Source organism: Schistocerca cancellata, chromosome 8 (assembly GCF_023864275.1).
Source record: "Schistocerca cancellata isolate TAMUIC-IGC-003103 chromosome 8, iqSchCanc2.1, whole genome shotgun sequence".
Lineage (NCBI taxonomy): Eukaryota > Metazoa > Arthropoda > Insecta > Orthoptera > Acrididae > Schistocerca > Schistocerca cancellata.
Window position 1 is genome coordinate 393,156,491 of NC_064633.1, and position 72,089 is coordinate 393,228,579.

The window sequence follows — 72,089 nt, forward strand, 5'->3', positions numbered from 1 at the left end:
AGAGTACACTAATGAACGTATTTAATTAGTTAATCTATACCAATATACGCGACTTACAGTTGCAATTTACCCACAAACGCACGATCTACAAGTTTATGGATCGTCCATGTGACGAATCACTGTAATCCATCGCTCTTGGGTTAGGTCCTGTCAGACACTGTCCTCTTTCTGTGGCCCCTGTTCCCAGCTACTACCTCCCACCCCAGTGCTTTTATTATGAAACGATGGATGAAAATGGTATGCGTAACTTTAGAAAACGTCCGTGGTGCAGGTTTCTTTTTGGTAATGTGGTTTTTTTTTGTAGTAAGGTCTTAGGGGACCAAACTGCTGAGGTCATCGGTCCCTAAGCTCACACACTACTTAAGCTAACTTAAACTAACTTACGCTAAGGACAACACACACCCGTGCCCGAGGGAGGACTCGAACCTCCGACGGGGCGAGCAGCGCGGACCGCGCCAAGACTCCCTAGACCCCGCGGCTGGTAATGTGGAATACCACTGTTTTATTCTACCTGTCAGGTAATACACTATGTGACAGAACCACCCTTCAGCTACACCACTATAAAACTTTTCGCAATAGAGATCTGAATCTACTTTATGGCCGTAATTGTGAGACTGAAGTGGATGTAATTTAATAGATCCGCAACTGCAGTAAGTACTTCCCACATGAATTAATTTAAGAAGGGCTATAGGGTCTTAATTCTACTGAAATTAAAGATGTCCAGTGTGATTACACAGATTTATCATCGAAAAACACAACGGTAAAATTCGATGAGCAAACACAGATATCACTAATTACAAGGGATACTGAAAGTGCTGTGGTACAGGAATGGATGAAGTCCCTACCACGGTTCTCCCGTAGAATGTGGATAATGCTATCTGACTACAGCTCTCTGGGCTGATAGAGAATGTGAACTGCTAACAATCCGATAATGCACTGCATATTTGTGGAGCTATGTGTGCCGCTGTTTGCAGGGTCAAACACAGTACTCAGTGAACAGTTCACTTCCAATATTCATATTAAATCGCAGCAACGCAATGTTTACAATGCACCAAGGCAATGAACTGCATGCCACAGCACTGATAGGACAAAAGTACCTGAGCCCCCACTGTTTGATACAGGACCCGTAACTGCATCCTTAAGTAAGACACGAAACGCCCCACGAACCGAGGCTCTCCGTCAGAAAATACGCTCAGACTTGCCCCGGGGTAACGAACCATAATTCCATCGGAGTTGTCTCGCATCTAACACTGAATGTGTGATGGGACCTGGCGGCTACCACACGACACTTACGACGCCATCTAATTACTAGGCTCACAACCATAGTCTGATCATGGCTCTCTCCCCTTCCCAGCTACCCTCACTTCTGCTGTCACCTCTCCGAAACCATACACTCCTCAACGAGCTCCTTCGAAAAGAACTATCCGCCAACTGCAGGGTATGTGCTGTGTTATTCCGCCAATAGCATAGGAATGGTAAGAGCGGGAGGGGAGCGGTAAGGTGCCAACCCACTTTACAGACATACCTTAAAAATAGATTTATTGTTAATCTCTTCAAAACTTGAGGCACTTGTACGCAGACGGTCGGTTCATAAAACTTGAAACAAGCTCTGACAGCCAACATTAAAGAACATTGTAAACTTTGCAGTTCTGATCGCTGGCATTAAAGTAATACTGATAATAAACAATAAGTACAAACAACTCACAGAAATTTCAAGTATGACATTTTCTCCTTAAAACAAATACAATTCATAATTTCACAAACCCGGCTGTCTCGAGAAATCACTCAGGCCATTCAGCTAAACAATAGATACAATGAAACTTCCTGGCACGTCAAAACTGTGTACCAGAGCGAGACTCGAACTCAGGGAAGTTTCATATCACCGCACACTCCGCTGCAGAGTGAAAATTTAATTCTGGAGATATCCCAGAGGGTGCTAGTTCTGCAAGTTTCGCAGAGAGCTTCTGTGAAATTTGGAAGGTACGAGACGAGGTACTTGCGGAATTAAAGCTTTGAGGAAGGGTCGTGAGGCGTGCCTGGGTAGCTTAGCGGTAGAGCACTTGCCCGCGAAAGGCGAAGGTCCCATTTTAGTCTCGGTCTGGCACACATTTTTAATCTGTCATAAAGTTTTATATCAGAGCACACTCCGCTACAGAGTGAAAATTTCATTGTGGGAACAGACACAATCCTTGGAAATTCTTGACAACCAAGGGATAAATAACAACATTTAACTTGTGGAGAGGGGGGTGTGAGGGGAGGGTTTATGCCCCACAATATTGGCATTAGTTTTACAAATGGCAGGTCCTTCAGTGCACTTGTTGGCCTTGCTCTTTACAATAGTCCACGTCTTGGACCTTCTGATTAGAATAACTCACGATACCTGCAACATAAACCTCTTAGCACCAGTCATTGACAAAAAGTCAGCGATTACTAAAAATTTTTCATAATGGCAATAAGCATACGTAACCCCAGGCACGATCGCACACACACACACACACACACACACACACACACACACACACACACACACACAAGTGTTTAAAGTTTTGAAGAAACTAACAATAAATCTCTTTTTAAGACATGCCTATGAAGTGGCTTGGCACCTTACCAGTCCCCTCCCGCTCTTACCATTCCTGTGCTATTGGCGACGTGAGCATATTACTAATATCAAATCACCTAGACCAACCAACTGTTCCATAACATTACGCTCAATAGTGCAATCCGGTCACAGAATAAGATCTAATGTCGTAACTGTACTCGTACTTCCACAGCAACCAGGCTGAGGGACACAATAATTCTTGAAACAGCCTTCTTGCCATCAAACCAACGGAACCAACAAACGGTCGCCGCTGTTTGTGAAGACCAGTGCAAATTGGCCCTTCATGCTCGAATACGGTACTCTCGTCGGTCTAGTACTCGGTGACCACGCCTGCTCCGCGCTGTCACAGCGGACAACACACCCCTCGCTGCACCGCCCGCTCGGAGAACTCTCCATTTAGCTGATGACCCGTCACCTCGCACCATCACGGAACCATACTTGAAGGACTCGAGGATAAACGACAAGCCGCGCTCGCTTAAATAGTCTTACAGTCAAATGCCCTTAGACCAGCGTCTCTGATCGGAAGGTTAAGGGGGCACGCCCCTGAACGGGCTGCATTATCTTCACCCTCATAGTGTAACTAATCTATAAACGAGAGATAGCTCAAAACTCTTACACACAATTAGGGTCATTAGTCAAAGCATTCCCCAAACAAGCATTGACATATTTATTATATTTTGGTACTGACAACAATATTTATAGTAGTATAAAAAACGGAACACTATTTCACTGCAGTACCATTTTCCTTGGAACCACTGACTGCACAGCTTGGAAAAAGAGTCAGAGTACAAACAACATTCACATAAGGGTCTTTTGCTTTGTGAAAAAGACAAGTACTTTATTTCACTACAGCAAAAATATTTAAAAATTTAGCTCAAATATCACCGACATCATCATCATGTTATAAATTTTGCAGGAAATAGTAGGCAAGGGAAATAGAGGAGGTCATTCTAAATATCTGTACCAACTTTCGTTAGTTTAACTTCAGTAATTTAGGAGAAAAGTACCTGCATGATGAAAATTCAGGTTTTCGGTAAATCGCAAAAGAAGATTTACAGATTTATTAACTTACCACTGTGCTCGTTTAGAACATTCCAGCTGAATACTCCAGTTGTCCTCCGGTTTCCTTATGCTCCATACTCTTCCCTTCATTCTTTTCTTTATACTCGACTCCTTGGCAGCAGCTTCTGAAGCTGTCTCTACTTCGGTTACATGCCGATTATCAATAGCAGAGCTTAAGCCGTATTACTTCCCGTCTGGATGTTAAATTTCTTCATAACACGGACCCTTGAAATTGCATCGTCATTGAATATTATTATTGCATCCATTACACCAATCTTCAGCACTGTCAGCCCAACAACTGCAGTTTTGGGTATTCTCTAACATATACAGCTGTTGAAGCTTTCATTTGCGTTCTGAGAGAGACTATGCATACATTTCCTAAGCAGATTTTTATTTCCCAGATCCCTATATATAGGCCTAATTGCCTCCATTACAGCAAGTGGTAAGGAATGCTTGTGGGTATATTGTATGCCTGTAGCACTGCTTAACCAGTATCTGCACCACGAATCTTTCCCTTTTGGTCACAAACCATGTTGTGGGGTTTCATTTGTTGACACTCTGTGAAACCATGTTGCCCAAACAGCTCGTCTCATGTTCTCCAAATCTCCTACACTTCTCCTTATTGCTAGTCCATAATATTGAGTCAAAGAATCAATTTCACTTTTTGTAAGACGACCTAGACCACCTATATGTTATCCGTCTAACAGTTTTTTCCCACTGAAGTCTTTACATAATTTTCTCAGCCAAGCTGCCATTCTTTTTTGTACATGTCCAACATATTCAAGCTTTTCTATCAGTTTGTCCCCATATAGTCTGTCATTAACAAGAATAGTGTGTCCTTTACAGTCTCCATCCCCAAGGTAGCGTACATACATCACATCACGACTGATCTCTGATCCTCTAAAATGTTTAGAACTCCTTTCGTTTCGATATTTCCACTTGGGCCATCAAAGTTCTTTACACAAACATGGGTTACAATAAATTTAATTGAACAGCTCTGGCAGTGCTTTGTTAGACATCCATAATCTAGTATCTTACCAGTTTCAATAAATGTGGCAGTTACAACCCCATTCAGAGAAGTATGTCCTCTCTTCTGCCAAGATCCATCAAATGCTGCTACAATGTCTGTATTCTCAGACAAGGTTACAGCTTCTTCTGCTGCTCTTTTCATTGAATGTTCACTTACACCACATAAATCATTATATATTAATTTCTTGTACCTGTCAAACCTCAGTGCAGGTGGAGAGGCAAATCCATCACTGCACAAAAAGTCTGGGCAGCTCTCCATCCCCTTCCAGTACATCGCATTGCATAAGCAAGCTGAATATTTACACTGTAATGTCAACTGTCAGTTACTGGCGATGTCATAGTATCACCGTGTATCTTACACGAGCTACACGCAATCACTAACCAACGACCCAGTACGGCGACCGTAGCGAAATATTTTCTCACACAAGCCGATACGGCGTTTCCAGGAAGATTAATGAAAAAAATATTGTTAGGGCTACCTGGGGGAACAGAGACGCACTCTCTCTTCTGCAGGGGTAAATTACGAGCTCCCCATGCCGACGCGATCTGGTAAAGGGGCCATAAACTCAAGCGGTGGCTCTTGCACAGAAATGCTTTCTGGCCCAATAAATGTGTATCCCTGAGGGACACAGGCAAACATCCTGCTGTTAAGTTCCATCCACCGCCATTTCTCAAACAGGGAAAAGTGGTGAGCACGACTTGTTGCCGATCGCAGCAATGTACCCGAGATTAGTCATTCTCTTTCTCCATATTTCCAGTGGCTGTTCTCATGTCTACGCCAGTGGCAGCCACCGACCGTATACTAAAGTACATTAAAGGAGGAACCGTGGCTAATCGCTGTCAGTCCTCTGTATCATTTCGCTGGATTGGTGACAATGCCTCTTTAATGCAACACGATTCGCCTAATCTACATGCGTTGCACAATTGTGCTTATTTAGATGAAAGAGAGACGAGCCCAAAGGGATAGCCACCTTTCAACTTGCGGTCAGTTTTAAGCAAAAACTAGTTCTTCATGCAACCCCGTTTTTATGACATCATATTTCTTGTAGTGTTTCATACAATGAAGTACAGCAGGTGGACAACAATATGGAAACAGCACAAATACAACACATTATACTGCCTAATATGGTGTAGGAAAACCCTTGGAGTTTAGAAGTGCCTCCAGTTATCTCAGAATGAACAAATTCAGATCCATTGCAGCTTACAAGGGAATCTTACACCACTGTTCCTGTAAAGTAATGGCAAGTTCAGGTAACGATTTGATCACGCGTTCTTCTCTCCAAAGTAGAGCACACAGATTCAGTAATACTAATATCTGCTGATGGTTTTGGCCATGGTAGATGGGACAATACATTCTCTAGTCTTGGGAAATGCATGCTGTGTGGAAGGAGCAATGACGTCTTGGAACACAGCATCACTGTTGAGGAACAAACATTGCACCAAGGGATGCATCTAATCAGCCAAATTGGTCACATCGTCTTTGGCAGTAATACTACTTCGCACAGGAACCGTTGGGCCATTGGAATACCAAAACATGGCTACCCAAATCATCTCTGAACCCTCGCCATGTTTCACTCTTCGGACGTAAATTCGGCCACAAAATCTAAACAGTGTGAAACTTATCAGACTAAATGACATTCTTCCATAGTCCAGGTTTTGTGGCATCAGCCCCACACTTTCATGTCACAGTCATTTGTATCACTGATGAGTGAATTTAAAATTCCAGCTCGCCCTTCAGTTCTCAGCTCCTTCCGTTTCTCCTTTTTTCTTCTTTTTTTGTCAGGGTTTGCGAGTATTTTTCGTCAGAATCGGCTTGAACAATCATCTCTGACGATTGCTCAAGACACACTGTCGTTTGGATTGTTACTTAGTGGGTGATATTTTGCCGCTTTCCCTGTATGTGGTTACGGTTCCTCCTGAAACACCAGACACATCGCTACCTTCGTTACGGAAGGCCCCGCCTTAATAACACCAACAATTTGCCCACGTTCAAATTCGCTTGGCCCTTACATAATGCAATCACAACCACACAGAACACTGTTCTGACCACGAATGACACCTGCAAAGTATTGAGGACATCGCACAGGCGTCGCACGTAGTCAAATATAACAGCACAACCTCTAGGCTTGGCTGAAGTCTGCATTTATGTCCAGACCAATTTCTCGCGGTGTTCCTATATTATTGTCCAAGCTCCGTAATTTTTCAGGTACATTCAGTGACATATGTAGATACTGTCTACAAATTGTATCGCGAATTTAAACGTCATGCCTAATGTGGAATTTTTTCTGTGAGACGTTTCACACAGAAGCTGTTTTTTGCGCATCTAAATGTTTATTACGTCGTTCAAATGGTTCAAATCGCTCTGAGCACTATGGGACTTATCTACTGAGATCATCAGTCCCCTAGAACTTAGAACTACTTAAACTTAACTAAGCTAAGGACATCACACACACCCATGCCCGAGGCAGGATTCGAACCTGCGACCGTAGCGGTCTCGCGGTTCCAGACTGTAGTGCTTAGAACCGCTCGGCCACAAGGCCAGCTATTACGTCGTACAGTGATATAATCATCCAGGTACATTCAGTAGTTATGTGGGTACTGTCTGCCTACTGTCTTGCAAATGGAATCGGTAGTAACAAGTCATGAATGACGCTAAAGCTGGTCTGCACTAACAGTGAAAATATAGTGATAAACGTTTTCCCTTTCATCATCTTGTGGTGGTGTCAGGGGGAAAAATTTCGCAAAGGTTTGAAACTACGTGAAAATTTTGACGGAAATAGCTAAGTGATCTCATTCTCAAATACTGGTTGCATTTAGCCCGGGTATTTACACGCCGTCCATTACGTCGCTTCAAGACAAACACACGCTTTCTAACTGTAATACCTGTCGTACTGTATTGAACTTTTAACGTAATATTACACGACTGAATGAGTAAACTATAACAGCATTTTAAGTTTTTATTCGTGCAATAACTGCGTGAAATACTGAAAATCAAATCGTTGTCGGTCCTGCAAGCTGTTAGACAGACAACCTGCCACTGGTACCGGCTGCTGGGACGATGGTTTAGTAATATAGATTTACATGCAGGTTTGAGGCCAAGCGACACAACCGGCCGATTGGGGGCGCCAAGCTGAGAGGGCGCCAGACACGCAGGGTGTGTCATAACTAGCAGCGAAATCTGACACGGGTGAAAATAAACAATAAGGGAAGCAAAAATCATTGAAGTAAACAATGGTCTGAAAATGAGAACCTGTTTGCTAGTTATATGCGGAAATGTGGTTACGAATCGCCACTGACTTCCGCATCAGATATCGTGCTAGTTAGTACAAAGATAACGTATCTGAAACCCAAACTTTTTGATAAGCTCCCATGTAATAGGGGTCGAATTTCACCCAAGGCCTACCTTAACAAGAAATACAATAACACTTCAACAGTGCCCTGTTCTACAACACTGTGCGCTCGTAACTCGTACGGGAGATGGTCCACGTGTTGTGCTCTTGTTTGGAAACAATACTGAACTTACATCTGGAACGAGTTCCGTATTCTCTCAGACACCCTCGGATCGCCTTGTAAATCTTGACAAGACTGTACTATTCCTTGCTCTATTGCGTAAAACGCATCAACAGAAGACCTGTACATTTTAGTTTTGACATGACATCAGTCTCTCTCTCTCTCTCTCTCTCTCTCTCTCTCTCTCTCTCTCTCTCTGACACTCACTTACACACACACACACACACACACACACACACACACACACACACACACATACATAGAATGGAGGTTAGGTGACTTTGGAGAAGATATGCTTGGTTTGATACGTTTCTAATGGACAATACTGGCGCAAAAAATATAAGGTGAGTCTGCTGCTGTTACTTACGTGTTTTATGCGAGCAACTCCTTTGAACACTACCTGCAAGATTTTTCACAATCTCTTGCTCTCTGCACAGAAACCATTAGTCCTACAGAACAACTGAACAGGACCTTTCTGAAGGAAACTCAATGTAGTTAAATTTTGTACTTTAATGCATTATTGTCAGAGGCCACGATTTTCGAGTTATTCAAGAAAAACGTACAAAACTGACCTTGCTACGCGAAATCCGTGGCCTAAGGCGAAAACATATCTCAGTACAAGATTTAACCAAAGTAAATTTCCTACTCTTTTTTTTAAACCTCACCTCATGTGTCGTTTTCGAAGGCGTTGCAGGCTGCATAAGACCCGTAGGTAGGGCAGCTGAATCACCCTACTTGCCTGTGCACCATCACGATGTACCACATTCTCCAATGAGACGAGAAGTGGGATGGACAAAGAGTGAAATTTGAGCCCAAATATATGGTAATTTGATCTAAAATTTTGCATTTCAAACACATTTGTAATAACTGAGACAACATTTCACGCTGAACCCAGTGTCGGCTCGTAACAACGTTTTCATATGCTCTCATAAATGGCTTGCTTGCGGACCCATGTTATTGGAACGTTTTTGCTTCCCTTACGATATACTTTCGCACTGTCGGTTTTCGCTGTTAATGGCGATTCACCTCCAGATATAACAACAGATTTTGTATCTCTAAAAGGTTTTCAGTATCTCAGAATTTCCTTAAATTGAAATAAATTATTTCTCCTCCTAATATTTAGCACTGAAATAAGATTTTGTAATTTTATCATTGAAACTATATGATTCCCGACACCTTTTCTAGTCTGAAACATCTATGATGTATATGAACAGACTGATGCGACGAATGAAAATGGTACAAGTCTGGGATTTGATCCCTGATCTCCTGCTCACTAGGGAAATGTGCTAACCACTAAGCTGCCCTGACACAGGGGCTTTGCACAACTGCATGGACTACCCTAGCAGGACTCCTTTCTCAAGCCAATTTCCCACTGTCTCCTCAGCCCAGTTGGTAATCCCCCCAAACTCGAACAGCATTGCACAGGATCTCCAATTTGGTTGGACAACCCAGGTGCATACACAGTATGTAACGTAGTATCAAGAATTGGGTCAACAATTTCTATTGTAGGAATCATCATATTCATTGTAATTATATGAGATAGAACGATGACAAAAAAATGGCTCTGAACTCTTTGGGACTTAACTTCTGAGGTCATCAGTCCCCTAAGGACATCACACACATCCTTGCCCGATGCAGGATTCGAACCTGCAACCGTAGCGGTCACGCGGTTCCAGACTGTAGCGCCTAGAACCGCTCGGTCACCCCGGCCGGCGAACGATGACAAATCGAGCATTTATATTAAGAGCTAATAAAAGCAGATCAACCGACTGATCACAAAATAAACCTCCTGCATTTTGTTGGAGTAGCCCCTCAGCATCGAACGAAACGGTAATCCTGCCTGACACCCAGCCTTGGTGGGACCTTTTCTAGTTTGAAACATATATGACGCATAAATGGAGACTGGAGTGTTAAACGAAAGTTTAGGGGGGGAGGGTACCAACAAGTTGGTTGAAACGTGAGTGGGAATCTGGACTGACAAGGGAGGTAAGTTGGGGATTTTTGTGCAGTTGTGCGCTATTCCAGGGAGTTCCTCTTCGAGCGCCGAGCGGGAAAGTTCTTGCTTATTTCACTTACCGCAGCGTCGCTAGTGTGAACTTTTCCTCGTTAGTGTTGCTCTGTCTGCCGTGTGAGTCGTAGCGCATCCGCTCCGCCTTACTGTCTGTTTATGTTCCTCTACTTGCAGCGGTGTCGACCGCTCCGCTATGGCTACCATGGTTTCCACGTGTATTCCACGAAAAGGTACTGTGAGCTTTACTTTCGATGAAACAACGCGACACGTGCAGCTCGGGTCTCTAGAAATTCACGACTGGCTTGTCGATACAATTCATGTGAACTCTGATCAAGCCTACACCGCTTATTTTGATGAATACGAGTACGTGTTTTACGTGTAATTTATGGATCCCCTTCACGGCGAAAGATTACTGTCGCGACATGGCTTTCAAGTCCCCTTCAAGCATCGCGATAATTCCGTTAGTATGGTGTCACTCGTAGATGCTGAAATCGAATATACCAATGTTCGAGTGTTCAGCCTCCCGCCGGAAGCTGATGACAACTTTCTAAAGGACATATTAACTCCATATGGTAACGTGAAAAACGTCCATCATGAACGCTGGTCTACTCAACACAGAATACAGTGTTATAGTGGAATTCGTTCCGTGGAAATACAAGTCAAAGCAATATTCCATCGCATTTACAAGCGTGAGGTTACCGCGTGCATGTCATGTTTACTGGTCAAGAGGGAACCTGCTTCATATGTAATGAAAGTGGACACGTTCGGTCTAATTGCCCGGGGAGGGTTTTTGTATTAAAGTCGTCATTAGTGCAGCGTCGCAAACTGACGGTTGCTGATCTTGTTCCTTCCCATAACGCCGTCGGAACTACTTCTGCTTCGGATCATAATGAACAAACAGTCAGTTCTGATAATCGTTTCAATGACCTTCCGCCTTTACTTCCGCGACAGGTTCAGAACCCTATTGCCCCCAGGACAGAACCTGTAACAGTGACAAACAAGAGATGTCGCAGAAGTTATACCCAGCATTCCTCCTGCTCGCGAAGTAGCCCCTCCTGAGCTGCCTGTGTGTGGAGAGGGAGCGGCGACGCCCCTTTTCGCCTTTGTGTCCTCCGTTACAGTCTGAGCCGATGCAATGTCCTCCTGCTCCTTGTCTTCAGCCGCCGACAGTTTCCTGAATTTGTCGACTACAGTAACTCCCGAGGAGAATCAAATTAGCGACCGAGTATCACCTGTTATACTGGAAGTTCCACAGAACGCTTCCGCCTTAGCGACTGGAACTACATTACATGACCCTAATTCTGAGGGGCACGAAGCTGTGCCTTTGACCCCTCCCATACCTCCATCTGCAGAAGCCGGCATGCCATGTATCCGACAGAAAGAGCGTATACAACCTGACCGTGTGGTGACACGAAAGAAATCTAAGGAAAAACGTTGCGATGACGGGGGTTCTGGTCTCCTGACGTCTGATTCCTCTGTGGTTTCCGCCGTGGACCTTGACTCTCAACTGTCTACCTAATTCTGCTCGAACACTTCCCGTACAACCCTGTATAGCTGTGATCAATGACCCACCCCTCCACATCCCTTTCCTTAAATGTTAATCGTCTGAAATCAGAATTGCGGTTCGCTTCACCGCGTGAGTTCATTTATGATTCATGTGCGGACATAGCCTTCTTACAGGAGGTGTTATTTAGACATTTCTCCTTACCTGGTTTTTGTGCGATCCTTAATGTAGCACCCGAATATTCTACGGGGACGGCCTTATTTTATCGCGAAGGCATTCCTATCGCTAAGGTGGAAATGTTGGATTCTGGCAGGGGCAAAGTTTGTCAGCTTTTTAATATTACCTTAGTTCTTATTATTATTATTATTCACGTTTGGGACCTACTGGACCACGCGAAGTACAATCACGGGGCATTCAGTTATTTTCTTTTAGACTTTCTCTCTGCCCAAATTGTTTTCATTCTCTCGGAATGAGCTCTTTCCCTTTCATCAGACCATGTGGTTCCAGTTTTCTTTGGTTTTTCAGCTTGACCAATTACCCAGTCATGAATTTTTTGCCTAAATAATTTTCTGTCTTGAATTTCATCTTGTTTTATATCTGCCTCTTTCATGTCCTCTTTTATAGCAGCAATCCATTTTATTGTCTCAAATTTAGCTTTACTTCGATTTTCGTAGAATTCCACTACTTGTTTAGTTAGTCTGGTAGCATCCATTCTTTTAATATGCCCATAAAATTTTAATCTGCGTTTTTTCATATCCGAATATATGCTGGTGTATTGTTGAATTTCACTATTTGCTCTTAGCTTGTATGTTCCTTCTTCAGTATATTTTGGACCTAGAATTTTTCTGATTACTTTTCTTTCTCTTTTTTGGATTTCTTGAATGTCCTTTTTTCTGTTTAAAATTAGCGTTTCAGCCCCATAAAGGCACTCTGGTTTTATGACCGTGTTGTAATGTCTCAATTTAGAGTACCTCGAGAGACATTTTTTGTTGTAGATGTCTTTTGTAAGTCTAAAAGCTGTCTCCATCTTTTGACAACGAATTTCATTTCCAATTTTTTCTAGACCAGTCTCTGAGATTGTTTCACCTAAATATTTGAATTGCGAAACTCTTTTGATTTTTCCATACTTAGTTTCCAAAAGTTTGGGTGCCAGTTTGTTGCTAGTCATATACTGTGTTTTTTCAAATGAGATTTGGAGACCTACTCTTTCTGCTGTTTCTTTAAGAATTTCTATTTGTTTCTGAGCAATTTGGATGTCCTGCGTTAGAATAACCAAGTCGTCTGCAAAGGCCAAACAGTCTATTCGAATATTTGTTCGTCCTAATTTCACAGGTTGGTCAATTTTGAACTCCAATTTTCGTTCGCGCCACTCTTGTATTACTTTTTCTAGAACGCAGTTAAATAGCAACGGAGAGAGTCCATCACCTTGCCACACGCCTGTTTTTATTTCAAAGGGTTCTGAAATTTCTCCTCTGAACTTTACTTTTGATTTTGTACCAGTTAGCGTGTCTCTGATAATTGCCGTGGTTTTAGGATCCAGGCCTTGTTCTTTCACAATTTGGAAAATTATGCTTTTGTCACTGATCGCGCGATGGATCGTTCTCATTTTTATAAAGAGGATATTGTTTATCTGTTGCGTAAGAGTTCTCAGGGTGTTCTGTTGGGTGGTGATTATAACTGTGTGTTGCGTCCTGCATATCAATCTTCAAATTTTAATTTCTGTCGTGAATTACATGAATTGGTCCACTCCTTACGCCTGAAAGACGTCTGGATGTACATACCCGACGTTAGTTAAATTTACTCACTTTACTCCGACTTGTAGTAGCCGGTTAGATAGGTTTTACTTATCAGACTGCCTGCGCGATTGTATTCTTAATGTTGAAGTCATCCCAGCTTCCTTTACGGATCACTGTGCTGGACTACAACCCTCAGTCTAGAACGGCAACCAGTTAAATTGTTTCGCACTCCATGGATGTTAAACGTCGCTCACCTAGCTGACCCCTCTCTCGATGAAGCGAGGCGTGTGGGAGGGTACTCTACGGTCCACTGGGAAGTACTCTTACATCTTTGACTGGTGGACACAGCTGGCAAAACCGAGGATGAGGCAAATTTTGATGCTTTTTCGTGCAGCCAAAGCGCGAGACTTTCGGAGAACTTCCGAATACTACTATTTCATCCTGCGTGAACTCTGTGATGCTGCGGATCACGCCTCTCTGCGAATAGAGGATGTTAGGAGTGTAAAGGCAAAACTGTTGACCTTGAAAGAATACAAATGGGAGGATTGAAAATGCGATCCAAAACACGATCATTGGTGACGGAACTGACTTCCTTATATCATTTGCTTCGGCATCAGACCCTTCGCCGACGCACTTGTATTCAGTCTCTCACGACAAATAATGGACGCATCGTATCGGAGCAAGCTGATATAGTGCGTGTCTTACAGCAATACTATGTAGACATTTACGACGTCGATGAGTTTAGTGCAACCCCTTTCGACTCACTAGCCAGCATCTTGGATACGACACTTACACCTGAACATAAGGAAATGCAATTAACTGCATTTCACCCTGAGTAGGTTTAAAAAATTATTGTAGGATCGCCTGTTGACACACGGTGAGTGCTCTCAAATCTATTTATGGATATTTCAGCTTCGGTGGTTGATAATGGCCGACTGGCGCCCTCGATAAACATCCATCGGGGAGTGCGTCAAAGAAGCCCGCTGTCAATGACCCTGCGTTGGCTCTGGAGCCCCTACTTCGGATGCTAGCATCCCAGCTGAAAGGTTGGACTATAGCTGTTCGCGCATACGCGGATGACGTAATGGTTCTACTCCGCAATTCTGCGGAGATACGTCGACTGAAGGCTGTAATCGATGAATATTATCGGAATTCCGATCCTCTACTTAAAGAAGGTAAATGCAGGCTTCTTACTTCGCGAGGTTATGATGACGCCGTTGTTCCATGGGCTAGTGTGGTGGATCGGCATACGTCTCTCGGTATCATCACTGATCGTTGTCCACTCAAAATGGCGACGTTCAGCTGGAAGTCTGTTACGGAAAAAATTCAGGGAGCGATACTAGAACATGAAAGGCGATCTCTTCCTCTGCTCCAGAAAGTCCGAATACTGGATACATATATCTTATACAAACTTATTACGTAGTGCAAATTTATCTGCTTCCCTCGATGACTGCGAAGAAACTACAGCAACTGTCTGGTTGTTTCGTATGGAAAAGCCATATCTTTCACTTACGGTATGGGTGGTAAGCTTCGTTCCTTTGGGGGGGGGGGGTTGCTTTGGGGAGGGGGGGGGTGCTGACATACGAAGGAAGACGCAGATGCTACATGTGCGACGTACTGTTTTGGTAACAGAAGAGACTCACCCATTCACGTCTCGTTTATTTCTCTGTGTCCGTCCCGCTAGTCTTGAACCTCCTATTGATTTTCGTCGCATGGATTATAAGTTAAAACACATTCGTGACTTCTATCTTGCGGTGAGCTATTTAGGGGCTGACATTTTCTGGAGGCCCATGCTCACCATGAAATTCTTACAGACTCGATGGAAAGCAGTGTCTTGTCCGAAACTCATTGAAAGAGGATCGCCGCAAACAAATTGGGCGACTCTTTGGTGTAATATCAGTCTTCAGATTTTGCCGATGCGCGTCGCGTCCTCTTGGTATAAGGTAGTCAATAACTTGATTCCAATGAACGAGCGGCTTTTCCGTATTGGTCATAGCGACACGGATTTATGTAGTCGTTGTACGTCTACAGATGCGATTCGACATCGCTTTACTTGTTGAGGTCATATGGCAAATTGATCTAGGATTATGACGCAATTGGCCATCCTTACTCGATCTTCTGAGACTTCATACACTACGGACATCATATTGCGACCAGATTCTGCCTTCTTTTCACGACCGAAAACACATACCGTTGTGTGATTATTGGGACACTTCGTTCATTATGTTGTAGAAGGCGAGGGGGAGGATCACATGAACTTCATGCAGTATATGATCACGGCATGTTGAACATGCTAGCGAATGCCCGATATCGAGACCTCTTCGCCTAGATGTTGAATCTTATTTTCCGTCGGCAAAGTGTTGGTTAATTTCATTTTTCTGATGATAGATGTTTTCCTTGTTATGTATGTTTCCCATCTGATTTGCTTCGACTTGTTATCTCCTAGTTTACATGCTCGTTTTGTTTAGTGTTTTGACTCAGTGTCGCTCCACTTCTCTTGTAAAATGTGAATAGATCAAGTATATATACAAATGAGTGTATTCACTCCTCGAAATCATATTGTAATTTCTTTTCTAGTTTGCTATATAGAATATAATCTGATTCGTTTTTCTTTCTGCTTTTAGATTTTATATGAAAACTAATATGTATAATAAATAACAATTCCAAAAAAACTGAAAAATATAAAAAAACTATTAAAAATTGTTTATACATATCATGACAGCTTGGTGGTGGTTTTTCGGCCATGTTCTCTGGTATTTTTCCTTTCTCGTTCTCTTATTGTTTTGTTATCATAATTAATATTTTCTCCCGTTTTCAGCTTATATTGCATGACGATTTGACTATGGTCTACTGAAGTGTCATGATAGTACGAAGACACGCTGATAAAAAAGGTGGTGTAGTAGTTAGCATATCCACCCAGTAGTTAGCATATCCGTGTTCGGATCGCGGCCTTGGTATGAATTTTCATTCATCTCTTCAGTCTGCATATATACATTTAGAAACTTTCATGTTATAGGGAAATGTCTGTTTAGTAGGTATTTTAAAAGAAAAAGCGCTTCAACGCCCACTAAATTTAGATTTATTTTTAAACGTCTTATCAAGAGCCCAAGCGAAGGTAACTAAGTTTTGAGGGATTGGATCAAATGATATACCGCTTGTGAGGGAAAATGTTCTATTTTCAAGTCTCTTTTATCGCATGAGTAGAGGCAGCTGAGTTGCACGTACTACCTAAATTCATTGCCCCTACCTTGCTTCCACATGTTGCACGTAGACGGCAAGTCTATCCGTGCGTGAAAGCTCATACGACTTTACATGAATGCTGCCGACAGAAACCTAATCTCTCGCTCGCATATGATCTTACAAGAGGTTAAGATATCTACAGCTGTGAGATACACAGTTCCCCAGGCGTGCTGGCCAAGCGATTTTGAGGAGGAGGAGACTGAATACGGCAAATTGGTGAAACGAAAACATGAGTAACTAACTGAATAGTATGAACTGAAGCCGCGCCTTTTCTAACACCACAAGATCACCCCAACAGGAACAAGTATATTGTGCTATGCGGTAATGGAGTGTTGACAGCTGATAACAGTGGAGGAAATTAAAAATAAAATAGGAAAGTCGAAGTCTACAGTACTGCCAAGAAAGAAATGCCATTGACACCTGGAAGGGGTGCTGGCTGTGAAGATATTTACGTACCAGAAATGTAGTACTTAGACATAGATTCACTAGTGACATGGAATCAAAAGAAATAATTAGTTTCCTCATCACAACCTCCTGCAACGTTATTTTCTCTTGTACATTGTCCAGAAGGAGTCGATAGTTATCCCTGTTCTTCCTAAATTTTCAAAATGACTGTTAGTCTTCTAGAAAGAGCGATTGTCGAAGAGATTTCAAGCCCCCTCCTCTCATCTCGTACGTGTTTTCATTTTTTAACCTTGCCGTTTTCTTCTTTTCGTGTAGTTCTCTGCAGCGCAATACAATGCTGCAGCCTTATAGAAAGCCATACTCGATGATTTCCTGTTAGCACTCATCATGATGGCTCCCTCACTCTGTGAGGACTACTGATGTGCGGATTGTTGCGCTTCTAATCACACGCGACTTTTGGCGTTCTCTTTAGCGCACGCTATGTTGCTGTGTTTAAGGAACGTGTACACGTCCAATTATGCTGCGAGAACTTTTCCCTGATGTGGAGCCAGATTTTTGACGTTATAACATGGAATTGCATATTTCGGAACACTTCGTCGGATCTTGGCAATGACCTATGAAACGTGCACCAATGCAGTGTAAGGTCGCGTCCTACAACTCGCGTTGATCTGAACAGATGACATATTGGAACACACCTCTTAACAGTCTATTCGTGTGCATATCTTCTGTTAGTTACCCTGGTTATTCAAAAAAGCCGAAGGCCCAACAGTACCGATCGAACGCCGTGTCATCCTCAACCGATAGGCGTCGCTGAATGCGGGTATGGAGGGGTACATATTCACCACACCGCTTTCCCGGATGTGAACAGACCCGCTACTTCTTAATCAAGCAGCTTCTCAGTTAGCCTCACAATTGCTGAATGCAACCCTCTTGTCAACGGCCATCGCTATACCTGGACGGTCACCCATTCTAGTGTTATCCAAGTCTGACAGCAGTTAACTTCGGTGTTTTGAGACATACCGGTGTTACCACTGCGACAAGGCCGCTGACACCGTAGTTACTGGCGTCAGTTAATTCATTAAATGTTTTCAATAACAGAATGTGTGTCAATTACATAAAATATTTGCTGCTTAAGTGAGAAGAGTGTCTACCTGAAATTCTGTACGTATTCACTCACTAAATCTAAATCTCCATTTCTATTTATTCGTCCGACTCCAATGAAATATAGCTTAAAACCCTAGTGCAATAACTATGATGTGCAGGAAAGTACTTAGCCCGCCGTTATAACCTCACGTTCTACGGCGTTATCAAAACGACGGACACAACGACGCCACACATTTTTACGTAATACGCAAGCAATCCAAGTGGCATCAATTAGTGGAGGGTTGCAATGGTCTGTGATCCATACTACATTATAAACGCTCTCGTCACAGTCACCAGCACGAGACAGTTCAGCTTAAGGCTCCTGGCACGCAAAGCAGCTCAAGCAATGTCATAACGCTTCGGTAGACGGAGCGCGTGCTTTGGACGCCGTTTTTCGCCGAGGCACAGTGTTATGAAGGTCGAGAAAAAAAGAGGAATGACAAAATAAGAAAAAGGGAAAGAAAGAGCGAAGGAGGAGGAGGGAGGAGGGAAGAAGAAGAAGGGAGCAACGACAATATTTTGTACATTTATTAAAACTGCTCTTAGAAAAAATATAGCAGATCAGTTCAGATAGTGCATCACAACAAGAGCCTTTCACATGAGCTCCAGTAAACATGAAACGTCCCCTTTGAACATTTATACAAGACTGTGCTTAAACTGACACACAATATTTTTAGCGCAACGCAATCTGACTTTCAGAAATCTGTACAAAGGAATGGCCCTGACTAACATTAACCTATGCGTTTCACAAGTCGCTTACCTCACAAAAATCTTGGTTACTCGAACTACTGCAATACAGCGAGCGCCACTACTGCCAGCTAAATAAAAGATTCAAACTACGGAAGGTACTAACTACTGATAGGCATAGTTAGCAAATGAAAGATTTTAATAGAGAACAAACAATGTATTTACCTTAATAATCATAATATATATAATAGTTCATGCCATCCAGAATTACAAATTTCAAAACTCCGCCATCTCTCTCCCCACATCCACCACTGCTGGCGGCTCACCTCCAACTGCACAACGCTCGTGCTGTTCACATCCAGCTGCCCAACACTACAATGGCAGACAACAATGCTAACTAGCCACAGACTGCACACAGCACAGCCAGTGATTTTCATACAGAGCGCTACGTAACGTTACCAATAAGAAAACATAAACAGCCTACTTACATAGCCCCCATGCTCCCCACAAAAAATTTTACAAATTGTTTTGGGCAGTGGCCAATAATGATTTGATAAAATTTTTCATAATTACAATAACAAAGATATCAAATGCACACATTTATTTATACAATGTTGGTCAAAAGCTAAAATTTTCTCACAGTCCATAAAGACAGTCCTGATCATTCATCACAGTAAAATTTCAGTGGTTTTTTTTTTCAAAGTCTGAGCAGTAAAAGAAAATGCACACGGAAGTAGTGGATTTCCATGCAGTCTTGAAGAAGCAGTGTTGTCCTTCCAACTGAAAGACAGTGCTGGCTCTTGACATGCTGACAGGTAATGGGCCACAACAGAGCAAACCCACAGCAGAGTCATTCGACGTTTTGAAGAATATTGGTAGGTAGGTCAGCACAGAGCAGACCCACTGTAGTCCTGGTAGAGAATATGGTATTGGTGGGCCACCAGAGGTGCAGACCCACTGCAGTCCTTGTAGAAATAATGGTAAGAGGAAAAATAGGGGAACACATTAACATAGCACTGAAAATAATATCTAGTTAATTGCAAGCGCAGCTGCGAAATACTTGGTGCAAATCTAAATGCATGCCACAACTGTGTACAACAACGAAAAACTACAACTACAAAGGAAATTCTCTCTATAATTATGTGCTAGCAATAAACAAAAGCTACACTAATTACACAAACTACAAGAAAAAAGCAGAAGATTCCAGTGAGGTATCCTGGCAGGGTCGGCATATGAAACGTCCCCTTTGAACATTTATACAAGACTGTGCTTCAACTGACACACAATATTTTTAACGCAACGCAATCTGACTTTCAGAAATCCGTACAAAAGAATGGCCCTGACTAACATTAACCTATGCGTTTCACAAATCGCTTACCTCACAAAAATCTTGGTTACTCAAACTACTGCAATACAGCGAGCGCCACTACTGCCAGCTAAATAAGAGATTCAAACTGCGGAAGGTACTAACTACTGATAGGCATAGTTAGCAAATGAAAGATTTTAATAGAGAACCTTAATAATCATAATATATATAATAGTTCATGCCATCCAGTATTACAAATTTCAAAACTCCGCCATCTCTCTCCCCACATCCACCACTACTGGCGGCTCACCTCCAACTGCACAACGCTAGCGCTGTTCACATCCAGCTGCCCAACACTACAATGACAGACAACAATGCTAATTAGCCACAGACTGCACACAACACAGCCAGTGATTTTCATACAGAGCGCTACGTAACGTTGCCAATAAGAATACATAAACAGCCTACTTACAAACAGAATAAGATTAACAAAATGAACAAATGTACGAGACAAAACTCAGAGACAAAATGACTCCACCTCTTCAAATGAAATGCAATAAAATAAATTAAAAACTACCACGCACCATGCTTAATAAAGCATGTTTAAACATATAGCTTAATGGCTGAAAAGTTTTAAAACTCAGACATTTAAAAATCTTCCCTTTACGATGAACTTGTTTGGTAGAGGGTTTGGATCCTGGTCAATGTTGCGCAAACGAGTCTGCTATTAACAGCCCCCTGGTTCCTTCATCACGCATACTGGTGTAGACAATCAGTCTGCGTCAACATGCATGGTTCAGATCATAGTAAACCATTAAAATGTTCGTCTGAAATGATTCAGCGTCAGCCACGAGGCACAACGTGTTATAACATCAGTTTAAATAGATTTAAATAAAAACTGATACTCGAAGGTTGCACACATGAAGGTTGCCCGAAAGGCACCTTGCGGTATTAAACCTGACCAGTAAATCAAAGCACGAGTTATATCATTTTCCATGAAACCAAAAGTGCGATCATGGTTTAAATAATGAATGAATGGCTCTAAGCACTATGGGACTTAACATCTGAGGTCATCAGTCCCCTAGACTTAGAACTACTTAGACCTAACTAACTTAAAGACAGCACACACATCCATGCCCGAGGCAGGACTCGCACCTCCGAACGTAGCAGCAGCGCGGTTCCGGACTGAAACGCCTAGAACCGCTCGGTCACAACGTCCGGCTTTAAATAAAGAAAATTGCACCATATTGTGTCAATCATGATTTAAATAATGAAAAATGCACCCATTACTTATTTTTTAATGCTTAGCACAACGCGTTTTGAGAATTATTGCTATTTTCAAGAGTATTTGTGCATTTGTTTACGTGTATACGTCTAGTGATTTTCATGTAAACTTTCAAGTAAACAAATGCATGCACTTGAGAATATTTATTATTTAAATCATGAGTGACACAATATCAAGTTTTCCTGAATCATTTGATACAGTGAACGAGAAAAAGGGCAATCACTGCAAATAAACATCAGCTTACACTGCCCGATCGAAGCGCTACCTCTGTAGACACATGGGTAATTATCTTTATTAGCGGTATTAGCAGTAAGGTAGCTTGGTCAGTATGTCACGAACCACAGTCTTAACTGCCCACACAGCACTAGCGAGCCACACGTCCCAAACACCAAGTCTGTTCTTCGACTGATAGAACTATTGGCTGCCTCCAGTGCTGGCGTACGAGGGCGGGATGAAAATTTTTTATGTGAAACCTCTTAAGCTTTCGAAATCAAACAAACATATTAACATTCAACATCTTTATTATCCAGGTGTACAAATTTTCAGCAATCTGCCGCAAGAGAATTCCGTACTGCAGCGTGTGACATAGCAGTGAGTAACGTAACTATGACGGTGTGTGAGAAACAGCGTGCTCTAACCTTCTTTCGATTTATAAGAGTTCGTTCACACATGGAGCACACCCTCCTCCTCTATGACAAACCCAGTCTACACACGAGCTCTGTGGCATCTGCAACAATCCGACACCTTGAGTTCACTGCCATCCGTTTGTTTCCCCACACAGTCCTGACTTGTCATCCTCAATTTTCATCTGCTTCAGAAATTAAAGAACACCTTCGAGGACTTTACTTTGATAGGAATCGGTGGAAACAGATATGATACTGTTGTTCTGTCAACAAAGTCAAAAATTCCACAGTGACGGTATAAAGAAACCGGTCTCCCGTTGGAAGAAATGTGTTCGTCACATGATGACTATCTTGTGAAATAAGTGTGGGGACATGAAGAATAAAGACGTAGAATGTTAATAACGTCTGTTTTATTTAAAAAAAATCAAGAATTTTCCCATAAAAATTGAGAGCCAATGCCTTTCAGCACGCCCTCGTACATTATTGAACAGTAATGCAGTCAACAACATGGTACTTGGCTCACAGTGAAGTCCCACGTCCACCGGCCTGACCCGCGAGATTTGGCCATTCCCGCCAGAGGGGCAAACACCACCTCTGTCAAAAATGTCTCTGAGCACTATGGGACTTAACTTCTGAGGTCATCAGTCCCCTAGAACTTAGAACTACTTAAACCTAACTAACCTAAGGATATCACACACATCCATGCCCGAGGCAGGATTCGAACCTGCGACCGTAGCGGTTGCGCGGTTCCAGAATGTAGCGCCTAGAACCGCTCGGCCACTCAGCCGGCCAATCTCTGTCCAGCGACTTTTGATTCAGAGCGGCGCCAACCTTGTTATCAAAAATAAAATCGTCACATCCTTGACATAAAGGGAGTATTGAGGAGATACGGACTGGAATGTCAACACTTCCTTCCGGAAAAAGAATTACATAATTAATTTTTACCTGGTTCACACTTGTATCAGCAGTCCTCGTGCACAACAGAATATCCACGCCACAGTGCCGTAGGACTCCGCTAGCGGGACCAAAAGACCACGGCGCAGCCCATCTCCACTTCAAAATTGAGCAACACCACTTCGTTTTGGGCCCTCTAGCGGAGTCCTACGGCACGATGCGTGGGTACTCTGATGCATACGAGGGCTGCGGAGCTATACCCGCGAACACACCGAAAGATAATTTCTTAACTTAATTTTTTGTGTTGATAATTAAAACTTTACCTCTTGCTGGTATACAGACAATTCTTTCTCTATAGCGGCTACTAGACGGAACCAACCTTCTTATAAAAAAATGAGTTAAATGCAGCAAAAGTGTAAGCAGTATATTTCACAGTGTTTCTTTTTTTTCGTTGATTTATTATGGTTTTTCATTGATCGACAATGAAACATTGGAAAAAGAATCGTGTGATTCTTGCAAGGAATGAACTTTGGACTGTGTGTTGTTTCATGCTTTGAATCGCATCATACAAATCGAATTATTCAAATGTTAACCTTTTACCTCACTCTAAAAACTGGTTCATCCCAGTTGTAACGGCTTAAGCCACAGCCAGTGCAAGTGCTGTATCTGGAACACCAGCAGTCAGTGTGATCCTGCTGACAGAAGCACACCCTGAACTGTGTGCCCACTTCCTTGTCCTCACACTTCCAGTTGTCAATGATCTGGGATGGTGACCACCTTTCAGGAAGCTCCTGCAGTTTGACACACTGTCGTCTAGTACCAGATGAACCCCAGTAACTGACTTTGTACCAGATTTTTCCACCGTGACACACAGACGCCGCCTTTTCGCAAACTCAACGCTGAGTAGTTGCATTTAAACCACAGCCGAGTTCAGTACGTCATGATCGACACAGCAGGGCCACACATGGCGGCTCTATGTGTGAGTCATTGCTACGAGCATGCTGACGTAGCCTCGAAGTATTCACCGTAACTCTGATGCCTCTGGCCCGTGACCCACAGAATTCTGCTTGTCTGCCCAGCCCGAGCGGGAAACAGAGCGCCAACCGCCCACACTTGCTCCTCAGCATCAGTTCTAGACATGCCAGTGGGAGTCCGTGGCCCACCGTAATGTACCTCGACGTCTTCCTCTGCACTGAGCTGCAGCAGAGCCACGTCCGGCGTCCAGGCCGTGGCCATTGAGTCAACACGCCAACTCGGCTTACTACTATGTAAGCAGTCCATATTCCTGCGCCCCTTGCCGTTGCCACAGTGCTGGAATATTACGTGAAGACGGAAACCCACTCTAATGACAGATTAGTTAAAGGCTTCTCACTCCTGTCTTCGTACCCTCTGACTTGGTTGACCTAGGTTGAATAAATTATTTACGGAACATACTTTAATCAAATCAATAAGTAAGTCCCAGAATGTTTTAGAAAACTGAAGATGAGTAAAGATATATTTGGAAGTAGCAGGAGGCAAACGATCTGTTTGTCACCTCGTAACTGTATACCCTATCTTTTTTCTGTTTCTTTGTCCTGTTTCTTCTGCAGTTTTATGTGGATGTCGCATGACATTTCTCAAATTCCTTCAATGGAAAAGTACCCCACTTTTTTCTTACTCCCTTTTTTATTATGGAGGACTGCCAATCGCCTGACTGAAAATGTCTCTCCTAAATCACCGTGAACGTATGCAGCTTGTGACTGTGGCTTTTCACCTTACATATCCCGAAGGTTGTAACCGTGGATATGACATTACCTTGCATTTAATTATAACGGATAGTACCTACGACGACGCGTTTTCGAGAAATCCACAATGTGCTGATGTTCTGAAACAGCATATGTTCATGAAACATTGCAAAACATAACAGTGAAAGTAATTTCCGCATGGTGTGGCACTGTTAAGTAACATAGTTCGTGAAATTTGGACAATACGTAGAATGAACTTCTGCATTATAGTACAGAAGGTAACTGAAAGAAAAAGGCAATGAGGCAAACAGAAATGACATTTAAATTCAAAGATAATAATTAAAATAAAGTCGTCACGATTTATGAAGATCCTCTGGATATTAGAAAAGATGTAACATGGTTCTTAATAGCGTGTGTGACCACATGGACTGCATTTCATGCTTTACAAGTGCTTCCATGCTGGCTACAAATTTTGTATGGATTTCTTGTGGTAGCGCATTCCATTCCTCCACCAGCGCAGCTAACAGCTGCTTGGATGGTCGTTGGTGCCTGTGGATATGCTACAGTACGTCTCCCCAATACATTCCACAAGTGCTTGAAGGAACTTGCGTCCGAGGAACGAAGAGGCCAGTCCACTAGGCCAATATCCCCTCGTTCCAATCACTCCTCCATCTGCGCTGTTCTATGCTGCCGCACATTTTCATCCATAAAAATGAAGTCAGGGCTGAATGTACATCTGAAAAGACACACACAGTGAAAGAATACAGTGTCACAATAACTCCGACCAGTGAGCGTACAATGCTCAAAGACCTGAAAGTCAGTACACCAATGCACCATTGTGTTTTCACACACCGAAATACAGTGACCATCAAAACGGTCATGTTCAACAGTGTTCCTGGGTGCATTAGGTGTTCCCAATTCTGACCATATGCGGATGTGTCCAGAATCAGTGCTTGGAATGAATCTGCTCTGAGAAGAGCAAACGACCCAACTCTCCGTGCTCTCGGCACCATCGCAAACAGTCGATATGCGGGTGTCTACAAAACACAACGTACTGGTCGTCAGACATAGGGACTATCCCCATGCAGTCGCCGTAGCAGTGTGCCTTGAAATCTTGTTAAATGTGGTTGTCACTGCACCTGCTGTGTGACGTACATCCCTTCTTGCCTCTCACACAACTTAGTGTGAATCTGCTGCTGTAATTGACAGTCGTCGACTACCTCCTCTCCTACGCTTCTGAACTCTCCCCATGCACGTTAATCATTGGTGTAAGCAATACAGAACTACTGGGCTACACTCGTCACACTTCGTCCTACTTCCAGTTTTTCGACGGTTCATCCCCGAGTGAAGTCATCTCGGTGTTATTTCCGGACCATACTGTAATTAAGAACACCACTACAGTGCACCGAAACTGTGGCACATACTGTCTTTCCCCGCTCCTTCAGTTGCCTCATGTTGCAGCCAGCCCCATTTCGCGCTATAGTGCCACTGACATCACGCGATTTGACACCCACATCTCTGTGCACGACTGAGATACGTGTGGAAAAATGATCCCACACTTGCATTCATTCCCAATGCGTCTCTAAAGTATTGTATAAAGTTCTCTATCTCGTCCTTAAGTTTTGCAGACCAATATACGATGAAGCGGCAAAGAAACTGGTATAGGCATGGGTGTTCAAATACAGAGGTTTGAAAAACCTGCAGAATGCGGCGCTGCTGTCGGCAACGCCTGTGTAAGACGACAAGGGTTTGTCGTAGTTGTTAGATCGGTTACTGCTGCTACAATAGCAGCTTATCAAGATTTAAGTGAATTTGAACGTGCTGTTATAGTCGGCGCACGAGCGATGGGGCACAGCATCTCTGAGGTAGAGATGAAGTGGGGATTTTCCGTGAATGTCAGGAATCCGGTAAAACACCTAATCTCCGACGTCGCTGCGGCCGGGAAAAGATCCTGTAAGAACAGGACCAACGACAACTGGAGAGAATCGTTCAGCGTGGCAGCAGTGCAACCCTTCTTCAAATTGCTGCAGATTTCAACGCTAGGTTATCAACAAGTGTCAGCTTGCGAACCATTCAACGAAACATCATCGGTATGGGCTTTCGGTGCCGCAGGCACGACACAAATTTTCACGCCTCGCCTGGACCCGTCAACATTGACATTGGACTGTTGATGACTGGAAATATGTTGCCTGGTCGGAAGAGTCTCGTTTAAAATTGTATCGAGCGGATAGACGTGTACTGGTACAGAGACAAACATATGAATCCATGCACCCTGTATGTCAGCAGGTGACTCTTCAAGCTGGTGGAGGCTCTGTAATGGTGTGGGGTGTGTGCGGTTGGAGTGATATAGGACTCCTGATACGTCTAGATACGTCTCTGACAGGTGACAAGTGCATAAGCATACTGTCTGATCACCTGCATCCATTCATGTGCGCCGGCCGTTGTGGTCGAGCGGTTCTAGGCGCTTGAGTGTGGAACCGCGCGACCCTGCGGTTGCAGGTTCGAATCCTGCCTCGGGTATGGATTTTTGTGATGTCCTTGGGTTAGTTAGGTGTAAGTAGCTCTAAGTTCTGGGGGACTTATGACCTCACCTGTTAAGTCCCATAGTACAAAATTGTTAAGTCTTTCGAGGCCACTTGTTGACAAACTGCCTATTGGCTTCTGTCTCGGGTTCACGTTCATCTAATGATTTTTCTGACGTTTCGCCAGCACGAGTGGCTGGCATTGTCAAAGCTTCACCCTCCATTGCCGGTGGTGAACTGGAGCCGAGCTCGCGGCCGCAGACTGTGTGTACCTGGTGCGCCAACGTCCAAGGGCTTCTCCGCGGTCATTTCCGGTGCGGTTCTCTTCTTGCTACCTGCGACGGTCGTTCGCTGCAGTACGGGAAGCCAGGATCCGTTTACTTTAAGGCTTACCTCTTTCTTGTTGAAACTGTTGGCGTGTTTTTGTATTTCTACAGTTTCTCTGAACAAGCGCGTGTGACAGTGCTTCTCTACAGCCAGAACTTCCGTATCGGCGAATTTTATTACGTGGTCGGTCTCATTCAGTGCGTGCTCTGCCACGGCCGATTTCTCCACCTGCCCCAACCTGCAATGTCGCTTATGCTCTTTGATCCTGGTGTTAATTGATCGTCCAGTCATTCCGACATAAACTTTTCCGCATGTGCATGGTATACGGTATATTCCCGACATTGCAAGTGGGTCTCTCTTCTCCTTTGCCGATCTAAGACACTCTTTGATCTTCCTTGTCGGTTTGAAAATCGTCTTTACGGCATGTTTGCGCAATATACGGCCGATTCTGTCCGTCACTCTGGGAATGTATGGCAGAAAGGCCGTACCCGACATTTCTTTTTCTGGTTTCTTACTTCGCCGAGTGTTTTCCAGGTGCTGCATTTCTCGTTTGAGGTGTTGCGGCTCAGGAACCAGAAAAAGAAATGTCGGGTACGGCCTTTCTGCCATACATTCCCAGAGTGACGGACAGAATCGGCCGTATATTGCGCAAACATGCCGTAAAGACGATTTTCAAACCGACAAGGAAGAGCAAAGAGTGTCTTAGATCAGCAAAGGAGAAAAGAGACCCACTTGCAATGTCGGGAATATACCGTATACCATGCACATGCGGAAAAGTTTATGTCGGAATGACTGGACGATCAATTAACACCAGGATCAAAGAGCATAAGCGACATTGCAGGTTGGGTCAGGTGGAGAAATCGGCCGTGGCAGAGCACGCACTGAATGAGACCGACCACGTAATAAAATTCGCCGATACGGAAGTTCTGGCTGTAGAGAAGCACTGTCACACACGCTTCTTCAGAGAAGCTGTAGAAATACAAAAACACGCCAACAGTTTCAACAAGAGAGAGGAAAGCCTTAAGGTAAACGGATCCTGGCTTCCCGTACTGCAGTGAACGACCGTCGCAGGTAGCAAGAAGAGAACCACACCGGAAATGACAGCGGAGAAGCCCTCGGACGTTGGCGCGCCAGGTACATATAGTCTGCGGCCGCGAGCTCGGCTCCAGTTCACCACCGCCAATGGAGGGTGAAGCTTTGACAATGCCAGCCACTCGTGCTGGCGAAACGTCAGAAAAAATCATTAGACGAACGTCGGCCAAAGAACCCGAGACAGAAGCCAATAGGCAGTTTGTCAAGTTCCATAGTGCTCAGAGACATTTGAACCATCCATGTGTATTTTGCATTCCGACGGACTTGGGCAATCCCAGCAGGACAGTGCGACACCTCACACATCCAGAATTGCTACAGAATGGCACAAGGAATAGTCTTCTGGCCACCGAACTCCCGAGACACTAACGTTATCTGGGATGCCTTGCAACGTGCTGTTCAGAAGAGATCTCCACCCTCTCGTGTCCTCATGGACTTATGAAAAATCCTGCAGGATTCATGGTGTCAGTTCTCTTCAGCACTACTTCAGACATTTTTCGATTCCATGCCACGTCGAGTTGCAGCACTTCTGCATGCTCTCGGGGGTCCTACATGATAGTAGGCAGGTATACCAGTTTCTTTGGCTCTTCAGCGTAGATACATTCAGGCGTGTCGCGACAATGCGCCGAAGCTGCACGGCTGTTATAGCATGGCGGGTAACCTAAATCTTGACCCCTGCTGCAGGCTACCGGCTGCGGGCGAGCGTTCGACAAAATTTAACGTCCAGCGACGGATGGCCCTTCACCGTGGTAGTCTCGCGGCGACGACGCGCCCGCACATCGGCTTCATTGGCAGAGAATGCCGTACTACATTATGATGCCACAAACACGTCTCGCCGCCAAGAGGAATCCTGTATAGATGTATTTAGGGCGCCTCTGGCGGCTCCGCTGGCAGCTTCGTCGCAGTCAGCTTCCTGATGCCCGCCGACCACGCAGCCGAACGTCGCTAGATGCCGCACCGCCCGCTCCTCATCAGCCCACCCTCCCAGGGCGCCATTCTGCTGGGAGTGCGCTATCTCACCGGTGTTTGATTTTGGCCGAACTGATCGGTGAACTTGTCTCAGGCTGTCGTAGCGAACTCTAACTTTACAGTGGCAAATTAAATGTGGACTTTAGTTTTTGCCTGCGTAACTGAGACTTCTCCTTATAGGCCGAGGAAGACAATATTTCGTTGAACAGACTTAATTTTTTCGCTGTGTGACTTTACTAATAGGCTGCCTACTGGACAATGGTTCGTATTCAAAGAGGTGATCCAACAGTGAACTGCAATAATTGGAAGAGACTATTTTGTTTCGTTTACAAATTTCCAGAAGTGGAACTCCATTTTCAACTTGTTTGGCTCGGAGCACTATGGGACTTAACATCTATGGTCATCAGTCCCCCTAGAACTTAGAACTACTTAAACCTAACTAACCTAAGGACAGCACACAACACCCAGCCATCACGAGGCAGAGAAAATCCCTGACCCCGCTGGGAATCGAACCCGGGAACCCGGGCGTGGGAAGCGAGAACGCTACAGCACGACCACGAGATGCGGGCAACTTGTTTGGTTTTGGTGGATTAGTAAACCGTGACTTAATGATATGTGCCTCAAAAATTTGGACAGTGATGACGGCAAGTGTCCCCTCAGACAAGGGCATCGTCAGGAATACCCCAGGGAAGTATGACAGGACCGCTGTTGTTCTCTACGTACATGAATCATTTGAGTTACATGGTGGGCAGTGATCTGCCGTTGTCTGCTGATGATGTCTTCGTGTACGGTGTCGAGGTTGAGTGACCGTAGGAAGATACGAGGCGACTTAGGCTAAATTTCCAGTTGGTGTGATGGATGGCAGCTAGCCTTAAATGTGGAAAAATGTAAGTAAATGCTGATGTGTAGGAAGATCAAACCTGTAATGTTCGGATACAGTATTAGCAGTGTTTTCCTTGACACAGTCAAGTCGTTTAAATATCTGGGCATAACGTTGCAAAGCGATATGAGGTGGTATGAGCATGTGAGAACTGTGGTAGGGAGGGCGAATGGTCGACTTTAATTTATTGGATAAATTTTAAGAAAGAGTGATTCAGCTGTAAAGGCGACCGCATACAAACGCTGGTGCGATCTGTTCTTGTCTACTGCTCGAGTGTTTGCCGGCCGCGGTGGTCTCGCGGTTAAGGCGCTCGGTCCGGCACCGCGCGACTGCTACGGTCTCAGGTTCGAATCCTGCCTCGGGCATGGATGTGTGTGATGTCCTTAGGTTAGTTAGGTTTAAGTAGTTCTACGTTCTAGGGGACTGATGACCACAGATGTTAAGTCCCATAGTGCTCAGAGCCATTTGAACCATTTTTGTTCGAGTGTTTGGGATCCGTATCAGGTCAGATTGAAGGAAGGCATCGAAGCAATTCCGAGGCGGGCTTGTGGGTTTGTGACCGGTAGGTTCGAACAACACAGTGTGTTCCGGAGATGCTTCGGGAACTCAAATGGGAAAGCCTGGAGTGAAGGCGGTGTTCTTTTCGAAAAACACTATTGAGAACTTTCTTGAAAGACATCATGTTTACGCCAGTGACTGTTAAACTTTTTGTTTCCACTACTGCAATTTGGAGATGTGTGCTGCACTACTTAGCAGCGTTACGAAGGTATATAACAGCAAATGACAAAGACATATAAATGTGTCAACTTGTATAAAGTAGACATGGCTAAAGCCAATACATCTGCACTTCATAATGGCCTAAGGCCGAAATTGCAATAGCGGAAATAAAAAGTTCAGTCACTGGCGTAAACATGATGTCTTTAAGAAATTTCACATGACTGTGAATCACAGTTATGAAAAGTTAATTGTTGAGAAAATTTAGAGAACCGGCATTTGAAGTTGACTGCCGAACGATTCTACTCCCGCCAACATGAATTGCGGTTAGGTACCATGAAGAGTTAAGATATGAAAAGTTAGGGCTCATACGGAGGCATACAGACAGTCATTTTTCCTCGCTCTATTTGCGAGTGGAGCAGGGAGGGGGAGGGAGGGCGGAATGACAAGTAGTGGTACAGTGTACGGTCCGCCACCCACCGTACAATGGCTTGCAGAGTATCGACGTACATCTTACGAATAAAATGTGTTTCGTTTTGCCTATTTGTGTGTTCTTGTTCCACCAAATAGGACGGAATACAATATGACGCCTACCACTTTCGGAACTCGATACGACCAGGAATGTCGACAGACATCCCGAATGGTCGAAACTGGGCGCATAGACTTCATAGTGATGACCCGATGAGAGAGGGCTCCGGCGGAGATTACCGCCTTTCCGCAGAATCCGGCAGCCAGAGTACGGCGCTCCGCCGCGGGCCCACGGCCCGCCACCGCCGCTGCTGCCGCCCCTGCGCCCTCGAGGCGCCCTAATGAGCGCCGCGCCAACTCCGTCCTCTCGCGGCGGTCCCACTCCGGGCCACTCGGGCGCGCGGTGCAACCAGCCGTCGACTGCAAAGCAAGGTCGCGTCGCCCGCTTACCGCGCGCTCCCCACCTCGCGTCGGCACACGTTGCCACGCTCCGCCGCCCCCACGTTTCCACGTGAATCCCACTGTCGACAATCGCTGCCCTCGGCTGAGAGGTTTCCGTGGTAGCGCAACGAAGTCCACGTGGAAGCGAGTTCCCACGCCGCCTCCCCTGTCTACCAGTGAAGCGATTGCGCATCGCCATTTCTCTGTGGCACTAAACAATGGGGCTTCATACTCGGCACACGAAGGGGGCTTTATTCAGTATTAGGCAGCTGGCCAGTTAATGATGCGACAAACGCGATGTATACAGCTTTTGCCAAGAGTACGCCATGCGTAGTGCGGCGATATGAAGGGTAGGGATGCAAGGGAGGTGGAACCCCAATCAGGGAAACCGTGATGGGCACCTCAGGAAAATCGTGTCATAGACATGTTCTGCCAAATAAAGCTGTCAAAAGCATAAAAATTTGTAAGCAGAACAGAAGGGCCAAATGCAATAAAAAAAAATCTTGTCTACAACACTAACGCCCAAGATATAGCAGTATATTTTCCACGATCATGTAATCATGCCAATAGTAAACTATGACAACCGAGTCATTAGACAGTGACAGTAGGTTGTCCGCCGCTCGTGGTCTCGCGGTAGCGTTCTCGCTTCCCGAGCACGGGGTCCCGGGTTCGATTCCCGGCGGGGTCAGGGATTTTCCCCTGCCTCGAGATGACTGGTTGTTTGTGTTGTCCTCATCATTTCATCATCATCCAGGAAAGTGGCGAAATTGGACTGAGCAAAGGTTCGGAAATTGTACGGGCGTTGATAACCGCGCTGTTGAGCGCCCCACAAACCAAACATCATCATCATCAGTGACAGTAGGTTAGATGCGGCCTGCCACGAATTCCTCTCCTGTGCCAGTCTCAGAGTAGCACCTGCAACCTACGTCCTCAGTTATTTGCTGGATGTATTGCAATCTCTCTCTTCTTCTACAGTTTTTGCCCTCTACAGCTCCTTCTAGTACCATGGAAGTCAAGCCCTCATGTCTCAACAGATGTTCTATCATCTTGTCCCTTCTCCTTATCAGTGTTTTCCAACTATTCCTTTCCTCTCCGATTCTGCGCAGAACCTCCTCATTCCTTACCTTATCAGTCCACCTAATTTTCAACATTCGTCTGTAGCAGCACATCTCAAATGCTTCGATTCTCTTCTGTTTCGGTTTCCCCACAGTCCATGTTTCACTACCATACAATGCCCTACTCCAGACGGACATTCTCATAAATGTTTTCCTCAAATCAATGTCTATGATTGATACTAGTAGACTTCTGCTGGCCAGGAATGCCCTTTTTGCCGTTACTAGCGTGTTTTTTATGTCCTCCGTGGTCTGTCCGACATTGGTTATTTTACTGCCTAGGACATCGAAAACAGCTAGACGCAGCTAGAAAAATGAGGCTGTAGCCGAAATAGGCCTATCGGAAATCAATAAAGCACTAAATACATAGCAGCGATTTGTATTTCTCTGCTAGCTGATGACCCTCAACAATATAAACACTAATATTTATTTACAAAAGGAAACAGGAAGTAACAACTAGAATTTGAATTACAATGAAGTTGCTTTTTTATCTGTTTCCTTTACTGTGAAATTTCATACAAAACCACAGGCAGATTTCCGAAAGCACATAACAAAACTTCGATTTTACTTTGTAGAGGAATCGGTGATCTGTTCCTGCTTCAGTTACATTGAGCACTGTTGATGAAGTGCATTTTCTGTTGTGACAACGCTGAAAATACATCACCCTCTACTTACATTCTAAGGATGTGTGTTCACGCTGAGTACCACCCGTTTACTTAGCTAACTAAATAAAGTTAATCGCTTTCGGATGCTTTCAATGCAAGCCCTCCCAACACGTATAATCGTAATTAATTAGGCCGCCAGCTTCATTATAAAATGTTGACTGCTTGACACAAGGGTAATGTTTGTGACGCGTCAATCTCTTCTGACTGCTCATGTCCCGAAGACCCCGCATACGTTCAAGTGACCCGCGAATTGCAACCATATCAATGTCTGTAACGGCACAACAAGAAACCGAATTAAATTAACAGCTCTTGCTTCCACGTACATCTAACACACAGAAATTTTGGAGAATACACTGGATTGCTGCGATAACACAAAATAGCTGAAAGCATATTAAAGGACACGTCAGTATGAATAGATAGTGAGCTCTTTAATTAAATTTAAAATCAAAGCCGGCCGCTCTGGCCGAGCGGTTCTAGGGGCTTCAGTATGGAACCGCGCGACCGCTACCGTCGCAGGTTCGAATCCTGCCTCGAGCATGGATGTGTGTGACGTCCTTAGGTTAGTTGGGTTTAAGTAGTTATAAGTTCTAGGGGGCTGATGACCTAAGATATTAAGTCCCATAGGGCTCAGAGCCATTTAAATTCAAAGTTTCACTATTACAGTAACGTCCAATAATTTCTGACTTCGTGTCTTAAGTAATTGCTAATACTTTCCTAAGTCTCAGTAACACTCTTAGTAGCTCATAGGTTCTTCTGGAAACTAGTCAAGGTATCAGAAAAGTAAGGGTTCCCTAGTCTTTCATGCGTAAACTACAAAGAGGTGGTGCAGTGGGTAGCACACTGGACTCGTTTTGGGCAGTGGCCAATAATGATTTGATAAAATTTTTCATAATTACAATAACAAAGATATCAAATGCACACACTTGTTGATACAATGTTGGTCAAAAGCTAAAATTTTCTCACAGTCCATAAAGACAGTCCTGATCATTCATCACAGTAAAACTGCCGTTTCTTTTCTCAAAGTCTGAGCAGTAAAAGACAATGCACACGGAAGTAGTGGATTTCCATGCAGTCTTGAAGAAGTAGTGTTTTCCTTCCAACGGAAAGACAGTGCTGACTCTTGACATGCTGACAGGTAATGGGCCACAACAGAGCAAACCCACAGCAGAGTCAGTCGAAGTTTTGAAGAATATTGGTAGGTAGGTCATCACAGAGTGGACCCACTGTAGTCCTGGTAGAGATTACGGTAATGGTGGGCAATCAAAGATGCAGACCCACTATAGTCCTTGTAGAGATAATGGTATTGTTGGGTCATCAAAGATGCAGACCCACTGTAGTCCTAGTAGAGATGGCCAGCAGCCATCTGTTGTGACTGTGCAGGTGCACAATCACCATTGAAGAGTCTTGCGGATAATAGAGCAAGTCCATAACCACCACTTGTGCACTCACAAACTTTTTTGGAATTGTCCTTACAACCAGCAATGCTGTTATCCAGTCCCTTACTGAATTATTGACACATTTGCAAACACTAACAGTCCCTACTTCTCACATATTGTCCATATACTATGACCAACAGAAACGTGTGCAGTGAAATGGAACTTACAAGTTAATAACATGATGAACTGGTGTCAATTACAATTTTAGAACATGAGAATACAATTACAAAGGTACAAAACACATCATTAAAAACATAACAATACAGATAACATTTGTAGTAATACAGGCTTTACAAAAGAATAGAAATAACATATACATCAGTGTTACAGGAATTATGACATGAGTACATACATAAAAGATCAGAATAACTCTTGAAACATCAACTTTACATATGAGCATTAAAACAAAACAGAATAAATAATGTCTAAGCATATTTACAAGGTAAATAACATATTATTAATGCCAATTATATTTGAGGATAACAGTATTCCTCATTATAGTGAATGTAGCTTAGTATTAGAAGAAGAAAAAATTCTATGAAACTACACAGAGACAGGAAGAAAACAAATACACAAGGGTACACAAACACATAGTGGGATTACACAAAAGGAAAGGACAGGGTTCGTTTTCAGTGTAACATTTGGTACTGCAGTTAAACCCAAAACTTCATTCCATAGATCTTTCGTCTTATTTCAACCTTTGTTTCCACCAAAAAAATCCTATCCAAGCATGCTTTCTGTATTTTTCTCGTATAACATCTCAGTGCATTTCTTCAAATTCATCGCAACTCATTCTCTTATAGTCTACCCCCTCTTAAGCTAACTTAAATCTACTGAGCTCAGATGCTAAACTAAGGGACGAGGCAATGCAGCAGCACAAAACAATTAACACGAACAGCAATGACAAAAAATTCAAATTGGCAAAGTAACCAACAATATTACAACTAATATGCAATGAGCAGCAAACAAGAAAAATAAATCAGTAATAAACTGGCTTAGCAGAGTAACACAAAGTCAAATTCAGTAACACTATGCCTGGCAAACAGCAGTAACTTATACCTAAACATGACATAGCTCAAGCAGAAAAAAATATTACAGTAAAAACAACAATGCAGATAAGGGAAATGTATATTCACATCTTAATGTCTATGTAATTAAAGTGGTGCACCACAACTATTTCTACAAAAGAAATTACCAAGTACTTGAAAAGAAAATGATATATGCAGTTACTGTTATTAGTCCCTTCTTATTGTTCTTTCCATTCCAAGAGCTCCTTTTTCGAAGAATGTGGATCATAAAACAATTATTTAATAGATCTGTTGACAGAAAGTGTTCACATTAGCAAATGCATCTAAGTTTATTTTATAAAACTAATGCTGCAACACAGCTGGAAACGAGATATTAAACAAAATGAGCAATCACTCAACTACAAAGACAATAGATGTAAAATATTTCTCATCATTTCATTAGGCATTTTAGTAAATATCATAAATTGAGAGCTCCACAGTGTTATCATGTTTTCAAGTTAGAGGGCGTCGTATTTACGATGCTTTCTACAAAGGAATGTCAACAGCGAGGATAATGGCCTCCCTTTTTTTTTTCTACCTGTGCCTCTGGAAACGCACACCCTAATGGCTTTTTCTCCAGGCGTCTGACACAGCTGGGTGTCCACGACGCATTACGTGCAGGTGGTCACTTAACTTTCTTACGGAAATATTTACGACAGCAGTTTCCGCTACAGTGACAGTCTCATATAAAAATATTTCACAGGTCAAGAATTTGCGTTACAAATCTGTAGAAACAGAATCCTATAAATATAATAGTGTCCAAAAAATTTTCGCCGGCATTGTGATACATTCACACATTTACACACATTTCATAACTCTTAAAGTACGATTCTTGGTTTCCAACAACCTTTTTCACAAGTCAGAGTCCCTAAACACTACTTATTATTCCTTACCTTATTCGTCGACACTTCTTTAATATTTCATCTAAATAAATACATAGCATAATCAAATTCCTCATATAGCAGACCATAAACATACCTCAACAGCATAATACACATCGTCGTCGTAAAAATAACATCATAATACCTTAGTCAACTCTCACAATCGTCGTAGCTTCCTCCAATAATTAAAAAAAATTCTCTGCTCATGTCAAAAGTGTCATCTGCCTCAAACATACTTTAAAAATCGTGATTCCATACCAAATATATCATTCAAAGCTCTCATAATATCACAATGGGTCCGAAAAAATATGAACAGTTCACAAAGTACAGACAAAATTCAATTTTGTATGTGTGAAGTTATCCAACGGTGTAATTACGTAAACATCTGTCACTGCCGTAGTAAAAATGTTTGTCTCTCTCAGTTAAATGATCAGATAGCTGTGTAATTATGTGTTAAAGAAATATGGTACCGGTGTGTAAAGTTGTATAAGCAAATACCATATTAGCTAGGGCTCCTGCTTGCCAAACACATGGTACACAAAGTAAGCGTGTACCCCCCTGAGGATTAATGTAATTATACCCTCAGGTGTTACAGATTACAACAATGGAATGAAATGTATTACGGAAAACCTTTGTATCATTGTACTTCAAATATCTTTAAAAACAAATGATTTAAGTACAAAATTAATCACTCAAATAAGTGTCCTGTAGCGCTAAATGTGTGTCTTGCTGTAAGATAATCTCTATGGAAGTGTCGTAGTTATTGTCCTCCAAAAGCTAAGTTCTGCAGAAGCCAATGTACTTACCTCATGATACATAAAAGTGAAATGCTTTGCATATAGATATGTTAGTTATTACGCGTTTTGCCGTGATGAGGAAAGTACTGTGCTGTAACGTATTGTTGTCCTACGGAAAAGGCTGTCTCATTGTAGCTATACCACAAAAGTTACTACTAAAACATGTTTTACTTTCCAGAATAATACAGAAAAACTGTGCAGATATAAAACAGATACACCGCAAAAGCAACATTGTAAATTGTCACTCATTAGTAACGTCGTGATATAATCGTGTAGCTGTCACATAAACTAACCACTGTGTCATCTGGTATCTCTCAGAAAGTACTTTAATTCAGAATGTATTTTCAAATGTTGCATTAAAATCTCATTAGCAGTACTGGTAAATGTTCTAAGTATGTAAGCTATATAGTCGTTACGTAATCGTGCAACTAACAAGCAAGAATGTACACACACAATAGCACTGTGTCGTCTGTTCACTATAACAATGCATTTGTAATTACTGTTTAAATAAGTTCCCTTGGTTTTTGACTGGATATTTAACTTCAAACATTGTTGCATGGTAACAGTTTCTAAGTCTGACAATGCATACTAGTAATGTAAAGTGAAAAGTTATATGGCAAAGACAAAGTTAAAAGGCAGATTATCTTTCAATAAACGGTTTTACATGTGAAATGTGGTGTAAACCTTTACTCTTCCTAGTACGTAGAGTTTCAACTTTAACGCAATTATCATGTGGTATACGTCGGTAAAGAATACTGGAATTTTTCTCAAGGTTAGCGTCTATGTTATTTTTCTCTGAGTCAGCCGGCGCAGGTGGCTGCCTGAGGTGCGAGTCATTGTCTGTTCCTTTGTTGGCGCGCGACGTTATTGGGATTAGGAGACCTAGCTTCTACAAATTCACGTTGTCGAAAGTGCCCTGCTCTGTTTGAATCCCGCCAGTTCTGATGAAATTCAGGTCTGTCGTTATGATTACCTCGTCTGTCGTCATGTCGGTAGATTTCATAGTTTCTTTCTTGTCAGTTAAGTGGTGGAGAATATTCTCCCTGAATTATCACTGCACAGAGGACCGTTGCATCTGAAGTTATTCTGTCTCCCGTGATAATAATAGTTCTGGTTCCCAAATTGTCTGTTTCTATGATTGTCTCTGTCATATTCATTACTACGGAAATGCGAACATCCACCACTGCTGGTGGCTCACCTCCAACTGCGTAACGCTACGCGCTGTTCACATCCAGGTGCTGCTGCCCAACACTACAATGGCAGACAACAATGCAAACTAGCCACAGACTGCACACAGCACAGCCAATGATTTTCATACAGAGAGCACTACGTGGCGGCAGCGTTACCAATATAAGAACCTAAACAGCCTACTTACAATAATAAATCAAATTGTTATTTTGGACAGAACTTTCATTGTGTTAATTGGTAGAGCAACCCTTTCATTTCTCACTACATTAATCAAACTTTCATTTATTTATTTAATTTCTATCAAATTAAATTATTGCAGGCACCAAACTCTTTTCTACTCCACTTGCAGGGTCGATTACAGTCAGTTCGCGTTTCTTCTTAATCCATGTGCAACAGAAAAAGTCGGAGTTAGAAAAAAGGGGGGGGGGGCTTAGAGCATCCTCTACATATAAAGATTCTAGAAGAATTTAGTGTTAAATACACTGCTAGCCCGGCACCTCGAAATATTATACTAGAACTGACATGTCATTATATTTTCACGCAATTTGGGTGCATAGATCCTGAGAAATCAGAGAAACCAGATTAACCGCCTCTGGCCGTAATAACGGCCTTAATACGCCTGGGCATTGAGTCAGAGCTTGGATGGCGTGTACCGGTACAGCTGCCCGTGCAGCTTCAACACGATACCACAGTTCATCAAGAGTAATGACTGGCATATTGTGACGAGCCAGTTGCTCGCCCACCATTGACCAGACGTTTTCAGTTGGTGAGAGACCTGGAGAATGTGCTGGCCATTGCAGCAGTCGATCATTTTCTTTATCCACAAAGGCCCGTACAGGACCTGCAACGTGTGGTTGTGCTTTATCCTGCTGAAATGTAGGGTTTCGCAGGGATCGAATGAAGGGTAGAGCCAAGGGTCGTAACACATCTGAAATGAAACGTCCACTGTTCAAAGTGCTGTCAATGCGAACAAGAGGTGACCGAGACGTGTAACCAATGGCACCCCATACAATCACACCGGGTGATACGCCAGTATGACGATGAAGAATACACGCTTCCAATGTGCGTTCAACGCGATGTCGCCAAACACGGATGCGACCATCATGATGCTGTAAACAGAACCTGGATTCATCCGAAAAAATGACGTTCTGCCATTCGTGCACCTGGGTTCGTCGTTGAGTACACCATCGCAGGCGCTCCTGTCAAGGGTAACGGCAGCCACGGTCTCCGAGCATGCTGCTGCAAACGTCGTCGAAGTATTCGTGCAGATGGTTGTTGTGTTGCAAGCGTCCCTATCTCTTGACTCAGTGATCGAGACGGGGCTACACGATTCGTTAAAGCCATGCGGATAAGATGCCTGTCATCTCGACTGCTAGTGATACGACGCCATAGGGATCCAGCTCGGCCTTCCGTATTACCCTCCTGAACCTACCTATTCCATATTCTGCTAGCAGTCATTGGATCTCGACCAACGCGAGCAGCAATGTCGCGATACGATAAACCGCAATCGCGATCGGCTACAATCCGACCTTTATCAAAGTCAGAAATGTGATGGTACGCATTTCTTCTCCTTACACGAGGCATCACAAGAACGTTTCACCAGGCAACGCCGGTCAGCTGCTGTTTGTGTATGAGAAGTCGGTTGGAAACTTTCCTCATGTCAGCACGTTGTAGGTGTCGCCACCGGCGCCAAGCTTGTGTGAATGCTCTGAAAAGCTAATCATTTGCATATCACAGCATCTCCTTCCTGTCGGTTAAATTTCGCGTCTGTAGCACGTCATCTTCGTGGTTTAGCAATTTTAATGGCCAGTAGTGTAGATTAGACGACGCCGGTAGTCAGCACAAGCCAGGCGTGGCGTCGGCCACCTGCCACTCCCCGAGCTCCTACGCCTGGAAAGCGGAGGCATCGAACGTGTTAAGTTACGCAGACGGAATCTCTCCGCTTTCTGTCGCTCTACGGAGAGTTCCCAGCATCTTCTTTCGTGCTGCGTACCACTGCTGCCTTAATATGCCTCGTCGCACTGCACACTCACATCCTTAATACCCAGCTTGGGGGGCCAAAATCAGCCTGACTCCGCTCCCTTTCAGCTCCTGTAATCAGATATACACTCTTGGCCTCTTTACCGCTCTGACTGGTTGTCTCACGAACGTTGACAGAGGCGCGCTTCGTTGCCTCTAGATCACGGGGTCCCTGGTTCGATTCCTGACAGGGTCATTCTCAAAGACGAACAAGTGGCTGAAAAACACGGAAGGAATCTCCTGGTCATCATTTCATTTCATGGAGACGCTCTAACGTAGGTCACCCAGTTTCCTCCTATGCCATCGCCTTGCTTTCTCCTCCGAAGTGAATTTTCCGGTATTTTACCTTTAACAGGAAAGTAAAACTCCGTAGCAACAGACCCACATATGTTCGGTGCTTTGCAGGAAGCCTGAACAATAGTTCCTAATTTTGGTGAGTGTCTTGCACGTTACATTCAGGAGACTGACAGGCCCATAACTTTTTATAACTTTTCTACCCCCTGTCTTGTGAAATGAAGAAGTACAGCATCGTTCCAGCTTTGGTGAACTGTTTTGTACAATTTCTCTCCCCGCTGTACTCATTTTTGTTGAAACATCATCGTCTCGCAGCACATTCGCTATCTTCATATCGTGATTGCCTTTATACAGCTCTACTGGCATTACTTCCAGAATTCCCTTGCTTTCGTTATTAGCTATCTGTGTTTTTCATTTCATGGATTATACAAAAGCGAAAGGAAACAGAATTATTTGCTTCATTTCCTTTTTGTGTTTAGTTAGTCTGTCTTCTGCCAGTTACACTGATAAAATGTGGTGACACTATGTAAATGAGTGCTTTTTTTTCTCTAATGAGATTTATATTGTACCTTTACACACCCGCTCGAAGAAATTTAAGAATAAGTCTGTTTTCCAGTTGCCTCCTGTCACTTGATACTTCCTTTTCGTTTACTCCTATCGCAATTGCATCATGTTTTGTTGTCTGCGTACGCCACTTTGGTAAAGCAAGCCACTTTCACGTATGTATAATCATGTATAATCCTCTCCTTATACCAGAGAAAAAAGCTCCTATCGAAGCACATAAATGACTGACTGAAAAGTGGTTACCAACTGCCTCATTCTACCTTCCTAGCACCACTAAAAGTTTTCCCAAAAATTTTGGCATGCGAGCATATTCGCGGTTTTTTTTCAATACGCAACTCACCTCTCACTATAAGTCGGTCAACCTACTAGCCTGTCGCTATAAGTCGCTCGTATCCATCCACTCCCACTTGCCCATCCTCACTCACTCATTTAGCCCAGCTCATTCTCATTATCTCTTTATGTCTTCTGTTTCCTTTCTCACAGCCACAGTCTCCTTCGTTCTGACTTGCTACTACTATCTTCTCTCACTATCTCCCTCTTGCTCTCTCTTGCTATCCCATTCACTTTTTCCCACTTCTGCTGTCTCTTTCATCCTCACTAGCTCTCATCCATTTCCACTTCCACTCCTTCACCTCTTTCCTAGCACTGTTCTACCTCTGTCCATTATCACTATATCCCCCTCTTTCTCTCACAGTGCCATTGTATCCTTCGCTCTTTCCATAACATAACCATTGTCCTCTATCTTCCAGTATTTATTACTTTTTCGTCTCTTTCCCATTACCACTCTCTTCCTCTCTCAACATAAAACCGCGCGAATATGTTCGCATGCCAAAATTTTTGGGAAAATTTTTATAGGAGCTCAACTGGTAACTGGTACCGCACTTTTCAGTCAGTATCTTTTAAACATGAGCATTTTCGTCCTTTTTACGCTCCGATAGGACCACTTTTCTACTAGGTCTCTTCTTTTCCCTGCAACAGCAGAGCATCTTATTCATATGATAAGAAATTTATGTATCAGTAAAATTTTGATAGTTTACTTACTTGAAACTGAAATAATGCTAAATTAATTTACACCTCTGGAGGGATTTTCCGTGCACAAAAAATTGGAATGTGCTTCACTACTACAACACGGGGTTAACGAAGATACTTTATAGCTTATTTCACCGTGCTACGTCATTGTATAAACATGTTTTCGCCTCCCACCGAATTTTACTGTACAGGTAGGGTGACACCGGTCTTCTGTATATCGGAAACGGATAAATATGTCAAGGTTCAAATGGTTCAAATGGCTCTGAGCACTATGGGACTTAACTGCTGTGGTCATCAGTCCCCTAGAACTCAGAACTACTTAAACCTAACTAACCTAAGGACATCACACACATCTATGCCCGAGGCAGGATTCGAACCTGACTGCGGTTCCAGACTGTAGCGCCTAGAAACGCACGGCCACTCCGGCCGGCAATATGTCAAGGGATCAGTTCAAAATAAATATGTAAATGTGATTTTGCACTGAAGTATTTTTTCAAATATACAATATAAAGAAAATATTGAAGATAGATCAAGATCGGGATCTTAGGAATATATCGCAAATATTTCACCCATTTGCTGTGCATAGCCGTTTCGGATCTGCGACTTTGGTAAGGTACCCAAAAACCATGTGTTTCCGTTGTTTCTTATTAACGGCTAGAGGTTTTTGGAAACAGAAAGATGACACTTCTAGTTATAAGCCTAGAGACTATAGCGTTCAAACTTGAGCAATTTGCCACCGTTATTTACTCCTTAGATTCCGCCTTACATTGGAAGTTAGTGGTAAGATCTTATGGGACCAAACTGCTGAGGTCATCGGTCTCTAAGCTTACACGCTACTTAATCTAACTTAAACTAACTTACGCTAAGGACAACCTACACACCCATGCCCGAGGGAGGACTCGAACCTCCGACGGGAGTAGCCGCGCGAACCGTGTCAAGACGCCCCTGACCGCATGGCTACCCCGCCCTGCCTTACATTGGATCTTACGTGTCCAAGTATGGTAATTTTTGACCTCTGTATCGCGAAAACGGATAATGGTACAAGAAAACTTTCAAGGTGGTCGAGGTCCGGCTCTTAGGAATATATCGTAAAAATTTCAATCATTTGCTGTGCGCAGTCGTCTTAGATACCGCAGCTCGGTTTTAATATTAAGAGAAACATACATTTGGGGTTTTTCATGAACACAGATAAAGATTTTTGAAAACGGTACCTCTAAATAGATTAATAGAGAATATATCGTTAAAATTGGAGAAATTTGCTGGTGTTAGTTTTTTAGATATCCGCTGCAGATCGGGAAAAATCATGAAAACCATTTTTTGGGTTTTCTCAGGAACTGCCCATGATCTAAATGGTGTCTCCATATACCTCTTAAGGCGAATCGTAGACCACATGTAATTCAAAAAGAGCCAACAGACTTTCTCCTTTTACTTAAGCTGGAGGAACTGTGAAATATTCAACCTTTGACATTTTACTGTAGGAAAGTTACAATAAGACGACCCTTGTGTTGGGTGTCCAAAAGGCCCCTAGTCAAACAAATACTCAAAAACGCTTCATCCTATCTTTCTGTCACCAACAGAACCCAAATATGACCCCGGAGGAATCCTGTTCCTATGCGCACCGTTTTGGAACGTATTGGTAGCACATACTGTCGCATGCATATGGAATACGCTGAACATATTGTTTAATTTATGCTGGTATACCTCCCTATTTTTACTACCTACTTCATAAACCTGTTTCTTTCAATCTACCTTTACTGTGATATTGCAGGGTCTATGATCACTTGCAATAAAAATGTGCCTGAAGGCCATCACATGTCTGTGGAGTATTTCTCACAACTTTACGATCCTGACTGTGAGTGATGGCATGGTGTAAGGTCTTGCTGAAACAAACGGTCGCCTTGCATAATGCTGTCGGCTAACAAAGGGATTCATCTGATACTGCGGTAGTTTCGTTTATTCTTCGCCGGAATTAGGTACCACTTTCCATTCCATGTAATTATCTCCCCTCTTGGCGAGCGGGTTGTATTGCCTCACGTGGTTTGCAACGACCCGTATCCATCGTCTAGGTGCACCGCCATGTATGCGTTAAGGCAACTTTTTTCTCAAGCTAAAAAGAAAATAAATAAATTGTCTGTCCCATGGACGTGCCGGAGTAGCGGCACACTGAACACAGTTACACAGGATTAACACACGAAGTTGGTGTGCAAAACTAGCTTAGTACTATATTTAATTTAATTATAAGCGATAACCTATTACTACCTGAACACATGGGAAGGCTGTTCGATGTACTTTATTTTAATACAGTCTCTGGATTGATAGGAGGTTAGGAGGTACTTAAATGTTTACCTTACAAAGCGAACTGATTACGACGGACTGGAGCTGATTGCTCATGACAGGTAGTCAGTCACCCTAGACGCTAGCCGAAACAGCAAATTTGTGGTTGCAGTACGCTGCATATTATACAGGTATTACGTGATAGTAATTTTGTCTAAAATAAGGGGACAGTGTGAAGAACTGAGATATTGGGACACTGAATAACGTAAAAAGTATCCGCGGTAGCCTATGGACTGCAATGACCTTAGAATCACTTTGTGGGTATATCATATGAACGACTCTTTTTAGCAGTGTGCCGCAGGGGAACGGAAGGTTTTCAAATGGACGGTAGTCCATGCAGAACAAACTGGCATTATGCCACGAGGGAGACAGTGCAACGTTTAGGCCTGATACGAGGGTAATTGTGGAAAGTAGGTATTCCGGCTTGGGTTTTATACGGGAGTGCGCTGTTTTGTAGTTTCCTGGCAGATTAAAACACTGTATAGAATTGAGACTCGAGCTTGGAAGCTCAACTTTCACGGACAAAGCACTTACCAGCTGAGATATACACATACGATCCCTGATCTCACTCACAGCTAGCAGTGACAGTAACTGTTTCCTGCTGTTCGATCATGAAAGAAGTTCTTCAGCATTGCTCGCTTGACTTGCACTCCTTGAAAGAAGGAATTGAGGGACTGTCGCACCTGGCCACAACGACGGAAGCATTTGTTTTCCTTTTAACTCGGGAATAGTGCTATGTCGTGTACAGGATTCTGCTACACGTAGAGGAGAGAGTGACCATATAAAGCTGTCTACGCGTGACACGATGCCACGGTAGGTCAAAGGAAATAACATTGCAGCTTCTAGACTTCAAGGCCCAGTCGAACAAGCAATTTTAACGTGTTAACGGGTGTCCAGTGAGCCCGCTACGCTATTCGCGAGTCCGGCGGCTAGAGGCGGCGTGCATTTGCTTGTCTTAACTCTATTTGCTGCGTAGCCGAGCGGCACAGCCCTGCCGCCTAGGAACTTGCCCGTCCAGAACACGGGCCGGGCTAACGTCGTTACAGCTACGCGAGGATAGCGCGTCCTGCCACAGGGGTTCATTAAGCGGACCGCCCATCTGCTCTCGAGGCCAAACAGTCACTCAACTTGACAGAATTCGATCAGCAGCGGCGCTGCACGCTAACTTGTGCACACCTGCTGCCTATTCACACAGCTGAAGGCGGCTTTCCTCTGAGGTGGCCGTGTGGAAGGTCCGGACGCGTCCTAGTGTCTACATATCTACACATCAAGTTGAAAAGTTTGGCGTGTAGCGGAAGGGGCAGGTATTCCGAAACAAAAGCACCTTTTCCGTAACAGAGAGAATGAGGCATATCTATTTTTGTGTGCTAGGATTTTTCCAACTTTGCTCTAATGATCAATGCGTGAGATATATGACGCAGATAGTAAATCCTTATTTGTATCCCAGCAGCATTCAACTTACATAGTTGAGCCCAGACATTATGACCGCCTGCTTAATAGCATGGTGATCCACTTGTGGAGACGAATACAGAAGTGATTCTGCGTGACGTGGATCCAACAATTCCTTCGTAGGAAATAAAGGACCAATGGTTTGAGGGCAGCCTATAGCTTACCAAATGAGTAGTAATCTCGTGGACAAGACATGAACGTGAGCTAACTATCATGCCCCTCTAACCACCATCGCAATATTGTGAGCTTATGGCACCGACAGTTATCCTACTGGAAGATGCCATTGCTATCATGGAAGAGATGAAGTATGAAGGGATGTGGGTGGTCTGCAGTGCTGTTCACATAGTCAGCAGCTGTCACGGTGCCTTAAGTTATTACCACATATGAAGCGGCAGCCAAGATTAATGCCCCTGTTGGATGATGCAGCTGTCATCTACCTGAATCCATTGTGTGGTGCATCAGTTCGTCTGGATGAAGCCACATCTAGATACAACAGTCAAACTGGTGAAAAAACAAATGTGGTTCATCCAGTCAGGGAGACGTTTCCATTGATTCACGATCCATTCTCGATGACCCCGCTTCCCTCGTAGTCGGAACTGATGATGTCGTTGGGTCAACACGGAAAGATATAGGGGTCATCTGCTGGGAGCCCCAGGTTTAGCAATGTGCGCTGAAGAGTGTCCCCTAAAACACTTATTCCTGCACCAGCGTTCAGTTCTGTCGACAAACCTACCACAGACAGCCACCAATACTGCTTTATAGAGGGGATAAATGTCTAACATCTATGTTCTGTGACGAGGCACGAACCTCCGACACCTTGTCGCCTAGTCGCGGTATCACCATTTTCCATAGATTATATTATATCGTATGTTAACTGGGGACCTAGAAACGACGGAGAGGCTCCGTCCTCGCCGCAGCCGCAGTGGTCCACAACCCCACAACGACTACCGCAGTCCACTTCACCCCTCCGCCGCCCCACAGCGAACCCAGGGCTATTGCACAGTTCCGCCCCCAGTGGACCCCCCCCCCCCCCCCCCCCGGGAAAGTCTCACACCAGACGAGTGTAACCCCTATGTTTGGGTGGTAGAGTAATGGTGGTGTACACGCACGTGCAGAATGTGTTTGCGCAGCAATCGCGACATAGTGTAGTTGAGGCGGAATAAGGGGAACCAGCCCGCATTCGTCGAGGCATATCGAAAACCGCCTAAAAACCATCCACAGACTGGCCACACACCGGGCCTCGACACAAGTCCGCCGGGCGGATTCGTGCCGGGGACCAGGCGCTCCTTCCCAATCTGGAAAGCCGTGCGTTCGACCGACGACTAATCATGCTGGCTTCCATAAATGCTCGCGACGAAAGTACGTGAGTTGCCGACAGCTTCGCCATATCCGAGATGCTCGTTCCCAGGGGCAAGGCCATAACTATTTGCCTTTAGTCAAAGTTGCTTTTATCGGTGGTTTTCCCCAACTGCAGCCCGTAACATTGCCAGAACGATTCACCATTCACTATTCGTATATACTTCCCTTACCGCGTCACGTTGCCGCAACGCAAAAAGGCGCGGACATTGACCATTACGTTTTGATTCTTCAGCGTATATGTCTGGAAGGAGAACGTCTCTTATTTATAGCTCAGAATCATTCAACACGCTTACAGCGGTAGTCTCATAAACTCTTTAAAAAAATTAAAGAAATTGATAGATTATTCACGAGAAAGAACTTCAGAAATTGAGCAAGTCAGTAATGCGTTGGTCCAGCTCTGGCCTTAACGAAGCATTGATTGACAGAGTTGTTAGATGTTCTCCTGAAGGCTATCGTGCCAAATTATATCCAAGTGCCACTTAGATCGTCAAAATCTCGAGATATTTGGTGGTCCCTGCTCATAATGCTCTAAACGTTCTCAGCTGAGAAGAGATCTGGCGACTTTGCTGGCCAAGGTAGGGTTTGACAAACATGAAGACAAACAGTAGAAACTCCCGCGGCGGGCATTATCTCGCTGAAATGTAAGCCCAGGATGACTTGCCATGAAAGGCAAAAAAACGGGGCGAAGAACATCGTCGGCGTACAGTTGTACTGTAAGGTTGCTGTGGATGACAACTAAAGTGGTCCTGCTATGAAAAGAAATGGCACACCAAACCATCATTTGGTTTTCGAGCCGTGTCGCGAGCAACAGTAAGGCTGGTACCGGGGAGTCTCCACACAAGTCTTCAGCCTGAAATCTCTTCCACTGTGGTAGAATTATCTTCAGTGATGAGTTCCACTTCGACCCGAGCCCCTACTACCAGTAATTGCGTGACATACGCTGGGCACCGTTGAAATAAGTAGTTTGCTTTTGGATAGATGTGTACGGAACGGGTCTGATATGTACTTCTTATAAATAAGTTAGTAAGAATACAAGCACTGCCAGTTACGTAATTTTTGAGATCTGGGCACCAGAAGCCTAGGAATGACATCAGGAAGTTAACCCTCGCCTGAAATTAATATACGTGCATGAAAACAATAATCAAACATACATTGTGGTGGTGGTAATTCTGATTGGAAAGTAAAATTGGTGAGATGAGTTTCTGAGTTCCAGTAACTAAAAAGCGATTTATGCTGAAGAACTTCATTTATAGATACCACACATAAAATAACAACTAGTTACAAACGAATTTCTCATGAGGTGAATAAAAAATGACGCAATGGATGGCTAAACTTCTTCATCCAATGTAAAGAATTAACTGGCCCGCTGCTACTATGCACGCGGCACGTTTTCATCTCTCTATGTGCCAAATGCACACTTTGCCGTAGCTTCGCTACTCATAATGTGTGTCACACGACTCGCTACACAATGTCCATCTGTCACTTTCACGTCCTGCAACAGAATGCCCAAATCAACTCTCATCAGTTCACATGATCACCCGGTCCTTATTTCTCGTTGCTTCGCTTCTACATAAGGCGATCTCAAGGATTTTCTTTTCTGACTTCCGAAGAGGAGTGCTTCCATATATCCTAATATTCTGGCGATTGGTTGTTGCTTCCTTTGCCTCTGGAAGAATTCCAAGATCTTTATGTTTCTATCTATCTTGCTTGTTACGGGTATTGTCGTGCTGTTTCCCACCAACACAGAAATTTCCAATAGAGCTGCAAGTAACGAAACTCGCTGCTGTGGCGAGTCTGCTACTTGAGATTCCGAGCATATCTGTTTTTCGGGGAATTCCTTCCTGGTGTGCAGGCAGCCTGTCAGCTACAACGAACTGAAGGAGCGAGATGACCCGCGTCTGCATGTTAATATAAGATTGGGACTGATCCAAAGCAACGCAGGCAGTCCGTAATTAATGTCCATTAAACTCGGTTTCTCCCTGTGTTCTTGCTAGACAGGCACACCTGCATAGTGTACACTCTCACACGTACGTCATACAAAATTTTGAGAACGTACGTTCCAAATGAGTCAAGAAGCGTATTGCGTATTGTCAATTCATATGGATATCAGGTAGCGACTCATATTCAACCGCCTTACGTGAATTTCATTCAACCAACTGTACAGCAATGTTCACGTGTGTTGAAAGGCATATCGAGATTGTGGTATTCCCATTATCGTCATATTTTAATTTATTATTGATAATCTATCTCGGCTTCGCAGAGATTTTCGTATAGAAGGGAAGTAAAAATAAATGAATTTCAGAATTTGTCAAACGTGATGACCCTATTGTATGGCCACAGAAAACCAATTAGGTAATCACCTTGTAAATTCAACGACCAGGAGGAAGTTTGGTCACTAATTGACGGTTTAACAATATACACGATAAATAATAAGGGGTAACTGACACTAACCTTAGCGCTGTTGCCAGTGGTGTAAAGCGCTGTGACAGAGCTTGAATATCGCCGGCCGCGGTGGCCGTGCGGTTCTGGCCCTGCAGTCCGGAACCGCGGGACTGCTACGGTCGCAGGTTCGAATCCTGCCTCGGGCATGGGTGTGTGTGATGTCCTTAGGTTAGTTAGGTTTAAGTAGTTGTAAGTTCTACGGGACTTATGACCTAAGATGTTGAGTCCCATAGTGCTCAGAGCCATTTGAACCATTTTTAGAGCTTGAATAAACCTATATTTACTACGAATAATAAAATTTCAGGAAATATAGTCTTGCCTATTAGATACCGTAATCATTTTATTATAACGATAAACAAATGTAGTTCACTTCTGAACATAAAGGATTTAGTTACATACAAAAATAAAATGATCTGTTAAAATTGATATCAGTAATGTAAAATATGCTTTAAAGTATAGAATTGTAATAAATTTCATACACGCAGAAGAAATGGTGGTGTGACTATCAGCTGCCTGTATGAACTGAATCGCTGGTGAATCTCCCGGTTTTTACGGTCGTTTTTGTTCCTGAGATTTCGTCCAGAGTTGTGGTCGTGAAAGCCCTCTTTTTGCGAATGCAAAGAACGTTGCGGAAAGCAGCTGTAACCACTGAAACACAGTGACAAGGTCGTTCAGAAAAACCATACGTACAAGTGCTCTACATAATGTTAATTTATGATAAATCCAGTAGATGATGGAGTTGTTATCCCCTAAAATGTATAGTGGAGAGATCAGTGGAAGTGACAGCTTACATTTATTTGTGTATTTCAGTTAACTGCAGGGCTTTATTTAAGCTTCGTTGAAACCCAGTAACTAAATCCGTGAAACCTACTGCCGTAAAGCCCCATTCCCTTCTCTCTTCTCTTCCCTCTCTCTCTGTCTCTCTTTCTCTCTCTCTCTCTCTCTCTCTCCCTCTCTCTCTCTCTCTCTCTCTCTCCATCTCTCTTTTTCGAGATCGAATAACTTACAACAGTTTCCGAGACATTTGAATTTAGTGAAATTTTCGTACGTGTCTGGTTACGTTGGAATTATTGGCAGAATATAGAAGGAAGTAACAAGTAGAGAACACATGCTATGATTGTTTCTGGTACATTAGTCGCGTACGTGTGTTGCACGGGACTTCGAACACCGCCTTCCATTTAAACAAGCGTTATTATGCGTAAGGCGCTTCTGTAGAGTGGAAGATGCTTTGTAGAAAAATCTCTTCGAGTACGTCTAAGCTATTCGCGGCCATTCTCTTTCTCCCGAAGTACTAGTTCAGCAAGAACTTTAGGAGAGCTTCTGTAAAGTTTGAGGAGCAGGAAAAAGAGGTGGAAGTTTCGATTGAGGCTGTGAGCGTGAATGGAAAACTCACTAGGTAAGAGTGCTACCTGCTATGGAAAGGACCCAGGTTTGTGTTTCGGACTAGCTCAAGGAGGGCATGTACAGGAAATGCCGATTGTTCAAGTGGAAATGTTCAACGGACTAGCGTTCACATACGCACAGTTGTGTAAGTGAACCAAACCTTGAAAACTAAAGCTGTTTCACTATGTACAGTGTCTTTGCTCATAACAGCAGAAAAGACGTGTTCTGTCGAGAGTTGTAACTTTATGTTAAGTGTAGAGCATTTTCTACCTTTATCTGTGTGCAAAGCTGTATAGTATCATTTGTTTTCAAGGTTCAGCTTACTCACATACTTAAATCCTTGTGGTTGCTAATCAGTTATTACCTGGTACGGCCAAATAAGACGAAAACCTATTTGTAACAAAATTTAAAATTGTGAAATTACGTACAAGCTCTTTCTTTGCCTTTAAAATGTAACTGATGTACTTCATTGCAACGGAAGAGTAAAATGTTCAAAAATGTGTGTGAAATCTTACGGGACTTAACTACTAAGGTCATCAGTCCCTAAGCTGACACACTACTTAATCTAAATTATCCTAAGGACAAACACACACACACCCATGCCCGAGGGAGGACTCGAACCTCCGCCGGGACCAGCCGTCCATGACTGCAGCGCCTTAGACCGGTTTTTTTTTTTTCGTTGTTGATCGTTGTGTTCGGTCATTAAGGACGTCACATGACATCCGTTCAAGCTCGTTTGTTGATCCTTCCACTCAGTTTTTTATTTCAGAGGCCAACCCGCTTCTCTGGCCAAATACGCTGAGGTACCGTGCCGGCATCGGCTAATCCCAAGCGTCTAATGATATTGCTGTTTTTAAGCCTATCTGTTTGTACCATCAGATGTTGCAGCTTCTGTCGGTTCTCTTTTAAAAGAACGAACGTGGGACAGGCGGGGTGGGGGGGGGGTGTTGGGTGGAAATTAAAATGTCTGCCCAACTTCCCAGTTAACACGTACCGTACATTTAACCTCACCTGCTAGTCTTCTGCTGTCTTCACAGTGGCCAGCGTCAACCTCATCTCTTCTAGCAGGGGTTTCTGATTACTGATCATACTGTCATAGGAAGCAACAAGGGAATTCTACAAACCTTACGTCCGACAGATCTGGCATATTCTTGGATATATTTAGTAAACACGAACTTAGGAATAGCACAAACCTGGCACAGAAAACGTCTTCTTGCAGCACAAGAACAAACGAAAGAAGTACGCAAAATAAACGAATGTTCTGTTAACTTATCCAGCCCTTGATCAGAGAGGAAGTCTACACTAAGAAATAAACTGTAATTATTATCATCTACACGAAGGAATACACTGAAGCACAGGCACGGATGGTACAAAAGTGCTACCGCGCTAGCATGGTTACTTTTGTTGCACTTACTGATCCATTTGCAACCCGTTGCGTTTCTGATGGTTCACGACCGAAATGATCGCGGCTGCATTACCTGTAATGCGAAAAAATACTAACCGGAGTTGTAAGCTTCACTGCTGCTGCTAAGAACAGCAAGCAACCACAAAGGCGGTTGGTTGGTTGACTGCTTATGGGCGCTCAACGGCAAGGTTATAAGCGACCACAAAGACAAGCAAATGGCGGCAGTTTCTGCGCTACTGAAATCCACGGACTTACTCAACTAACAACTGCAAGAATGTGAGGACGAAAAGGTCTTTTCCGCCAGTTTTCTTACCGAGCATATCACAGCCCATTAAGCGTGCTAGCTCAGAAAGACAAGCCTGTAGCCAACCTAACAAGAGTGACGGTTAAGTTTTGTTCTGGCCTGCAAGGCGTGGGTTCGGGGAACGAAGGTTGGTTTCCCTGGAGGAGTGGCAACTTTGCCGGCGGGGGTGGCCGAGCGGTTCTAGGACACTACAGTCTGGAACCGCGCGACCGCTACGGCCGCAGGTTCGAATATTTCCTCGGGCATGGATGTGTGTGATGTCCTTAGGTTAGTTAGGTTTCAGTAGTTCTAAGTTCTAGGGGACTGATGACCTCAGAAGGTAAGTCCCATAGTGCTCAGAGCCATTTGAACCATTTTAGTGGCAACTTTTACAAAAGAGAGTGATAGACTAGTGTCCCTCTGCCACGAAGAAGTCGTGGCCCGGAATTCAAAATAACGGCTCGAACAGCCCTTGTGGCTGGTCGCCATACTGCAAATTACTAGTAATATTTAAAACATAACTCGGAAAATTACTCCGCTCCCCTGATACAACAGTCCTCTGTTTAGGAAAGCCTATGGTGATACACGACTACCGGGGAAAATTAGTTTTATATCGTTCAACTGACGATTAATTCCATCGACTTTCTGAATGTTAATCGCATCGACCTTTGTGACATATAAGATTATATGTATTTTACGTATGTTTTGAATCTATCGCCTGAAAAGCAAAACGTATTTAGATATGACACTCTCTCTTTGTCAGAAAGGTTGGACAGAGTGGCAGTCACTCCTCCTGCACACCTTTAGACAGGACAGAGAAAAGTCACTGGTCTGTTACTACGGCTCGGTCGGTAATTTAGTGTCAGATTAAAAACCAAAAGGTCGCTTTACTGTTAGTTGTCGCTTCTTTCACCTCTGAAAACGAATGGAAAATGCCAAGCCACATCGTTGTTCGCAGTCCACGTTATACAGTTGTCTCCCATAACTGGGTACGTAACTCATTTCTAGTAAACACTGAGATATTCAAATCAACATCTGGATTGAGGAAATCATTACGTTTTACTTAACTACTATAAAACAGCATCATGTACAAAATGGAAACAACGTATCAACAGAATAGAGGAATTATTGAAAAAAGATTTGCTGCAACCAGTCTCTATTATGTTTCCATTTTTTAACTATCCTTTATCAGTTTCGAGTGCTTTCACACCCCTGTAAGGAAGGCGCCCTATCAGTTTATTACATGGAAGAAACAGTTGGTCCAGTATTTATTCTCAACACTTATATTTTCTTCTACCTTCTTAGAAGCTTACAGTGCACTATAACCACAGTTTACAAATTTTAGTAAGTAAGGTTACATCATAACAACATGTATGTTGCAGGTGTCACGAGTTACATATCACTGTGCTTAACTTCTTGTGTAAGACACAGGCCATCTGTGACTACATTGCACTATGTTGATATTACGATAGCCACGCGTATGAGGAGAAGAAAATACGAGCGTTCGGAGCAGACACTGGACGTGTTACATGTTTTATGTAATAAACTAAGTGTGTACCAGCCGCGCATGGGTATAAAAGACATACAATGGACGTGCGCTGCATGTTTTATGCAACAAACTGAAGTGCACCATCTGTGCATGTGTGTGAAAACACCGAAACTGTTCAAGGGTAATAAAATAAATTGAACATCTTCAGTGACAGATGCTGAAAATTCTTCCTTATCGACATATGACATTGTCACAACATTCCTTAATTCATTTAGTTAATACACACAAATGATATAAATATACATAAGAATATTTTACTTGCACTTTCAGAAGATGCAAATATTGTCCTTGTGCAGGTGATACAAGTATTTCAATAAAAAGTAGTACCAGTCCTCTTAGTGAAAAGACAGCTAGTGAAATATTCGAAAACATTACAGATGAGTCAAGAGAAAAGAATTACCACCGAATTTTGTTGAAGTCAGTAGATGCAATTAAGGACTTGTCATTGAAGGTCACATGTTACAAAAATAGGTTTCTAAACAAAGAAGAAATGAAGCAGAAAGTTTTGATTACTTGGGACTGTATAATAGGACGCAGCCTTAATTGGAAAACCCACTGCCTAGAATTAATTAAGCTCATTGGTCCTGTTACCTTTGCAGTACGCATGTTTACTACTGTAGGTGATTTAACGATGAAGAAAGTGGTTTTTTCTGCATATTTACATTCAGTAATGAGTAACGGAATCATTAATTTCAGGAAACTCAACTTACAGGGATATTATTTTCAGAATACAGAAGCGAATTATGAATATTTTTATTATGTGTTGTTAAGTTTAGAACATCCTGTAAAGACCTGTTAAAAGAACTTGTCATTTTGACAACTGCTTCATAAGATATATATTAATTTATCTTCTTTGTCAGTACTAATATTTCTCTTTTCTCAAAAAATTGTGAGAAACATGCATGTAACAGTGGGACCCAAAACAACCTCTTCAAAGTCATCAAGGAGTTAACGCTAGTACAGCAAGGAATCAGTTACAGGACCAAACTCTTACATAGATAACTTCGCGGAGTTTCAGAATGCGTTAAAGAACTCTCCGTTGCGTAACTCCTACTTCATCAAAGAGGATCTTCACAAAAGCTCTTAATTTTAACGTTTTAGACTATTTTATAATTAGAGTTCAAACTCTAATACAAAAGCTCTTCATAATGTCGAGATGTTTCAGTATATTGCATTTGTATTAAGTTAAATTAAATGTACATTTTTAGCTTCTTACCATATCCGAGATACCACTATTCAGGATTCATGAAATACGTGTAATCTAATTCGAAGCTACATGGAAAAGTGAGAAGAACAGGGACAGGCAAAGTGGTTAAACAAGTAGTGAATAATAAACCTGTAGGAAAGACAGAAATAGTCCGAGGAAAGACAGATACAGATCGATGGAGAAACAGATGGCCTTGGGGTTAGCGACGACATGCCCAAGTTCAGAGGATTACACTTGGCTTTTTGCAGTATTACATTCGTGAACAACAGTTCGTCTGCGCCTCCGGTTTGCTCTAGTGGATAGCGTTTCGTCTCGTTTTCGTCCTTTGTGTCGTAGGTAAAAACATTACATGTAAAGCGCATGTGTGAAACTCAGATTCAGGGGAAAAGTATTATGAAGTGTTCGTGTGCCACAGTTCCTTATTTGATGTGTTTGTGCTCTTCATATGTAGTACTTCATGCATCCATATATAAATTCACAGTGACGAAATAGAAGGGCCAAGGACATGGTGCTGACGAACCTGATACTGTATTAAAGCATCCGTAGTCATCTGGCGATGGGTGTGGTTACCCTAACCCGGTCTTGGCAAAAACAAATATTTTGTAATGTATTTACGGTGGCTGCGTTAGCTGTCAAGAATACTTCGCTGAATAACAGCTTCGGAGTTCAGCATTGTGTGGGTGCATTGTCCTGAGAGACTGATATCTGTGTGAAATCAGAGGAACAGAGCAGATGAAGGAAGGTGGAAGTAGTGAGAGAGGAAAGATAGCTGCTGTGAGATTTTTCTGGGGATTTAACGTATTAAAATGGGGATTTGAAGGACTCCAGGACTACTAGGTAGTGAAAAAGGGAATAAGGAATTTGTATTCCAAATGATTAAGTTTATTGAGATTCTACAGTTTATTTATGAGCATAGAGGAGGTGATGTGTGGTATGGTCATGAAAGAATAACAATTGCTCCATTAATTGTGAAGCCCCATCTTGAAGTGATGAACCTGATCATGTTGCCATTAATTTTCTAATAAAAGGTGAAACCTCTGTTTGTACAGTTTTAATCGAGCTTTATATTATAGACGAATGTAGCATTTTGTTGAATTACAGTGAGGGTTAGGAATGATTGATTATTATATAACATATGCGTAGGCGTGGTATATCTAATGGCTTTATGTGTCTTTCCTGTTTCATAAATGAACGCGCTCATAAAGTTGTGTGTCAGGCGTTGTAAATAAATTCTGAAAATCAGCAAAAAAATTAAAATATTGGTCCTAACTCAATATCCCTTTGTAGACCTCTCCGAATTTATTTTCAGAAATGCTATTTGATTCAAGCCAGTTTATCGCCAAAATACGTCAATAATGATTTTTGTGTATATTATCGTAAAATTAAGAAAGGTGCCACGCAATCTTAGCAAAATCAGCGAGTGGAAAGTTTACAGTATCACTCGCCATCTTCTACCTCACTAGGTATATTCATTTGCGCATTGAAATACATTGACAGCAAAAGTGAACAAAGCAAATGGAATTACGTGTACATTAAAGGAACTAACGTATAGTTTAAGGACTTCCTTCTCTTACGTAGTAGAATAAATAAGTTGATAAATAAAGAAATAAATTTGAAGGCGAACCTAACTGGATAGTCGATATATTCATCTGTTTTACCTGGAGCACAGGTAATCCTCTTTTGTGCACACCTCTTCATCTAAGAGCAGCGTTTGCACCACTCGACCTCATTTATTTGCCGGATGTAGTACATCCATGTGTGTATTACCCTCTCCAGCGACGTCTGGTGCCATGGAAGTTATTCGCTGATCGTCCAATGCATGTCCTACCACGCCGTCCCTCCTTCTTGTCAGTGTTTCCCATATGCTCCTTTCGTCTCCGCTTCTACGGAGAATGTTCTCATTTCTCATCAAAGTATATATATTCCAAAATCAATCTGCAGCATCAACTCTCAAACGCTTATATTCTTTTCTTCTCCGGTTATGCCACAGTTTATTATTCACTGTCACATAATGCTGTGCTCCAGATGTACCGTCTCGGAAATTTCTTTCTCAGATTAAGGCCTATGTTATCTACTAGTACAGTTCTTTTGGTCAGAAAAGTCATCTTTGCCTGTGATTATCTGCTTTTTGTGTTCTTCTTGCCTTATCGGTCATGGGTTTTTCGCTTCCAAAGTAGCGTAATTCCTCAGTTTAGTTTCCTTAGTGTTCACGAATTTTTGTGTTAAGTTCTTCGCTACGTACTGAATTACCCGTCCAACATCCTCATATATTTTTCCTATCTCTTCATCTGTAACTTGTGACATCAGCATGTATACGTAGCTCTTGTTGTTGGTGTTCGTTTGCTGCCGATTCTGATGCAAAGGACTCTGTCACTCAACAGCTACTAGTAATTCCGTCTCTGCCCTGCCTACCTACTTATAATAACTCTTTCTTTCGTTATAGCATTTTCTGTCGCTGTTGATATTCATCTGACCTGAAATACACCAAGGGAAAAAAATACAACACCAAAAGATTATTAATGCAGAGTAGTGAAATTTCGGGAATTCATTCGTCCGGGTAACATTCGTAATCGATTATCATTGCAAGATCAGAAGTTAAAGTACGCGCGAAATAAAACATTGCAAATGTGAAATGCTGGTACATTAATAACGGGTGTAGCCGTCGGAATATCGAGTAGGAGAATGCAAATGTGCATGCATTCTATTGTACAGGTGCGTTTATGGGATGGAGTTCCACGCCTGTTACACTTGGTCACTCAAAACAGGCACGGTTAATGCTGTTTGTGGATGACACAGGAGATGTCGTACCGTATGTGCTCAATTTGAGACAGATCGGGTGATCGAGCAGGTCAAGGCGACAAGTCGACACTCTTTAGAGAATGTTGGTTACGACAGCGTAATACGGCGAGCGTTATCCTGTTGGAAAAGCCTCCTGGAATACCGTTCATGAATGGCAGCACAACAGGTCGAATTGTCAGACTGACGCACAAATTTGCGATCAGGGTGCGTGAGAAAAGCATGAGAATGCTTCAGCTGTCACACACAATCGCGCCCCAGCTTGTAATTCCAGCTGTAGATCCAGTGAGTCAGTGCAAGGCCTCAGATGGCCTCCTCCTAATCAACAAATGGCCATCACTGACACCGAGGCAGAACCAGATTGCACCAGAATACAGTGCTGAAGACACAAGTGACGGTGTTGAAATTTGTAACAGTTATAGGAAGAATAAGTCTTGATTTTTGAAAGTTTATTTTTACTGATTATGAAATTTCGGTGTAAGATAGAGGTTCGGGGTCAGTGGATTGCACCCTACAGCGAGCCCGGCTCGGAGCTGTCCTTGAAGTAACCGGTTTGTAACAGTTCGGTGTGTCAACTGCAGCTCAGATTTCTGCTGCAACTGCAGTACGATGCGCCTAAGCCATATGCCGAACACGATGGTCGTAACTCTAGGTAGTGAAACTTGGCCGTCCGAAGCCCGTTCTTCTTTTCACTGTACGTGACAACGATGCCAGCTACCATGTACAGTGGCTACATACCTGCCAAGTCTATCTTCAGTATCGCAGAAGGAACATTCAGCTTCTCGTAGCCCTAATACACGACATCGTTCGAACTTAGTGAGGTACTGATAATGGCGTCTTAATCACCCTAAAGACATTCTAGACTAACACAAACTCACCATGTGCAATCCCAAAGATAACTGATGCTCACGACTGTTGCAGCGTGTATTTAAAGAAAACATGATTTGCCTTGTCATAGTGGCGGAACTGGAGCCACTCTTATGCGACTGCGGCGAAATTTACACAGACAACATCTTTCACATGTAGAAACACGTCTACCAACTTCTGTTCAGGTTGCACAACTCCTTGGTGTTGCGATTTTTTCCCGTCATTGTATCTTTGTTCGCTTTAACTCGATTGAGTCCCACTGTATCTAGACTGAATCTTTGCATTTCCCTTTTCACAATTGCGAGCTTCCCTACCATGTTCAAACTTCTGACATTCCACGCTCCAACTATTAGTATGGTACCCTTTCGGTTATTTATGGCCAGCCAGTGAGGCTGAGCGCTTCTAGACGCTTCAGTCTGCAACCGCGCGACCACTACGGTCGCAGGTTCGAATCCTGCCTCGGGCATGGATGTGTGTGATATCTTTAGGTTAGTTAGGTTTAAGTAGTTCTAAGTTCTAGGCGACCGATGACCTCAGATGTTAAGTCGCATAGTGCTCAAAGCCACTTGACCCATTTCGTTATTTATCAATATTTGTCTCTTGTTTACTTCAGTCTTGGCAGTCCCCTGCCAGAGACCTGAATAATGGCCTCATCGGGAATCTTTTGCCAATGGAGATATAACAATGACACTTTATCAGTTACAGACTGTGTGTCTTTAATGGAGTGGCTACCATGGCCTTTAGCATTCTCAAGCACTTGATTATTGCTGTTTCTTCCGCCATTTAGGGGAAGTTTCTCAACCCAAGGGCTCCGCTCCTCCGTCCTCTTTGAACAGACCGCTAGCCTTGAGGGAAGCTATCCATAAAAGGATAAAATATTTTGGAACGCGTAATAAACTAATTAACTGCATGCAACATTAAAATTTTAGCTAGTAGAAAGATTCATACTGTATTTCATAAAATTTATCAGTTAATGGTGATGTGCATTTGAATGCAAATTCTCCACCGAAGTAAATCTAAGAACCGGGAGAACATCAGTAATAGGGTGTAGAAAAATATACACTACCAGTCACAATAAAAGGATATTTATTTGTCACACGACCGGTTTCGGGCTTGCGCCCATCCTCAGGTGTTTATACATTCATGAACATGTTTATACTGCTGGAGATCAATTAAGATGAAGCATTATTATTATAGTTACACTGTGGTGACAGTTTTGCTACAGCACAACTATAATAATGATGCTTCATCTTTATTCATCTCCAGCAGTATAAACGTGTACATGAATGTATAAACACCTGAGGATGCTATGGTCGCAGGTTCGAATCCTGCCTTGGCCATGGATGTGTGTGATGTCCTTAGGTTAGTTAGGTTTAAGTAGTTCTAAGTTCGAGGGGACTGATGACCTCACATGTTTAGTCCCATAGTGCTCAGAGCCATTTGAACCATTTGAACCTGAGGATGGGCGCAAGCCCGAAACCGGTCGTGTGACAAATAAATAACCTTTTATTGTGACTGGTAGCGGATATTTTTCCACACCCGATAAAGGAACAGCACGGAGTTCAACAGCATCCACTTTGAATAAAATTTATTGAACATCAATAACTAAATAGAAAGGTAAACTACAGATACAGCTAAAGCATGACAACTGCGACATTTTTCAGATAGTGTGATGATACGCCATGCCCGAAATGCATCAGCGAAGTCCTTGGAGCAAGTGAATTCTTGTTATTTAGCAGAATGAAGCAGTGTTCACGGTCTGTTCAGTTAACCGCATAACGGTCACAGGCCGTGTGTCGCAAGTTAACCTGTGGCCACGGTGAAGTATGAAAGGTTTCTAACGGCTCAGCTACGGCAGTGGAGCTGTAACGAGGTCCGGAGTCGCTTCTTTTGATGCCACAGGGACAGTGTGTTGGGACACTGCCGGCTTTGCTCCTCTTAGAAGCTGCCATCGACGGTAACAAAGCAGCGTCGGGGATTAAAGGGAGCCGGCGGCAGGGCTGGCGGGCAGCGCCTGCCGCCTTCCCGGAACGCCCGAGGCGGCGGTTCGCGCCCCACGCCCCGCGAGGCGAGCACTTCCTCCTCAGTCATCGCCGCCAGCCCTGCTGTCGGCCGCTCCTCACACGTCACACACGCTGCATCCGCCGCACTCTGTGCACCCTTCTCTCCGCGATACGCTCACTGCTCGCTACTCCTGACTGCCTCGCCTTGTATCCCTTTTCATACAGCTTTTTCTATTGCGACTGACCCTGGAGCAACAAACGTTTTCCGTGCTTTTTTGGACACGGCGTGAGTCTATGTATTAAAGTAATCAGTCTTCACCAATAAAAATTACTTTTCATTAATTCTCTCCGGTTACAATCTATTCAAATCATCTGACAGGTGGCGGCTTCTTGGAGGCCTTTCTTCTCACTTTTGCATGGTCATCTCCTGACAATTTTCCTCAAGCAAACTATACTGTATAGCCACTCACGTTTATGCAGATTTCCGAATTTTTGCCCTTCCCGTGGTCACGGTATGCGAAGCCCAACTACATTTCCAAAATTTCCTACAAACAAGTATGGGTGTGGGAAAGGGGCGACACTCGTTTCCCGGCCGGCCGCGGTGGTCTCGCGGTTCTAGGCGGTCAGTCCGGAACCGCGCGACTGCTACGGTCGCAGGTTCGAATCCTGCCTCGTGCATGGATATGTGTGATGTCCTTATGTTAGTTAGGTTTAAGTAGTTCTAAGTTCTAGGGGACTGATGACCACATATGTTAAGTCCCATAGTGCTCAGAGCCATTTGAACCATTTGAACTCGTTTCCCACGTTCACACACGCATATCTGATTGGCAGACAAATATGATATATGGTACGTAAATATGTACATACTGTGTACGTGGGAATCGGGAGTTTCGCTGTTTCCACTTTATACGAGGGTAATCCCAAAAGTAAAGTCCCCTATGTTTTTACAAGTACAGAACTCTGTTTGTGTGGCAGTTGGTCACACTGTTATGAAGAGTGCTTCACGCGCTGTGTGTAAACATGCGCACGCCGCGCTGAGGCGCTCAGTCTTGGCTTGGTTGCCGTTGAGAACGGAGCTCCCGTTGGATGTTACCGCCAAGTGTGAATTGCCCGCAGTTATTCGGTTTCTGAACCCAAAGGGCACTGCGCTGATTGAAATCCAACGCCAATTGACGGAAGTGTATGGTGGGTCGTGCATGGATGTCAAAAATATTGGTAAATGATGTAGACAGTTTGCAGCTGGGCGAACTGAAATTCACGACGAACAAAGAAGCGTGAGATCGTCAATTTCTGAGGAGACAGTGTTGAAGTTTGAGCAAAGCATATGTGAAGATCCGCGGATCACCCTGGATGATCTCTGCACGTTGGTTTCTGAGGTTTCCCGAAGCACGGGAAACATTGAACTACCGGAAGGTGTGCGCAAGATGGGTGCCACGCATGCTGACTGAGCACTATATGCGGCAATGAGTTGATGCTTCCTGCGCATTTCTTCACCGCCTTGCAGCCGAACAGGACAACTTTCTGGCTCAATTGTCACGGGTGACGAAACCAAGGCATATCACTTTACACCTGAGACCAAGCAATAAGCACGCTAGTGGCGGCATCCTTCTTCGCAAAGACGCGGAAATTCAAACAAACACATTCTGCCGGTAAAGTCATGACCACGGTTTTTTGGGATCGGAAAGTGGTATTGTTGGTCGACTTGATGCCCATTGGGACCACAATTAACGCTGACAGGTACTGTGAGACTCTAAAAAAACTCAAACGGGCAATTGTGCATGAACTGATATCTCGATGAAGTCCAATAAATGTCGGGCCATCTGGGTGGTCAAATCATTCGCTCTAGCTGTCCAAGCTGTTCTTCAAACCAATCACGAACACTTGAGGACTGGCGACATGGCGCAAAGTTGTTGGGGAGCATGAAGTCGATGAATTACTGCAAATAGCCTCCAAGTATCCGAAAATAAGCATTTCTAGTCAATGATCAGTTCAATTTGTCCAGAGGACTCAACCATTCCGTGTAAACAGAGACAATACCGTAATGGAGCCACCACCAGCTTGCACAGTGCCTTGTTGACAACCGGAGTCCTAGGGTTGGTAGGGTTTGGGCCGCACTGGAACCCTAACATCAGCTCTTACCAACTGAAATCGAGGCTCACCTGAAGAGGCCATGAGTTTTCAGTTGGCTAGGGTCCTAATGACATGGTCACTAGCCCAGGAGAGGCGTTACAGGCGATGCCATGCTGTTAGCAAAGACACTCGCGTCGGTCGTCTGCTGCTACGGCCCATCAACTCCAAATTTTGCCGCACTTTCAGAACGGATACGTTCGTCGTACGTCCCACATTTATTTCACGGTTATTTCGTCCAGTGTTGCTTGTCTGTTAGCATTGACAACTCTACGCAAACGCCGCTGTTCTCGATCGTTAAGTGAAGGTTGTCGGTCACAGCGTTGTCCGCGGTGAGAGGTAATGCATGACCTGAAATGACACTTGAATTCTCTAACGCTTTCCGAAATATAATGCCCCATGCATCCAGCATCAACTACAATTCCACGTTCAAAATCTGTGTTACTTTACGAAACCTTTCCACAGGAATCACCAGAGTAGAAACGACAGATCCGCCAATGTACTGCCCTTTTAAACGTTGTGTACATGATAGTATCGCCATCTGTGTACCTGTCTATCGCTATTCCATTGCTTTTGTCTCCTCCGTGTAGACGTTTTGTGAGTAAAATGTATACTACTGTATAAAGATAAGTCGTTATTTACCGTTGTTACAATCTCGAAAAATACTTGACCAATTTACTTTACATTTTTACGCGATACTCAAATGACAATTTGGACAGGCACAGGATATTTGTTTTTTCAATATACATCATTAATAAACATATGTGTAATATATCAAAGGGAAACATTGTTACCAACAATCTCAAAATGTTTTTTGCTTCAAATTTTTATACTATAACAAACAATTTTTTTTCTGTGATTCCTCTAAAAAATGGAGAGTGTTATTGCCCATTTCCGTCGTCACTTAGTTTATTTTTCGCCCCATTCTGCTATTCCACGCTCTACCAAAGCTCAGTATGTACAGTCCTTTATTGGTCCTGCCGAAGTCACTTGCTTCGCACCCGTCGAATATATTCTGCGTTTGTCTTGTGTTTCCACTATTACACCCATTCAACTACTTGCCTTCTCTCATCATGGATGAAGTGTTCACAGTATGTAAAATAATCAAGAAGTTGATTGTTTTTAAATTGCTTTGAAAGAAGGAACTGATGAATAATATGTATTTTTATCGAAACACTTTACCCAACAACTTCAGCTCAGAGCTGAAAGAAATGAGGGGGCATAGTTGCAGCCACTGATAAGTTCTGCATCACCTCGGTTTCGAGAGTTTCGGGACCTGTACAGAGAATTGGAACAGAGATCAACATAAACATCATTTCCACTATTTTTATTGCTCAAGAAAACCACACATTGCGTGTTGTACCATCATACAGCGAGACCTTCAGAGGTGGTGGTTCAGACTGCTGTACACACCGGTACCTCTAACACCAAGTAGCACGTCCTCTTGCTTTGACGCATGCCTGTATTCGTCGTGGCACACCATTCACAAGTTCATCAATGCACTGTTGGTCCAGATTGTCCCACTCCTCAACAGCAATTCGGCGTAGATCGCTTAGAGTGGTTGGTGGGTGACGTCGTCCATAAACAGCCCTTTTCAGTCTATCCCAGGCATGTTCGATAGGGTTCATGTTTGGAGAACATGCTGGTCACTCTAGTCGAGCGATGTCGTTATCCTGAAGGAAGTCATTCACTAGATGTGCACGATAAGGTGCGAATTGTCGTCCATGAAGACGATAGCCTCGCCAATATGCAGCCGATATGGTTTTGCACTGTCGGTCGGAGAATGGCATTCACGTATCGTACAGCCGTTACGGCGCCTTTCATGATCACGTACGTCGGTCCCACATATTGCCACCCCAAAACAGCAGGGAAGCTCCACCTTGCTGCACTCGCTGGACAGTATGTCCAAGGCGTTCAGCCCGACCGGGTTGCCTCCAAACACGTCTCCGACGATTATCTATTTGAAGACGTGCGATACTCATCGGTGAAGAGAACGTGATGCCAATCCTAAGCGTTCCATTCGGCATGTTGTTGGGCTTGCACTGCATGGCGTCGTTGTTGCAAAGATGGACCTCGCCATGGGCGTCGAGAGTGAAGTTACGCATCGTGCAGCCTATTACACACAGTTTGAGTCGCAACACGACATCCTGTGGCTGCAAGAAAAGCATTACTCTACGTGGTGGCTCTGCTGTCAGAGTTCGTCGGAGCTACAGTCCTTAGGTAGCGGTCATCCACTGCGGCCTGAGCGAGGCATGTCATCGACATTTCCTGTCTCTCTGTATTTCCTCCATGTCTGAACAACATCACTTTTGTTCACTGCGAGACGCCTGGACACTTCCCTTGCTGAGAGCCCTTCCTGGTACAAAGTAACAACGCGGGCGCGTTCGAACTGCGGTATTGACCGTCTAGGCATGTTGGAACTACAGACAACACGAGCCGTGTACAGCCTTCCTGGTGGGATGACTGGCTCAAAAATGGTTCAAATGGCTCTGAGCACTATGGGAGTTAACATCTGAGGTCATCAGTCTACTAGAACTTAAAACTACTTAAACCTAACTAAGGACATCACACACATCCATGCTCAAGGCAGGATTCGAACCTGCGACCGTAGCGGTCGCGCGGTTCCAGACTGAAGCGCCTAGAACGGAACGGCCACGGAATGACTAAAACTGATCGGCTGTCGGACCCCCTCCGTCTAATAAACGCTGCTCATGCATGGTTGTTGACATCTTTGGGTGGGTTTATGACATCTCTGAACAGTCAAAGGGATTGTGTCTGTGATATATTATTCACAGTCAACGTCTGTCTTCAAGAGTTCTGGGAACTGGAGTGATGTAAAACTTTTTTTAATGTGTGTATTTGAGAAGGAGGTAGTTCAGATCTCCGTCCGGGAATTCAGGATTCGGTTTTCCATGGTTTCTTTTGAAACATGGCGGCTTTTTTACCTCCTTTCCGTACTTAATGTAAACTGTTTTTACGCAAGGAAATTTCCAAAGCTGCATGGATGACTCTACAGCACACACTATGCGACTATCTATGAGCCGACAGGCGGCCAAGTGAGACTGGAGGATCATAGTATTGACTCGCGGCGTACTTTTTGAGCAGCGACCGATAGAGACTTGGTTGACAAAAATTTGAAAGGGTCGAATCTTGTTTTAGGCTCTCGTGAAGGAACCTCTGTACTGAGTCTGACGCAGACCGGGGAGGAATCACATGCTGCTTCATTTGGTTAGATCGCACGATCCTCTAGCGTGTGGAGAACACATTGGTGCTCTAATTTTCTGCACTAACTTGTAATTCTACTTCTGATGTTTCCGGCACATACGGCAAATTGACTCAGTTTATTGATGGCTTACATGAACTCGAATTCATTGATTTTCGACGGGGTTTGATCTTCGTCTACACGAGGGCGAGTTGTAATGCTCACATAGGCTCTCTCAGCGGGAAGCAGGTCATATAATTGTTGCAGTAGCTTGCTGACGAGCATTTTTTTCGATTGTTTTGGAAAATGTTACTGGAAAGTTGTCTTTCTTTGTGCAACTGAGACCCTCATGTCTGGAAAGTTGTTTTTCTTTGTGCAACTGATACCCTCATAGAGAATTACAATTATTTCCATGTCACTTGCACTGATGTTTCCTGAACTGCATACTCTGTCACCTCTTTATATCTCCAGTGCTATTGGACTTCCGAATTCTCTTTGCGGATTAATTATACTGTTATTTAGCAAATGCGCCCTATGCACTACCGAACAAAAGTATTTATTCACCCGTTAGCGGACATTAGTATGGGGTATGTCCAGCCCTCGCCTTTAGGGCGGTTTCAACTCTGCTGGGAACACTCTCAATGAGGTGTCCAAATTTCTGTGGAGGAATGGCAGTTCATTCTTCCACAAGAACCAAAACCAGAGAAGTTGATGATGTTGGACGCTACATCTGGAACTACATTGACGATCTAATTCATCCGAAAGACGTTGCATTTGGTTCAGGTCGGAATTCGAGGCAAGCCAGTCCATTTCAGTAATGTAATTGTCCACAAACGATTGCCTCACAGATGATGTTTTACGACAGTGTGCTTTGTCATGTTGAAACAGTCACCGTCACCGAACTGTTACTCTGATGTAAACAGTACACAATGCTATAAATTATTTTCGTATCTGTGGTATCACATAATGCTACCATCTCAAGGCGAAGTGAAACTGTTACTGGAATAGGAAGTTTCTGTCTGGCGCCGATAGCAATCTTTCATATCTGGCAGGCCCAGTCGTACGCGCCCGCTGAGCCACGCCTCCGGTGGCTCTGTACTGCGAGCGTCTCCTCCCGCCACGATAGAGGACAGGTCGTCTTTGTAGCGTAGCGGTAGCGTTACCGCCTAGGACGCAGGGGCCCGGGTTCGATTCCCGACAGGGGACTGGGTGTTGCGTGTCCTTCATCATCATTGACTTGCAAGTCTCCGCTGTGGCGTCACCTAAAAAGGACTTGCAATACGGCGGCCGAACTACCCCGAATGGGGCCTCTCGGCCAACAATGCCATACGATCATTTCAGAGAATAGCTGGCAGTAGCCTCTCTGCCCACTTGCACTTGGAGCCTGTTCGCTACAACACCTTCGTTGGTGTTTAGTACAGAGATCTGCTTCCTTGTTGAGCCTGAGAGTTGTTCTCCATTTCTTGCTGTATTATTTGTAATGAGTATTCATGTTGTTGTTGTGGTCTTCAGTCCTGAGACTGGTTTGATGCGATGCACCTCTCCACGCTACTCTATCCAGTGCAAGCTTCTTGATCTCCCAGTACTTACTGCAACCTACATCTTTCTGAATCTGCTTAGTGTATTCACCTCTTGCTCTCCCTCTACGATTTTTACCCCCCCCCCCCTCGCTCCACTCCAATGCTAAATTTGTGATCCCTTGATGCCTCAGAACATGTCCTACCAACCGGTCCCTTCTTTTCGTCAAGTTGTGCCACAAACTTCTCTTCTCCCCAATTCTATTCAATACCTCTTCATTATTTATGTGATGTACCCATCTAATCTTCAGCATTCTTCTGTATCACCACGTTTCAAAAGCTTCTATTCTCTTCTTGTCCGAACTATTTATCGTCCATGTTTCATTTCCATACTTGGCTACACTCCATACAAATACTTTCAGAAACGACTTCCTGACACTTAAATCTATACTGGATGTTAACAAATTTCTCTTCTTCAGAAATTCTTTCCTTGCCTACGCTTCGAGAAATACAAGTTAAGTAAATCTTATGTTTACTTTGTTACTTAGATTGTTAAAAAAATGGTTCAAATGGCTCTGAGCACTATGGGACTTAACAGCTGTGGTCATCAGTCCCCTAGAACTTAGAACTACTTAAACCTAACTAACCTAAGGACATCACACACATCCATGCCCGAGGCAGGATTCGAACCTGCGACCGTAGCAGTCGCGCGGTTCCGGACTGCGCGCCTAGAACCGCGAGACCACCGCGGCCGGCACTTAGATTGTTAATCATTTCTGATGCTGTATAGCTTTCCTATTACGACAGGTGTTGCACACTCTGTAGCCCACCTCTCCTTACTACTGTGAACGAAGTCATACACAATGATATCCTTCTTCACTGAGTATTTCCGTAAGACCAATAAGAGGACCACCCTAACTACGAAAAACACCCTGCACTATAATACAGCCTCCTCCCTTAACATGACAGAATGTAAAGTTCTCCACTGGAATGGCACAGGGTGTAGCATGATTCATCAGTCCAAATCCCTCATTTCCAGTCACCCACTGCCTCAAGCGTCTCTACACAATGACTACAGTAGTGAGTGGCTTAGAAGGAGTGTTCGACCACTGTACGCCACCTTCCTAGCACAGTCGTTGTGCGAAATGCCTTGCTGGTAACACTTCACAACTCACCAGCTATTGCTTCTGCTGGTTTGACGCAGTTGTTTTGCAGCCACCCTCCGCAATGCCCGATGGTCCCTGCCCTTCGTTAGACGAGCTCTGCCTGGTATTGTTTTAGCTGTGGTCGTTTATTCTGTTTCCTTTTCGCTGTCAAATCACCAACTGTCAATCTGGGCAGCTTTAGAAGGGTTGAAATGTCTGAAGGATTTCTTACTCGAGTGATATCTAACGACTAGTCCGCGTTCGAAGTCACTGCGCTCTCCTGATCGACACGTCCTCTTCTTGGTATTTCTCTACTGTTAACACAACACTCATCACCTCTGTTCATACTGACGGGCCCACCTCTTGCTATCTCTAGTGGTCATTTCCTCATGGCAAATCGGTCTCCAGATACCTGGTAAAGTGTAGATCGAATTGTAGTGTATCGAATAGCAGAACTATCCACTGAGTTACAGTAAACTGAATGCCAGGGATTCGTCTTTATGAAGACTAAAATACATAAACATGAGAGGTACATACGAGGGGCGTTTGAAAAGTCAGTGCAAAGTCCGAGAGATGGCACCACCGGTGCGAATCGAGGTCATGTTTAGTTAGTAGCATCTTTGGAAAGAACGCACACCAAGTTTCAGCCATATTGGTCTATTTCTTTGTGTTTGGCATTCGTGTGACTCAAGGAAGTCGAGTGATTGACAAAAAATGGACGAAAAAATATTTCGTGTGATGAGTAGTGGCCGAGCGGTTCTAGGCGCTACAGTCTGGAACCGCGCGACAGCTACGGTCGCAGGTTCGAATCCTGCCTTGGGCATGGATGTGTGTGATGTCCTTAGGTTAGTTAGGTTTAAGTAGTTCTACGTTCTATGGGACTGATGACTTCAGAAGTTAAGTCCCATAGTACTCAGAGCCATTTCAATCATTTTTGGTGATTAAACATTACTTTATGAAAGGCAAAACGCCTCAGGAGACTAAAGAGAAGCTTGGCAAACATTACGGTGACTCTGCACCTTTGATTAGAGCAGTTTATAAATGGGTTCAAAATTTTCGGGGTGGCCACACGGGCACACGTGATGCTGAACGTTCTGGACGCCCTGTGGAGGTTACGACTCCGGAAATCATTGATAAAATCCATGACATGGTGATGAAAGACAGAAGAGTTAAGGTGCGTGAGATTGCTAGTGTTGTGGACATCTCGAATGAATGGGTACATAATATCTTGCATAAACATTTGGACATGAGAAAGCTATCCACAAGATGGGTTCCGCGATTGCTCACGCTTGACCAAATACAGAATTCTGTGAACTGCTGCAAGATGGTTTGGACCTTAAAGCGTCGTTTCGTCACTGCGGATGAAACATGGGTACATTACTATACTCCTGAGACCAAACAACAGTCTAAACAATGGGTGAAAAATGGAGAATCTGCACTAAAAAAGGCGAAGACCATTGCTTCGGCCGGAAAGGCTATGGCGACTGTCTTTTGAGATTCGCAAGGGATGATCCACATCGACTATCTGGAAAAGGGTAAAACTATTACAGGTGCATATTATTAATCGCTATTGGACCGTTTGAAAATCGAGCAGCAAGAAAAACGCCGGCGATTGGACTGCAAAAGTCCTTTTCCATCACGACAATGCACCAGCACACACCTCAGCAGTTGTGGTCGCAAAATTAATGGAAATAGGATTCCAACTCGTTTCACATCCCCCCTTTTCTCCAGACTTGGCTCCCTCAGACTACTACGTATTTGTCCCCAATTTGAAGAAATAGCTGGCGGGATAAAGATTTTA